Genomic DNA, 72,089 nt, shown 5'->3' with positions numbered 1-72,089 from the left:
TATATATATATATATGTATTGGGACAAATTATGTAGGAACAATGGACACATCCAATCAAAACATTACTGTAGACTCAGATTGCATGCCATTCACAATCATTAACTGAATATGGATCATAGAGCCAGATGGAAAATTATAAAACTCATAGAAGGTAATGAAATCTAGATGTGCTTAGGTATGGAAATGACTTTTCAGACCAAACAGCAAAGGCACAATTCATGAGAGGCATAATTGATGAGCTGAGCTTTATTAAAATTAAAAATATCTGCTCAGCAAAAGAAAATGTCAAGAAAATGAGCAGATAATCCAGGCCAAAGGAGAGCATATTTGCACAAGAAAAATAGGATAAAGATATGTGATTCATAATTCACAAAGAATGCTTAACATTCAACAATAAGAAAATTAACAACCTGATAGAAAACTTGGCAAAAGACTTGAACAGAAGTCTTACTCAGAAAGACACCGATGCTAAGTAAGCTTGTGCAACGGTGCTCTGCAATATATGTGATTAGAGATCTCCAGATCAAAACCAGGTAAGCGCTTCACATCTTTTACAATGGCCAAAACTCAAACATTAACAATATCAAATGCCAGCGAAACTTTGGAGATATAAGAACTCTCTTTCATTGTTGGTAGGAATGTAAAGTGATGCATCTGCTTTGGAAGGCAGTTTGGTAATTTTTTACAAAACTAACTCATCACACAATTGCACAATCATTCTGCTTGGTATGAAGGTACTTCAAATACACATTTCCAAAGCTTTGCACATGATTATGTACCCAAAAGTGTTAAAAAGCTATGTCCACACAAAAAGTTGCACATGAATGCTTATATAAATTTCCCAATTTTATTTTTAATGTATTTATTTGAGAGACAGCCAGACACATAGAGAAAGAAAGCTCCCATTCGGTAGTTAACTCTCAAAATACCCACCACAGTCATCCTAGGCTAAAGCCAAAGCCAAGAACTCAGAATTGGGTCCAGGTCTCCCATGTATGTGGCAGGACACTATTATTTGAAACATTACTGCTGTTGCCCAGGGGCTACAATATTAGGAAACTGTAGTCAGGGAGATAGAGAGTGGTATGCCATGATATGCTAGCATTTTAACCACTATCTCAACTGGTAGGCCAAATGCCTGCTTTGTATAACACTTTTATTCATAATTGCTAAAACATTGCACTAGGACTGTAAGAAAGAATTATGTCACCAGAGGATTTTGGAATAATTTAAGGAATTTAAACTTTAGTGTAAAAATATAACAAAGTATTAAAATACATTTAATAGCCATGTTACATGATCCAATTTTCATTACAGAAAAATCCATTATAATAGAATATGAAGGATAAATTAAAGGGATTGCTGAACAAATACTATCTGAGAAGCTGTAAGAATAAAAAAATAAGAACAGTGAAAACATAATTGGAATCAATGGAATATATTTAAGCCATATTAAGGATGTTAATTCCATAGAAGAGTGTAAATGAGTAGATAATAAGTAGTAGGTAAAGATATAAGTAAATAAATAGAAATCCAGGATGATTTTCATAATTCTAAATAGACAAGTGAGTGATAGTCAAACCATTTACAAAGCAAGAAGTTCATATGGATACCCAAATATAGGTGTACATGTATTAAATCTCAAGTGGCAATAGTCTTTGGAATATGGTGGTTGTTGGAATACAAGATGAGTTTTACCATAGATTTTATCAAGAGTAACACTTATAAAATATAGAGGGGGTATCAATATTCATTGACTGTAAAAAATAAAACAGAACCATAAACAATACTGAAATTAGCTGGCCCTCTACAAGTATTTCCAGAATACTTTAAGAGTTCATTGTCACTGAATTTGACAAGAGGTATAGTCAATGATATGAGATGCACAAGTTAGTAAGTCCATAAAACAGATGGTTAAGAATTCAATGTTGAAAGTATTAGTGAAATTAATGTGTGTGCTATTCCTATTATAAAGGGAAGAGCTCTAGACCAAATGTCAGAAACATAGGGAAATGGAACAATTGGTACAGAATATGGTCTCAAAAAGCAATGTGAATCACACATCCTAATTGTGAGAAAAAAGCTGATTCATCTCACTTATTTCAATGTGTGCATTTTTTACAAGAAACAACTAAACCAATGTACCTCGAAGGAACATGTAATAAACCAAACACAATTAGCAACTTCTGTTTCATCTATTTAGCATCATTGCCAGAGGTGTTATTCCAAAAACTATGCCAATAAAAAGACATTAATAGCATTTTTTAATGTAATTGGAAAAATCATTATTTATTGGATGACAAAATGCTGGAGTATCTGTACATTTTCACTACACAGCAGATTTTGGGTTAATTATTAAATAAATTGCTAGAAGCTGTGGAGGAGAATTATAGCTCAAACAAGAAATAGTACTAGTAAGTAATTAGGAGGAGGTAGAGTGCATATCAGCTTAGACTTTCCTGGAGAGAACATTTCTAAATTTTGAGTAATGTTCGGATCATTTAAAAAAAAATCTTTAAGTCTCATTGTTTTCTATTTCATATAAGGTAAATTTAGATGTAATGCTGATTTTATTTTAGTTGTCAATTACATAAATACTATATATTTTTTCTTCACATTTAAAATGTGTGTGTTGGGATAGGTAATTGGTCTAGTATTTGTGTTGCCCGGTTAAGATGCCTGCATCCTATATTAGAGTGTATGGATTCACATCCTGTCTCAGGATCCCAATTCAAACTTCCTGCCAGTAGAGACCCTGACAACCAGCAAATGATGGTCCAAATAATTTGTTCCTTTCCATTCATGTGAATGATCTGAATTGTGTTCCCAGCTCCTGCCCTGACCCAGCCCAGCCCCAGCCTTCACACACATTGGAGGAGTGAATCAGTGGATGAAAGTGCTCTGTGTGCGTGTGCTTTCTTCTTGTATAAAAAGCTATATTAAAAATATGCTATGTATAGAAATATACATATCTAACAGATCTAAAAACCATATCAAATTATCACTATTAGCTCAATGTGATAGATTAGAGTTCATACTATAATGTTGTATTATATCTCATACTATAATGTTGTATATATGATATTGACTGCATCAAAACTTTTTCTGAGTTTAGCATATTGTACCACCTTTGAATCCTATCTTAAAAGTCATCTGTTTCATTATTATACAATGTGCAGTTGTCCTCACATTTAAAAAAAAATTTTTTTTTACTTTATCTTAAAGGCAGAGAGAATGAGAGAACAAGAAATTAAAAAACGAAACAACAAAAAAACAGAGATCTTCTATCCTCTGGTTCACTTCCCAAATGTCCACAGTAGACTTGGCTAGTAGGAGTCTGGATCTCATTCTGAGTTCCCCATATGAGTGTGAGGAACTTATTTGGCCATCACCTGTTGCTTCCCAGTATACGTATTAGCTGGAAGATAGAACGTGTAGCAGAGTGGGGACTTGAGCCTAGGCACTGTGTTATGCAATGTGTGCATTCCAAGTTGCATCTTAATCACTGTACCAAACACCCACCCCTCTGCTTGTATATTTTGATGTACACTTATGGATTATATTCACCTCTATTCTTCCTCTATAATAGTATTTTACCATAAAACTAGTATTATTTAGTACTAAGAAGATTTTGAATATAAACGGAAATGAATACTGATATGGCATAGTAGTATTTAAAGTACTTACTCAAATACTCCAAAATATGTGTATATATATATATATATGTACACACACACACACATACATACATAACAAGCAAAGGTTTCACAGCATTTAAAATAAGGAATTTCTTATCTATTTCATAGAATCACAAGACGTGATATCTGAAGTTGAATGAATCTTCATATCCTAGATCTAGCACTCTCTATTGATATGCTATACACAAAGTTGCTAAACCTTTGTAAGAGATATTTTGCTCACATGCATAGTGAATAAAAACAATAATGCTACCAACCAAAGATCAAAATGCTCACCATACTCCCTTGTGTTTGCTAGGCTTGTAATAGTGTTAGCTAGTATATTGCTAGCTTTTCTGTATCCTCAACCTGAAAGCAGAATTGGACAGCAAGCCTAATAACAGTACAAAAGACATTTAAATGAGGGGCCTGTGTTGTTGCATAGCCAGTGATGCCACTATCTGCAATGCCAGCATCCCATGCGGGCCCCAGTTGGTTTCTGTCCTGACTGCTACATTTCTAACCCACTGTTAATGGACTGGAAATGCAGTAGAAGATAGTCCAAGTGTTTGGGCATCTCCTACCCATGTGGGATACCACTTGAAGCTCCTGGCTCCAGGCTTTGGCTTGTCTCAGCCCAGACAACTGGGTGAACCAGAGGATTGAAGATCTCTCTCTCTCTCTCTCTCTCTCTCTCTCTCTCTCTATATATATATATATATATATATATATATATATATATATATATATATATATATAAACTCTGACTGAAGGAAGGAAAGATAGAAGGAAGGAAGAAGGAAGAAAAATAAGAAAGAAAGAAAGAAAGACAGAAAGAAAGAAAGAAAGAGAAAGAAAGAAAGGAAGGAAGAAGGGAAGGAAGAGAGAAAGAAGAAAGGAAGGAAGGAAGAGAGAAAGAAAGGAAGAAAGAGAGAGAGAGGCAATGAAGTGAGATAGACTGAATTATAGACTTGATAAAGCAATGGGAGCTTAAGTTCTGTCACATTCTAAACTAACTGAATTAAAAGTTGTCAGTATAAGGTGTGGGGTTTAACATCTTACCAACCAACAGAGATTTCAGATATAATACTGCATAAGGCAGAGGATTTGATACTTCCAATACTTTTTATTTATATCTCCTATTTTTAGTTTTACTTATTATTATTTTACATCCCCAATATATTGATTCTTTAGTTCCAAAATAAAGCTTTATCTTATCTGAGCTACCAATTACCTTTCATTGATTTTACTAAATCATTAAGTAAAAATTAATCCAGCCTGCATTACTCTGAATGAGCTTTTATTTCCTAACTGAATAAATTGTATTAAGATGACTCATAATACATCATTAAGAGTCAAACCAGGATTAAGAGTTTATTTGGTTTTAGAGAGTTTTTAAATCCAGTAGGATCTCTGTTGGTGTAAAGTGCAAGGAATGTGTATGAACATGGACTTTTCTGGCTTTGATAACTCTTTGTTTTCTATTCCATCGTTACTTTTCAGGAGGTAAACATTTCATTCTATTTTTAAATGCTAAAATCATTCTCTTTCCAACTTTTAAATTATTTATTTTATTTATTTGAAAGACAGAGTTACAGAGGAAGGGAGAGTGAGACAGTGAGAGAGATCTTCCATCCACTGATTCACTCCCCAAATGGCCACAAGTGCTGGAGCTGGGTGCATCCTAAGCCAGGAGCCAGGTGCTTCTTCCAGACCTCCCACATGAGTATGGGGCCCCAAGCACTTGTTTCATCTTCTGCTGTTTTCCTAGGCTCAGTGTTAGAGAGCTGGATTTGTTAGTCAAGCTGCCCAAACTGGAACCATCACCCATATGGAATGGCAGCACTGCAGGCAGTGGCTTAACCGGCTATGCCAAAATTCTGGCCCCTCTTTCCTATTTCTTTAAAGAATAGGCAAAATAGAGCTGTCCACCAATGATACAGAGTCAGTACAGAATTTAAATCTAAAGACCAGGAATATAACTATTTTATTTCATTTTAATGGCCTTGCTTTAACATAACATATTATCTTGCACATAACAGGAAAACTACAATGAGATTTATATTAATTAATTGCATAATTCCATAATCACAACTATTTATTTTAGTTTCTAAGAAAGAATTTTACAGATGATGAACAGATCTCAGATGGAGTATTCTTGAGTATTTAATTGACTCCCCTAAGTGCAATGAGAATTAACGAGTTAATGTTTCAAAAGCAATTTGAAATATTTTGATGAGAAATGCCATTAAATTCTTTATAATCTCAACTTGCTAATTAATTTTACTGAAGAATATTATTTTATTATTGTCAAATTCAAGTAAATGGTGTCCATTTTTTCTGACCTACAGCATAGAATGATAGCATTTAATCCTGGACATTGCAGACAGTAAAAGAGTATTTTCTCAAGTAACTCTACACATATAGAGTTAAAATAAAAATAAAGATACTTCCATTTTCCTGGAAGAAAGAAAAACAGTCATTTTCATTCATTTGAAATATGGATTTTACCTAACATGAGGTTTTAAAAAATGAAAATAAATAGCTGCTTTTAATAAAATATTTGATAATTTACAAATAGTGGTAAAGTAATACTTTCTATATGAAAAAATGGTAGAAGTTATTAAAAACTTCTGTGCAAAGATTTTTGCATATTTAGAAATACATGAAGAACAGATTACTAGTTTCTTTGTGCTTTTGATCCAAGACAAATTTGTGTGAAATATCTAGTGATTATACTAATATGTGTGAGTGTATATGAGAGAGAAAGAGAGAGGGGGAGAGAGAGAGGGATAGAGAGATTGCACTTCCATCTGTTAGTTCACTCCTCAATGACTGTAACAACCCATGCTGGGCCAAGCCAAAACCAGGAGCCAGGAACTCTATGTGGGTCTCCTTCCTGGGTGGCATGCTGGTGCTTTCCCAGGCACATTACCAGGAAGCAAGGCAGACGTAGGGAAACCAGGTCTCACACCAGCACTACAACATGGGATGTCAGAATGAAGTGTCACAAACAGCCCAACCTGCTGTACAATAAGGTTAACCCCAAACCTTAAAAAAATCTTATCAAATATCACTGGAAATATTTAACTTAAAAAGATATTCAAATGCATCAATTTTTATACTACTTCGACAACCAACTGTTAAATATTTCTCCTACCTATAAGCATGTTTTTATTTTTTTCATGAGAAGCCCAAAAGGCCTAGAATTCCACTATTCCTGTCTCCAATAATAAGGCTCTGATGTTGTTCATTACTGTGTATATTTGTAGCAGAATCATTTTGCCACATTTTCTTAAGAAAGTATAAATGCAACTTTTTATCAAATTTTACCAACCAGGCAGATATTACCTGTATTTAAGTACTTAAATTCCTTATTTACTCTAAGAGGATTAGAAAACTTAGAATCAACCAATGTGCCAGCAGCAAAATAAATCAACAGTCATAAATATGCTTCCCAGCCTCAGAATTTTCTTCCTCATATGGCATGGTCAGAATTTCTTTCCTTTGTTGCTCAGAAAGTGTTGGGTTGTGACCTGAGCCTGGGGCAAAGGCATCAGAGAGAATTACTAAGGCAAACATTTTCTGGTAGGTCCTGGAAAAGTAAGCCTCAGGGTAAATTCAAATGACAAATATCCTTGTTATAGCAGATCATAGAACAGATATTTCTGTGCCTTGAAGGGAAATACTCCCAAAAGAGATGGCCCTTGAACTGCAATCCTTTCAGATGACTGGAAGAGGATAGGAAATGCTAACACATATTGGGAAACATTTTAGGATGTTATATGGAAGATAGTACATAAAAGATTATGAAATTGGTAAACAAAAAGCATGTGTGAGAAAAAATGATATGACTAGTGATAAGACTAGAGAAGGAATTTGATAGCCATAAACAAATACAGTCTTCTAAATTCATATCTCTAGGTTGGATTACATGAGAATAATGACATTATCCTGTATGTTTAAGAATATAAAACTTGTTATTAAGATTTATTTATTTATTTGAAAGGTAAAGCATCAGAGAGTAAGGGAGGCAGAGATGGTAGGGCAGAGAGAGAGGGAGAGAGAGAAAAAGAAAAGAGAAAGAAAGAGAAAGACTAAGATTGTCTATCTATTGGCTTACTTCCCAAGTGGCTGCAATATCCAAGGCTGTGCTAGGCTGAAGCCGGAAGCCAGGAACCCCATCTGGGTCTCCCACATTCATTGGAGAGGTCCAAGCTTTTGTAACAACTTCTGTTGCCTTCTTGAGCATATTAGCAGAGGGCTGCATGAGAAGTGGAGCAGCTGGGCCAAAACAGATACTCAAATACGGCATGCCAGCATTGCAATCAGGGTCGACCCCCTGGGCTAAAACATTGATCCCATGAGCACAAAAATTCCTTTTTTTCAACTTTTATTTAATAAATATAAATTTCCAAAGTACAACTTTTTAATTGAACTGGCTTTTACCCCTATAACCACCATCTCACCCTCAACCACCCCATCTCCTGTTCCCTCTCCCATCCCATTCACATCATGATTCATTTTCAATTATCTTTATATACAGAAGATCAACTTAGTATATACTAAGTAAAGATTTCAACAGACTGCACCCACACAGACACACAAGGTATAGAGTACTGTTTGAGTAGTAGTTTTACCATTAATTCTACATGGGGAGCAGGTGCACAGTGACTTCTGTTGTTGATTTAACAATTGGCCCTCTTATTTATGACATCAGTAATCACCCAAGGCTCTTGTTATGAGCTGCCAAGGCTATGGAAGCCTCTTGAGTTCACCAACTCTGATCTTATTTAGACAAGGCCATAGCAAAGTGCAGGCTCTTGCGTCCCTTCAGAGAAAGGTACCTCCTTCTTTGATGGCCCTTTTTTTCTGTTGGGATCTCACTCACAGAGATCTTTCATCTAGGTATTTTTTTTTTTTTGCCACAATGTCTTGGCTTTCCATGCCTGAAAACTAGCCAGATCCAAATGCCTTAAGGGCTGTTTGTGAGGCTAGAGTGCTGTTTAGGGCCTTTGTGATTCCACGAGTCTGCTGTGTATCCTGCTTCCCATGTAGGATCATTCTCTCCTTTTTAATTCTATCAATTATTATTTGCAGACACTGGTCTTTTTTATGTAATCCCTTTGACATTTAATCCTATCTTTTTGATCAATTATGAACTTAAAATGATCACTTTAACAAGTAAGATGGCATTGGTACATGCCACCTTGATGGGATTGAATTGGAATCTCCTGGCACGCTTCTACATCTACCATTAGGGGTAAGTCCGAGTGAGCATGTCCCAAATTGTACATCTCCTCCCTCTCTTATTCCCACTCTTTATATATAACTTTTCAGTTAATTTTAAATGCCTAAGAATAATTGTGTGATAATTAAAGAGTTCAACCAATGGTATTAAGTAGAACACAAAAATATTAAAAGAAATAAAATAGTAAGTTGTTCCTTGACAGTCAGGACAAGGGCTGATAAAGACACTTTCTCATAGTGTCCATTTCACTTCAATAGGTTTCCTTTTTTTTTTTTTTTTTTGATAGGCAGAGTGGACAGTGAGAGAGAGAGAGAGACAGAGAGAAAGGTCTTCCTTTTCCGTTGGTTCACCCCTGAATGGCCGCTGCGGCCAGTGCGCTGTGACCAACGCACTGTGTTGATCAGAAGCCAGGAGCCGGATGCTTCTCCTGGTCTCCCATGCGAGTGCAGGGCCCAAGCACTTGGGCCATCCTCCACTGCCTTCCTGGGCCACAGCAGAGAACTGGACTAGAAAAGGAGCAACCGGGACAGAATCCAATGCCCCAACTGGGACTAGAAGCTGGGGTGTCGGCACCGCAGGCAGATGATTAGCCTATTGAGCCACGGTGCTGGCCAATAGGTTTCCTTTATGTGCTCAGTTAGTTGTCACCGATCAGGGAGAACATGTGATATTTGTCCCTTTGGGACTGGCTTATTTCACTCAGCATGATGTTTTCCAGATTCCTCCACTTTGTGGCAAATGACCAGATTTCATTTTTTACTGCTGTATAGTATTCTATAGAGTACATATCCCATAATTTTTTTATCCAGTCTACTGTTGATGGGCATTTAGGTTGATTCCATGTCTTAGCTATTGTGAATTGAGCTGCAATAAACATTGAGGTATGGGCAGCTCTTTTATTTGCCAATAGAATTTCCTCTGGGTAAATTCCAAGGAGTGGTATGGCTGGGTTGTATGGTAGGGCTATATTCCGGTTTCTGAGGAATCTCCAAACTGAATTCCACAGTGGCTTAACCAGTTTGCATTCCCACCAACAGTGGATTAGTGTCCCTTTTTCTCCACATCCTCACCAGCATCTGTTGTTAATTGATTTCTGTATATAAGCCATTCTAACTGGGGTGACATGAAACCATACTGTGGTTTTGATTTGCATTTCCCTGATGGCTAGTGATCATCAACATTTTTTTCATGTGTCTGTTGGCCATTTGAATTTCCTCTTTTGAAAAATATCTGTTTAGATCCTTGGCCCATCACTTAAGTGGGTTGTTTGTTTCGTTGTTGTGGAGTTTCCTGATCTCTTTGTAGATTCTGGTTATTAATCCTTTATCGCTTGCCTAATTTGCAAATATATTTCCCATTCTGTTAGTTGCCTCTAAACTTTCCAGACTGTTTCTTTTGCAGTACAGAAACTTCTCAATTTGATGTAATCCCAAATGTTAATTTTGGCTTTGCCTGTGCCTCTGGGGTATTTTCCAAGAAGTCTTTGCCTGTGATAAAACACAACATCATTTCATGATGAAAAATCTAAGCAAATTGGGTATAGAAGGAACATCACTCAATACAATCAAAGAAATTTCTGAAAAACCCATGCTCAGCATCATATTGCATGGGAAAATGTTGGAAGCATTTCCACTGAGATCTGTTATCAGATAGGGATGCCCACTCTCACCGTTACTATTCAATATAGTACTGGAAGTTTTAGCCAGAGCCATTAGGCAAGAAAAAGAAATTAAAGGGATACGAATTGGGAAGGAAGAAGTCAAACTATCCCTCTCTTTGCAGATGATATGATTCTTTGTTTAGGGGATCCAAAGAACTCTACGAAGAGACTATTGGAACTCATAGAAGAGTTTGGCAAAGTAGCAGGATATAAAATCAATGTACAAAAATCAACAGCCTTTGTATACACAGGCATTGCCACGGCTGAGAAAGAACTTCTAAGATCAATCCCTTTCACAATAGCTACAAAAACAATCAAATACCTTGGAATAAACTTAACCTAGGACATCAAAGATGTCTATGATGAGAATTACAAAATCTTAAATAGGGAAATAGAAGAGGATATCAAAAAATGGAAAAATCTTCCATGCTTATGGACTGGGAGAATCAATATCTTCAAAATGTCCATTCTCCCAAAAGCAATTTATAGATTAAATGTGATACCAATCAAAATACAAAAGACATTCTTCTCAGATCTGGAAAAAATGTTGCTGAAATACATTCATATGGGCCGGCGCCACGGCTCACTAGGCTAATCCTCTGCCTTGCGGCGCCGGCACACCAGGTTCTAGTCCTGGTCAGGGCACCGATCCTGTCCCGGTTGCCCCTCTTCCAGGCCAGCTCTCTGCTGTGGCCAGGGAGTGCAGTGGAGGATGGCCCAAGTGCTTGGGCCCTGAACCCCATGGGAGACCAGGAGAAGCACCTGGCTCCTGCCATCGGATCAGCGTGGTGCGCTGGCCGCAGCGCGCCAGCCGTGGCGGCCATTGGAGGGTGAACCAATGGCAAAGGAAGACTTTTCTCTCTGTCTCTCACTGTCCATTCTGCCTGTCAAAAAAAAAAAAAAAGAAATACATTCATATGGAGGCACAGGAGATCTCGAATAGCTAAAGCAATCTTGTACAACAAAAACAAAGCGTGAGGCATCACAATACCAGATTTCAAGACATACTACAGGGCAGTTATAATCAAAACAGCATGGTACATGGTACTGGTACAGTACCATGGTACAGACCAATGCAACAGAATAGAAGCACCAGAAATCAATCCAAACATCTACAGCCAACTTATATTTGATCAAGGATCTAAAACCAATTCCTGTAGCAAGAACAGTCTTTTCAACAAATGGTGCTGGGAAAACTGGATTTCCACATGCAGAAGCATGAAGCAAGATCCCTACCTTATACCTTACACAAAAATCCACTCAACATGGATTAAAGATCTAAATCTTTTACTTGACACCATCAAATTAATGGAGAACATTGGAGAAACCCTGCAAGATATACTTTTTGGAAAAGACCCTGGAAGCACAGGCAGTCAAAACCAAAATTAACAATTGGGATTATATCAAATTGAGAAGTTTCTGTACCGCAAAAGAAACAGTCAGGAAAGTGAATAGGCAACCGACAGAATGGGAAAATATATTTGCAAACTAGACAACCTATAAAGGAATTATAATCAGAATCTGCAAAGAGATCAAAAAACTCCACAACAAAACAAACAACCCCCTTAAGAGATAGGCCAAGGACCTAAATAGACATTTTTACGTACCAGATTTTAAAGAACTAATTCCAATTCTTCTCATGCTATTCAGAACTATTGAAAGGAAGGTAATCCTCCCAAACTCCTTGTGAAAATCTTACCTACTCCATTCTGCCCTATGAAGTTTCTGCTGAGAATTCTCCAGTCATGTGAATTGGGACTCCTTTATGTGCCACTGGTTTCTTGATCTGTTACAACTTTGAGAATCCTCTCTTTTTCTTTAACCTTCAAGAGCTTGGTAATAATGCCTTTGCATATGTTCAGGTTGAATCTGATTGTTGACCCTTGCCCTTCCTGTACCTGAATAGTTGTATCTATCTCTAGGTTTGGTAAGTTTTCTGTCCGCATTAATTTGAATACTTTTCTATGCCCTGGCATTCCCAAGTCCTTCTTGAATCTCAAAAATCTGAATAATAATTATTTTCAGGTTGTCTCAAGTTTTCAGTAATCTTTCTTCTTTCCTCTCGATACTTTTCCTACTCCAACTATATTTTCAAAGAGCTGTCTTCACAGTCACGGATTGTTCTTTTTGAACTAGTCTGTTGCTGATTTTAACTTGCAATTTTCATTTCTCTTACTGTACTTTCCTATTGAAGAATGTCTAGTTGATTTTTTTTTTTTACTTCTTTGACTCTATCGAATCTCTGTTAGAATACTAACTTGAGGGGAGAGCATTTTTATGCAGTAGGTTCAGCTGCTGCTTGGGATGCTGGCTGCCCAGAGCAGAATGCTGAATCCAGACTAAGCTGCTCTGCTTCCAATCCAGCTCACAGGCGATGTGCTTAGAAAAGCAGCAGATGATGGCTCCAGTGTTCAAATTCCTGCCGCACATGCGGCAGACCTGGATGTAATTCCTGCCCTCCGGCTTCAGTCTGACCCAACTTTGGCTTTTGTAGCAATTTGGGGAGTAAACCATCAGATAGGATATCTATCTCCCTTTCTGTATCTCATTCTCCATTACTCTTTCAACCAAATAAATGAGTAAATCTGCAAAAAAAAAAAAAAAAAAAAAGATTCTCTTTCCATAGGTACTGTGATTATTTCAGAAATATAGAAAATCTTGATTATTTTTCATGTTGATTATATTAAAAACTTCTAATTTTGGTGGTTTGCTACCCATTCTCTTTTATTATTGTCATAGATATAATGTACAAGTAAGCTCATGATTTACCAGAAACACTGGATTCGGCAATCAATTCATTTCCTTCTGAAAGCTATTCTTCATGGATCCTTCTGTGTTTCTGATTTAATTTGAGGTAATTGCTTTGTGAGTCTGTTACACATATGTCACTACAGATTTGTTTATATATACACACTCTTCTGTACACAAACTTCTATGTGTACATATGTAACATGTATGCATATGTAAATATATATAGACATATACATATTTATATATGTATATCAGAACCATGTTTTTTTAAACATTTTCTGAAGACTCTTCTTTAGTGTTTTGCTATATCAAGTTGCTGGATTATTTTATTTAAAAAGTGTTTTAGATAATCCTCAGTATCTTTTTTTTCTGAAATCCTAGAGTATATTATTCAAAATATTTCCGAAAACATGTCAGACTTTTTGTGTCTAAAAGTGTAGTCTTGGGGCTGGCACTGTGGCGTAACAGGTAAAGCCACCACCTGCAGTGCCAGCATCCCATATGGGCACTGGTTTAGATACTGGGTGGTCCCCTTCCAATACAGCTCTCTGACATGGCATGGGAAAGTAGTAGAGGATGGCCTGGGTCCTTGAGCCCCTGCACCCATGTGGGAAGACCCGGAGGAAGCTCCTGGCTCCTGGCTTCAGATCAGCACAGCTCCAGCTGTTGAGTCCAATTGGGGAGTGAACCAGCAGATGGAAGCCTCTCTCTCTCTTTCTGCCTTTCTTTCTCTCTATGTGTAATTCTGACTTTCAAATAAGTAAATAAATATTTTTAAAAATGCAGTCATTTAATTTTCATGATATATAATTCTAGCTTAAAGAAAATACTTTTTCCTCAGGACTCTGAGCAGCATTTGTTCTTTTTATTACTATTGTTTTTGCACATAGTGTTACTAAGAAAGAAACCAGTGTTGTATCCTTTCCTCAGAAATATCTTAGACTCTGATCTTTATTTTGATTTTCTAAAATTTTACATAAACATGTGTAGATGTGATTCTTTTTGTGTTAACCCTGCTCCTTCAAAGTTGTCAGTAAAGGATTATGGCATGCATATAGAAAATTAGTGTACATTTTCTTTTTTAAGACACTTTCTTCTAAACTGACTCCAAACAAAAGGTTGATGCACCATCAGCAGGAAACAGAGTTTGTGGTCTTCATTTTGAAATGCATGGCTGGGCGAATAGGCTGGAGCGTAGAGTAGCTACTCCTTCAAATCATACTTAAGATGACTCCACAATATATATATAGTATTTTCTTTAGCTTCCTTATGAAAAAGACTGTAGCCTCCATTCCTCCCTAGCAGCTTCAAATATTGGTTTATTTATCAGTATGGTGATCTGAAATATCATCCATCTCCAGAAATCTTCTGGTTTTGTCTTCTTCCAATATCAGCTGTGTTGTGAAATTTTTTTCTTGTTGATTTTGTTGTTGTTGATACAACAAGTATGTACTCATATGATTATTGAGTTATTTTAATAGGATAAATGAAATATATTTACTTGTTATGGTTTATTAAAATTCTTTCAATTCTCTGAGCTGAACATTATATAAGGAAATAACATAATATTATGTAACAACAAATGTATCTAGGACATATAACTTGAAGCACGACAACCACTGGAACCTTTGCTCAAATTGTTAAATCACAATCAATTTTGATAATGTTAAAAGAAAAGACATATCTGATACAGTCATGTGAGCATTGAGGCACTAATTTTAATTATTTCTTTCCTCTTACTATTTTCAGGTTTGGTTTGTTGTTTTTCAAGTTCCTTGAGATGCACTAAAAGCTTATTTACTTCATGACTTCAATTTCTTGATATAGGCACTAATTTCTATAAACTTCCATATTAACACCTCTTTTGCTGTATACAATAAATTATGATATGTTGTTTTGTCATCTGCATTCATTTCTAGGATTTTTTAAATTTCTCTTTTGATTTTATTTCTTTTGTCAAAGTTCATTGCAGATACTTGAATTAATTTCTGGGCTTTCAATTCTGTTCCATTTGTCTACGTATCCATTTTTGTTCCAATACCAAGACTTCACTCTGCATTCATGGAGAGAATGTTAAATCTGAACAAATTTTCATAATATTATAACACAAATTATTATGAAAATAAATAATATGAAAATTTTATATGCCTATTACTTCACTCTAAACACGTGTCCACTTGAGAATATTTTTCCCTGACAGGATATCATTAGTGCCACTAGCATCCAAGTCTTGTAGTCTGCTGGGTTTCAGAATTTGCTTTGTGTCAGGAAGCTATTTGGAAAAACTGGCAAGGTCTTTCAAAAGCCACCCCTGAATTCACTCTCCACTAACTCCTATCCCATTTCTTACAATGTCTTCTAGCAATATCTGGCAAAATGATGTGTCTGCTTTTCAAATGAGCTTATATTTCAGATATAATTGATTGTTTTATTTCTACTTGATAACTGGCTCCATAACATGCTGGGGATACAAAGTGATAAAACTGAGAACCAAGTCATAACATGGTTCGAAACATATTAGGAAGACAAATAAGAAAAGAGAAATAATAAGACAATATATTATTTACAATTGTAAAATGCTAAAATATCCCTGATGTGATGAGATGTCTCAAGAGGTAATGATTTCTTACACTGTAGGATTTAAGACATAAGTAGCAATCATCTGGTCAAGAAAAATAGAATAGATTTAATCATATGTGTACATTTTCTAGAAATATGTAGATGGTTGTTTAACACTGAAGACTTTATAAAATCTATTCACAGGTTTGCTTAGGGCTTGTACCTAAATTGTGAAATATTTAATTTCTAAGACCTTGAGTTATTTTTAGGCATTACCAGATGAGGATTACAGCAGAGAAATAATCACTTTAGTATTTCCCTATCATTCTAAGAGTGTTTTATCCACCTAATTCAATTTTCTTTGTTTGATGGAAAAATGATTATCTGCTTTGTATTTTGACAGATCAAAGGAACATGGAAAAACAATAGTACTTGTAATTCAGATCTTCTACATATCATTTATACATATATAAACTATATTACAAAGTTGATCGTAACAATTACTATTTCATCTTTTCAATTCAATATTTGGTTCTTAGAAAATTGAAAAGAAACATCTTTTTTTTTTTTTTTTTTTGACAGGCAGAGTGGAGAGTGAGAGAGAGAGACAGAGAGAAAGGTCTTCCTTTGCCGTTGGTTCACCCTCCAATGGCCGCCACGGCTGGCGCGCTGTGGCCGGCGCACCACGCTGATCTGATGGCAGGAGCCAGGTGCTTCTCCTGGTCTCCCATGGGGTGCAGAGCCCAAGCACTTGGGCCATCCTCCATTGCACTCCCGGGCCACAGCAGAGAGCTGGCCTGAAAGAGGGGCAACCGGGACAGAATCCGGTGCCCCGACCGGGGCTAGAACCTGGTGTGCCGGCGCCGCAAGGCGGAGGATTAGCCTAGTGAGCCGTGGCACTGGCCAGAAACATCGTTTTTTAAAATTGCATATGCCTGGATTGATCTACCTAAGGTGAAGACATTTAGAGGGGGAAATTTTATTCTAGCGAATTACAAATACTTCTATGAGAACATGAATGAAGCAGTCTTGTCACATAAAAATTGGCATTTGTTCATACGTAGACTGGCTTGCTTATAGGTTATGAAGGCTCTGGGATTTACAGGAGTATTCCTAGTATTTGTATTTCAATCACATACAAAAATCTGTAAATTAATTCCCACTGAATCCTGCTATATGATTACTGAGGTAACATATCTATTTTGTTTCTTTCTATTTTCATTTTGTATTTGACCAGTGGGTTGTTCAGGAGTGTGTTGTTTAATTTCCACATTTCTAAAAATCTTTACAACTTTCCTTTCTTAATCACTAACTTCATTTCCATTAGGTTTGAAAAATATTTGATATGTTTCAATCTCTTTAAATTTATTTACAAGTATTTTGTGACAAAACAAGTTATCTATCTTGGAGAAGTTTCCATGTGCACTTAAAATATAAAGTGAATTCTGTAACTGTAGGATGGAATGTTCCTTAGTAGTCTATTAGGCGGGCCTGCACTGTGGCATAGTGGGTAAGGCCTCTGCCTGCAATGCTGGCATCCCATATGGCGCTGGTTTGAGACCCGGCTGCTCCACTTCCAATTCAGTTCTTTGCCAAGGCCTCGGAAAGCAGTAGAAGATAGCTCAAGCCCTTAGGCCTCTGTACACTGATGTTGGAGACCTGGAAGAAGCTCCTGGCTCCTGTCTTCAGATTGGGCCAGCTCTGCCCATTGCAAACATTTGGGGAGGGAACCAGCTGTTGGAAGGCCTCTCTCTCTCTGCTTCTGCCTCTACCTCCCTGTAACTCTGCAACTCTCTGCCTTTCAAATAAATAAATAAATATTTAAAAAATAGTTTATTAAGTTCATTTGATCTACAATATTATTCAAGTCCACTGTGTCCTAATTAACTTTTAATTTGTATAAACTAGCCATTGTTAAAAGTAAAGTATCAAAGTTACCTGTTGGTGTTATATTGTTGTCTATTTCTTTCTATGCTTCTGTCAACGTATACACTTAATATATTTATTATATAATATACATACTATAATAAGTCTAAATATATAATAATAATAAAATATAAATATATAAGTATAAATAAGTGCTCTGGGTTTGGTGCCTACATATTTGTAATTGTAATATTTTCTGGTTAATTGGACCTTTTGTTATTATACAACATCCTTTGTGCTTTGTGACAGTTTTTGACTGAAAGTCTATTTCATCTGCTGTAATTATAGCAAACCATGATCTCTTTTTGCTATCACTTGCATGAATATCTTTCCCCATTCTTTCACTTTCAGGTTTTGTGTGCACTTAAATCTGAAGTGAGTCCCTAGTAGGCATCATATAGGTTTTTTTGTTCAATTTTTAATAAAATTATTCCCTTAGCTACTCTATTTTGTATAACATAAAGAAAATAATTCCACCTGTTGTGCAAAAAAGCATTGCCCTCTTCACCAAAGGATAAAAATTCAGGCCCCTGTCATTTGTGGGACAATCTATTTGATTTAATTTTGTTTCAAAATTCCTCCTCGGGTGTATGCTGAAGTTAATCCACTGCTAGGGCAACATCCTTGCTTACAATTTTATGCCATCTTCCTTGCTTCATATACCCCTCTTCCTCTAACAGTAGGAATCAATCGATTCATTTCATGAGAACAGTCTCCAGCTTTAAGGAACTCAATCTAATGTAATAAAATACTTTTTAAAAACTATTTGTTTCAAAACTTTTTGATATTCAATGAAATTATGCCTAGTCAGCTCAGAGCAAATGCTGCTATGTGGATGATAATCTCAATTTAGAAATTTTTACTTAAAATATGCAAGTATCTGCATATTTTTTGTCAATAGCCAGTGCTTTTGTAGCAAATGTTTTTATGAAACAAGCCAAATAAAATAAGTTACTTATATACTTCTTTTGAATAGTTGTCAGAGTCTGCAAAATCAAGTGAATTCTTTTTATTGTAGAATAAATGTATGCATTTATCTAATTAGAAATAGGACCTTAGGATAGTACTTGGTACAGTGATTATGGTATTGCTTAGAATGTGGCATCTCCTATTGGAGTGCCTGAGTTTGAGTCCCAGCTCTGCTCTTGATTTCATTTTCCTGCTGATCTGTACTCTGGGACACAGCAGGTGATGGCTTAAGTAGTCTTGTCCTTGCACCCACAAGAGAGACCTGGCTTAAATTCCTTGCTTCCAAATATTTGGGGAGTGAACAAATATTTGAGATGTCCATTTGTGTCTCTCTTTTCTGAAATAAATGCACAATATTGAAAATTACATGAAATATAGACCCTTAAGAAAAAAAATTGAGATTTTTTTCAGTTTGCATTTACACACATATTTTATGTAACCCTATGAAACTGATAAATATGACTCTGTCAAATCCAGGTCAGGCAGACTGTAGGCCTCATGCTGTCCACTGTCCACTGTGGTGCAATTGCTTTTCCAGGTGGTAACTGATCTTCATCCACCAACAATAGAGAATGACTCCTTTGTACGTGCTCATGTTAGTCATATTTCGTTTTCTTTTTTTTTTCTTTTTTTTTAAAAAAAAAAAAAACAGATGTCTATTACACTGGCTTTCAGAAAGTAGGGGAAATAGAGATTGGATGTCATGTAAATGTGGCTTTCATGTATTCCTAGATAAGAACATGTCAGAAATGGAAGTACTAAGTAACAAATCTGTCCTAGAGTATTTCAAAATAACTATTAATGTTTTAGCAAAAATATAAATAACCTAGGCTACTTTGTAACTATATGGCACGTAATAACCTAACCATGTAAATATGATTTATTTAATAAAAAGTAACTTGTGGGCTGCACCTCATCTTGCTCCATTCCTATAAAACTTTCACACTGCTGTAAAAAGTATATTTATAAAATCCAAATGTGATCACAACACTTTCTATAAAAATAATCCTTCTGTGGTTCCATATGTATCAAAACGCAGAACAAAGCCTCCTGCTGTGCTCCCTCTCAAGTTCAACCTGGCTTCTGTACTTTTTCTTCCCCAAACATACTGGTTCCTTATGTTTGCATTTTACTGAATTGCATTTCATTTCTCTTCCTTACTCCTCTGCACATTTGATTTCCCTGTCTCCTGTTCCCCTTCAGGCTTATTATAAGTATTGTCTCTTTCATTTACCTCTTAATTCACACATAGATTTGGTGTCTTCCCTTTGCCCCATATACCACTGTGCATGCCTCCATCATGGTCATTAACAAAAAGGCATTAAGCATTACTTCCTTTCTCTAAGCAATCAAACCGCAATGTCCAGATGGAAAGACCCAACTCCTAGAGACTGAACTCCTTAAATATTCGACAAAAAGTTGAAAAACCAGCTTTCAAGTTTATAAAAATGGATATGATACTGTTTCTTGGATGTAAGGAGCTGGTCATCAAATATAATAATAGGTGATTTTCAACATATTAGCCTATGTGCAAAAATAAATATTTTAAAGAGCTTATTCCATGATATAATTGAATGCTTTTTATACATGAAGAGAAAAAAAGAATGTTTAAAGAGTTTGAGATCCTTATCATGGTGCTTCTTAGCTATTTTGGCTGAAGTTTGTATTTTGATGTGAGAAATGAGAATCAGGTAACACCCTCCTACCCTCCCTAGAATTCCATTCTGTTCTAAGCAGACAAAGCCTTCATAGCTATTGGTGTACTTTAAACACACACATAGGTGTTTATTCAAATGTCCTCATTTAACAGTTGGCTTTACATAAGAACAGATAGACAAGAAAGGGGTAATAGAAGTCAAATTTCAGTGGAGTACAATGAGAAACATGGAAGATCATTTACATATCTTGGAGAGAACTGCTTCATGTGTTTAAGAGGTCAGCAAGTGAAGAGCAGCCATACAGTTTGAGGTTGATCGTGAACCCTCCTCTCACTTCAGTACAAAGTTCTTTCCTCATGCTTCAACCACTGGCTATTATCAGTGACTAAGCCAAAGCAGCTTTATCAAAATCACAGTGGTGGAGAAGTAGGGTGGGTGATTATTTTGGCCTATACAGCCATTTCAACTAAAACCTATAATGCTTTAGAATTTGTTTTCTTTGTACCCAATTATCCTTCTATGCTCTGCCCCACATTACTTCCAGTTAGAATCATAAAATGATGATTCTGTGCTATAATAGGAATATGACACATTTTTTAGGTGAGAGTTGTAGAAAATATTGAGCTCCACTACCTTATGTGTCTTAAGAATGATAAGAGAGTATGATCATCAAATAAGGGGAAAAAAGGGATTGCTAATTTCTTAAGCTACTATTCACATTCAAAAATCAAATTTAGTGGATTAGACAAGGGCAAAATATTTTTGTTTGCTTGCTTTCTAAATTGTCCACAGCTGGAGCATGGGAGGGGGACAGCATGATTAAGTTACAGGGCTAAAATATCTTGAGAAGGCAAGCCTGACATCCTTAGTAGAAATTGTATGTGAAATTAATAAGGGATACCACACAGCTTGAGAAAGTTAATAGAACTGCTGGAGGCAAATGCAATTTCTTGCATACATTGTTCAACCTCATCCTCATTTCTAAAGATCCTCAATTCAAAGACAGAAAAGAACAAAGGTCTTTAAGTAGCTGGGAGATCTATTGGATTTAAGCAATGTTATTAAGGCACTTCATACAGGATTTACAAATTGATGAAATGTATAAGGAATTTTATACATGCCCAGATTAAATGTACAGTTTCATTTAGCATTTCTTAATCATCTAGTCTGTGCTTTGATTTTTATATGAAAATTATTATAAAAATATGTGAGTTTACTGAAGCTAGTTTTTTTTTTTATTTCTTGGGGTTAGAGGTGGTTATATTTGTAAACAATCTCTTCTATCAAAATGAAAAAATCTCATTTATTATAATTGTGTAATAAATTCCATGAGAATAACAGATCTATACACATAGAATAGGAAAGAATTTCCAAATGCTTGACATGATTTTGTCAGAAGTTATAAATACGTTATGTTACCTTTTTCCTTTAATTTTGGAAGATATAATCAGTTGGATAGTCAATTTTCATAAAATTAATTAGAATGGACAGAAAAGGTTTATCCAATGTGCACAGAAGTGCAAACTAGAGATATCAAACTTAATTAGATCACAGCTTACTTACCCATGTTTCTAACACATAAAAATAACACTTCTAGACATTTAGATAATGTGTCCCAAGTTAACTCTATTTAAAAAAAAAAAAACTAATGGAAGATGTTAGCCAACTAAAAGAAGCATGACTCTAATTTAAATTTGGATGGCTATTTATTAATCATAGCTCTCATTTTCATCGCTTTTATTGCTTGATTTTATAATTTTTCCTCATTATTACTTATGAAATTAATCTTTTTCTGATCATCTTTCTTATACTCAGCTTCTGTTGGAATAAAGGTGATGAACTAGTTAGCACACATTTGTTGTTGATTCTGAGTTTCAGACACTCTTAAACAGCCATTAAAGTCTCTCAGAATAAGTTCCTTCACCGGTATCCTCTTTCAACCTAGCAGTGTATGCTCTCAGCTCTTCAACTTACTCAACTCAAAGTTTATGTCTACAACTAGTTGTATGTCACTTTTGAATGTCAACCACAATAGAACATCATGCTTACCTTTCCTTTTGTTGTGGGATATTGAGGGAATCTCCGCACTTGTCTCACATGCAGAAAGGCAGGCTGAGCAAACTGGGGTTTATTGGAAGTGAGACACCTTCTGCCACAGCGATCAGGAGGAGGACTCCAAGGAAGAGTTGTCAGTTAAACCTGTGGGGCCTGCCATTTGCTTTCTTTTTTCTTTCTTTCTTTCTTTCTTTCTTTCTTTCTTTCTTTCTTTCTTTCTTTCTTTCTTTCTTTCTTTCTTTCTTTCTTTCTTTTTTTTTGACAGGCAGAGTGGACAGTGAGAGAGAGAGACAGAGAGAAAGGTTTTCCTTTTGCTGTTGGTTCACCCTCCAATGGCCGCCATGCCGATCTGAAGGCAGGAGCCAGGTGCTTCTCCTGGTCTCCCATGGGGTGCAGGGCCCAAGCACTTGGGCCATCCTCCACTGCCTTCCCGGGCCACAGCAGAGAGCTGGCCTGGAAGAGGGGCAACCAGGGCAGAATCCGGCGCCCTGACCAGGACTAAAACCCGGTGTGCCGGCGCCGCAGGTGGAGGATTAGTCTAGTGAGCTGTGGCGCCGGCCAGGACCTGCCTTTTTATACACAAACTGGATTTCTCTGGTCAGCCCTTTTCTGAGAACCAGACATAGATTTAATCAATTAGGGGAGGAGCAGAAAACAATCACTCAGAAGGCAGGAATTACTACCCCATTTAACTGCTCTCATGATAAAACTATGTACAATTAATTGACCTAACTCCCTATTAGCCCATCTAACTTCTCTCCTTCCAACTCACCTGTCTGTTCACCAGTTTAACTCTTAGAGAGAAAGGTCTTCCTTTTGCCATTGGTTCACCCTCCAATGGCCGGTTGACCGCGCTGATCCAATAGCAGGAGCCAGGTGCTTCTCCTGGTCTCCCATGGGGTGCAGGGGCCAAGGACTTGGGCCATCCTCTACTGCACTCCCGGGCCACAGCAGAGAGCTGGACTGGAAGAGGGGCAGCCGGGACAGAATCCGGCGCCCCGACCGGGGCTAGAACCCGGTGTGCCAGCGCAGCTAGGCAGAGGATTAGCCTGTTGAGCCACGGGTGCCGGCTTACCAGTTTAACTCTTTACATTACCCTCTCCATCCACCAGAAAGGACTCTAACTGCCACTAGGGGTACAGGGTGATGGCTATTCTGACTTCTTCATGCTGACAAGGGATGTAGAACTGGAATGACTGCAAAACAGTCCTCCAAGAGTCAGTCTAAGGGCCTGGTTGAATGCCAATGCGCTTGGGTGTTTCATCTGAGTATTGTCTGGAGTTCAAGGGCTTCTAGTTGTTTAATCCTAGTGGGCACAAAGCCTGGAGGTAGGGTCTTCTTAAACAACAGCTTGAATCCCTCAGGGGCTTCATATAAGTAGCTGTCTTATTTGCTTGTATGAGACGTGGGATTGTTTTCTAGGCTCTGGTCTGCTGGGGCTTCAGAGGTCCAGACTTTCAGTCTGAAATGATGGTTCCAGGTATTGTGGCCGGAGACCTTTCCTGCAGATGGAATGGACAGGATGACACTTCTCAGATTTCAGAAAGTAATGTAGAGCAACCGGGAAGAGCGTTTATTAGCACTGTCTCCAGGATTGAATTTAGGAATTCCCAAATCCTGAGGCGGTCTTTCAGATGATTGTTGAAGAGCTTGTTTGAATTTAGCAGTTTAACTACAGATTTAGTAAGTCTAACGTTTTCTGGGTATGTCACTAGATCAGTAGTACAGAAAGCTCTCCCATATAGCTTCTCAAAAGGATTCAGTCCTTAATCTAAAGGGATGTGTCCGATGTGCATTGGTGCTATTAGTAGAAGATTTACCAGGGAAGGCGAATTCCCTGGGACAAATTTCTTAAGTGTTGTTTAGGGATGTCATTAGTCTTTTCTACCTTTCCTGGCCATTGGATTGGAGTTTACACATAGAATGGAGAAAGTATCGAATGTCTAGAGCCTTGGCAACTCCTTGGGTGACCTGTGCTTTAAATAATGTATCATTGTTACTGTGAGGGCTTTTTGAGAGTCTGAATCTTGGGATAATATTTGTATGAAGATCTTTGGTTACTTCTGTATCCTTTTCAGTCCTGCAGGTAAATTCTTCTACCCAACAGGTAAAGGTATCTATATAGATGAGGAGGCACTGGGTATTTCTGGGTTAGACATATGAGTGAAATCCAACTTTCAATCTTCTCCTGAATAGCTTCCCACCCGTTGTATTCTGGGAAACAGTAGATATTGATTTCTGGGGTTGTTCATGGGGCATAATTCCCAAGCTCCTCCAACTTGTTTGGTTTTATTTATTTATTTATTTATTTATTTATTTATTTTTGAGACTTTTTCCAATAAATAGTTGCTGAGTCATTTCTTGCCCTAGGTAGAAAGTTTGGTGGAGAGTCTTAAGAACTTTTCATTGGCATGCAGCATGAAGTCTCTCTACATATTGGAGCCATCCATTGGACCAGTCAGTGTAGTCTCAGAGGTGGTTCCAAGAACTCAAGTAGAAAATTTTGCCTTGCTCCTTCTTGGGCAGCCAGATCTGCCAGTTAGCTTTCCTCTACTATTTCATTTGTGCCTTTCTGGTGTCCCTTGCTGTATATAACTGCCACCTCAGAGTAAAGGAATACTGAGGACAACCAATGATTTAGCTCATTATGATAATTAACAGGAGTCCCATTACAAGTGAGAAAATGTCTCTCCTTTCAAATAAAAATAACCGCATAGTTCAAGGGCTCTTGTTAAGGCTATCAGTTCAGCCAGCTGAACACTTAACACCAAGGGGCAGATAAAAGTTCTCAATAGTTCCTATCATAATAAGTATAGCATACTCAGTCTGGTTGGTTCCATGTTCCACAAAGGAACTTGCAACTATGAAAGAGACACAATTTTTATTTTCTAGGGAGAGGAAAGGTTTCTTTAAGACCTTCTTTGACTACATATATCTGCAAAACCATCTCTTCACCACCCTACTTGAGACCTTCCATTACCTCTAGAGGAAAGTGGCAGTATTAGGAAAGGAGCGTGTCTTGATCTGAACTTCACAGCCCTCTAGTAATAATGTCTGGTATTTCAAGTGATGGTTATCTGTTAATGAGAGGTTCCCTTATAAGACTAGTTGTCCAGTTATATTATTTGGGCATACGCACTATTAAATCCTACCCCCAAATAAATTTTGTAGCTTTGGGAATCAGAGGTAGGCTGGCCATCCCTTGGCCACTAAATCAGATTCCATGCTTAATACCTCACAGGTTGTTGAGGTGGTTCTCTCAGTTGAGTTAGTCCTAAAGCCATACTTTTTCTTTCAGTTACTTAGCAATTAAACATTTTAACTATAAGGATGCTTAGGGCAGGGTTCTAAACTAGGGCTTGTTTAAGCTGGATGAAGTCTCATTGAGTCTCTATGTTCAATACCAGAATTTTTTTATTCCGGCTGCTGTGTGTCTTTTATTAGTTTATAGGAGGGGTAAGCTATTTTTCCAAACCTGTGGATCCAGTGCCAACAAAATCCCAGTATGCCCTACCCTAGAATTCTCTAAATTTCTGAATAGTTTTAGGCAGTGGGAAATGGACTATAGTCTTAATCTTATTCTGTAACAACATACACTTTACTTCATATATAAAGTCAAGCCTAGATATTGTACAGATGGTAGGTAGAGTGGTGCCTTGAACTTTGAAACCATATACCCTCTTTTGGCTAAACATGTGAGGAGAGCTCTAGTGTCCTCTTGGAAATCCTTCTCAGTTTGAGCACATAGAAGGATATTGTCCTACATTTGTAGAACAGTTAGCTGGGGGATATGAAAACCTTAACAAGTCTGTAGACAAGATCTGACCAAATGTGTGGGTTGTTTCTAAATCTCTGAAGCATATGGTTCAAGTCAATTGTGAGGACTGAAGTGAGGGATTCTCAAAGACAAACAGAAATTGGGATCCAAGGCTCATAGGAAAGCAGAAACAGACCATCCTTTCTGGAATCTGCAGTAACAAGAAATAGAGGTTATATGTGGAACCACACAATCCCTTCTGCGATATTCAATAGCAAGGTATAGGGATTAGGAATCACAGGATGTATGGACACCATAGCCTTATTAATGAGTCAAAGAGCCTGTACTGCTCTCCATTATCCACTTGGCTTTTGAACCCCTAGAATCACAGTGTTGCAGAGATTATTGCATGGCTACAAAAGTCCCTAAACCTTGAGATTGTATACTATAGCTTTTAAACCCTTTTGAGCCTCAGATTTTAATGGAAATTGTCTCTGATGAGGAAAGGGGAATCACTTTTTAAGATGAACTTAGGCTGAGCACTTATAGCCAAATCAACTTTCCCCTGGGTGCTCCAATTTCAGAGATCATAGCTGTCTCTGTCAGAAAAAGGCATGCGATCTCCTCTGATTCTAGAACAGCAGTCTTTATGTGAGCCAGGAGGTTTCCACCTAGTAAAGGTGCTGGAATTTCTGTATGATCAAAAAGGAATGAATGAACACTAGATCATTCAGCAAACAGCTCAAAGATTGGGTGAAATATCCAGACTGGGTGCTTTCTGAGACCCCTTTTATTGTCATGGTATGTGAGAATGGTGCAAAGCTAGAGCAGAGATAGAGAAAGGTTGCTGCAGTGTCTAGAAGGAACATTTGGGGACAAATATCCAATAATCTCATCTGTAAATAGGATATTATTCTGGTAGTTTATTCTGACCATCTTTGATGGTATGTCTTCTGCCTACGCAGTGATAACAATGGACAAAGACAATGAGCAAAGTGAGATTTATTGAAAGCAGGAAACCTCCTGCCACAGCAGTCAGTCAGGAGTCAGGAGAATCCAAGAGAGAGTTGCCAATTAAGTCTGTGGGGTTTGTCCTTTTATACAAAAAATGATTTTCTCTGATAGGCTCCTTTCTGAAAACCAGACCAGATTTAACCAATTAGGGAAGGAGAAAAGACAGCCAATCAGAAAACAAGAGTTATTATCCTATGCCTATAATCCTATATGTCTAGACTTCTCTCATGGTAAAAATCTGACCTAAGTCCCTATTAGCCTAAATCCTCACATTTCAACTGACTTAACTGCCTATTAGCCTATCTAACTTTTTTTTTGAGTGATATTAAAGTATTTATTGGACTTACCAAATACATTAAATTCAGTGAGAAGGTCTAAATTGTTCATTTGTATATGCTTTTTTTTTTTACTTTTATTTAATGAGTATAAATTTCCAAAGTATAGCTTATGGATTACAATGGCTCCCCCCCCATAACGTCTCTCCCACCAGCAACCCTCCCATTTCCCGTTCCCTCTCCCCTTCAATTCACATCAAGATTCATTTTCAATTCTCTTTATATACAGAAGATCAGTTCAGTATATATTAAGCAAAGATTTTAACAGTTTTCCCCCACATAGCAACACAAAGTGAAAAAAACTGTTGGAGTACTAGTTATAGCATTAAATAACAGTGTACAGCGCATTAAAGACAGATCCTACATGATATTTTTTAAAAATTAATTAATTTTCTATGCCATTTCCAATTTAACACCAGGTTTTTTTTTTTTTTCATTTTCAAGCATCTTTATATACAGAAGATCAATTCTGTATATACTAAGTAAGGATTTCATTAGTTTGCACCCATACAGAAACACAAAGTGTAAAAATACTGTTTTAGTACTAGTTATAGCATCACTTCACATTGGACAACACATTAAGGACAGATCCCACATGAGACATAAGTACACAGTTACTCCTGCTGTTGATTTAACCGTTTGACACTCTTGTTTATGGTGTCAGTAATCTCCCTAGGCTCTAGTCATGAGTTGCCAAGGCTATGGAAGCCTTTAGAGTTCGCTGACTTTGATCTTATTCCGACAGGATCATAGTCAAAGTGGAAGTTCTCTCCTCCCTTCAGAGAAAGGTACCTCCTTCTTATATGGCCCCGTTCTTTCCACTGGGATCTCACTCGCAGAGACCTTTCATTTAGGATTTTTTTTTTCCCAGAGTGTCTTGGCTTTCCATTCCTAAAATGCTCTCATAGGCTCTTCAGCCATATCTAAATGCCTTAAGGGCTGATTCTGAAGCCAGAGTGCTATTAAGGACATCTGCCATTCTATGAGTCTGCTGTGTTTTTTCCATTTTTGATTCTATCAGTTAGTATTAGCAGACACTAGTCTTGTTTGTGTGATCCCTTTGACTCTTAGACTTATCAGAGTGATCAATTGTGAACTGAAATTGATCACTTGGACTAGTGAGATGGCATTGGTACATGCCACCTTGTTGGGATTGAATTGGAATCCCCTGGCACGTTTCTAACTCAATTTGGGGCAAGTCCAATTGAGCATGTCCCAAATTGTGCATCTCCTCCTTCTCTTTTTCCCACTCTCATATTTAACAGGGATCACTTTTCAGTTAAAATTTAAACACCTAAGAATAATTGTGTGTTAATTACAGAGTTCAACCACTAGTACTAGAACAACAATTGGATTTCCACGTGCAGAAGCTTGAAGCAAGAACCTTACCTTTCACCTTACACAAAAATTCACTCAACATGGATTAAAGACTTAAATCTACAACCCAAAACCATCAAATTATTAGAAAGCATTGGAGAAACCCTGCAAGATATAGGTACAGGCAAAGACTTCTTGGAAAATACCCCAGAAGCACAGGCAGTCAAAACCAAAATTAACATTTTGGATTGCATCAAATTGAGAAGTTTCTGTACAGCAAAAGAAACAGTCAGGAAAGTGAATAGGCAACCAACAGAATGGGAAAAAAAATTTGCAAACTATGCTACAGATAAAGGGTTGATAACCAGAATCTACAAAGAAATCAAGAAACTCCACAACAACAAAACAAACAACCCACTGAAGAGATGGGCCAAGGACCTCAATAGACATTTTTCAAAAGAGGAAATCCAAATGGCCAACAGACACATGAAAAAATGTTCAAGATCACTAGCAATCAGAGAAATGCAAATCAAAACCACAATGAGGTTTCACCTCACCCCGTGAGAATGGCTCACATTCAGAAATCTACCAACAATAGATACTGGAGAGGATGTGAGGAAAAAGAGACACTAACCCACTGTTGGTGGGAATGCAAACTGGTTAAGCCACTATGGAAGTCAGTCTGGAGATTCCTCAGAAACCTGAATATAACCCTACCATACAACCCAGCCATCCCACTCCTTGGAATTTACCCAAAGGAAATTAATTTGGCAAACAAAAAAGCCATCTGTACCTCAATGTTTATTGCAGCTCAATTCACAATAGTTAAGACTTGGAACCAACCCAAATGCCCATCAACAGTAGACTGGATAAAGAAATTATGGGACATGTACTCTATAGAATACTATATAGCAGTAAAAAACAATGAAACCTAGTCATTTGCAACAAGATGGAGGAATCTGGAAAACATCATGCTGAGTGAATTAAGCCAGTCACAAAGGGACAAATATCATATGTTTTCCCTGATTGGCGACAACTAACTGAGCTCCAAAGGGGAAACCTGTTGAAGTGAAAGGGACACTATGAAAAACAATGACCTGATCAGCTCTTGTCCTGCCTGTTGATGAACAATGTAATACTTTATCCTTTTTAGCCTATCTAACTTTCCACACATTGTTGTTGATGTTGTGTTTTAAAATATTTCCTAAGGCAAACTGATAAATTTCCTAGGCAGCTTTTTCACCTGAAGTTTTCATGTTATTTTAAAGTTAAAACATTATTAAGGCATTTACAAAACATGGCTTGAAATAGAGCATAAGATTTTATCATCATTCCAGTATAAAATGCATTATCTTTTAGACAAACTTTCATCATGTAGAAAATGTACATATACCATTTAAGTGAATTTGGTTTAATCAATTTCAAAATTTCTGTATCATAAATAAAATGTTGACCCATAAATATAATTTGTAATTATATTTGTAATCTAATTTATATACTATTGTTTCCTTTATCATCTTGTAAATTTCCCAAGTATATAAACATTTCTATCCATATTATTTGAATCTCTATTAATTTACTGAGAATTGAGAAATAGTTGCATTAAATTTTTTATATTATAAGTATCTTTTGCCATGACCAAGTAGTTTCTTTTTTAAAAAATTATTTATTTGTTTGAAAATCAGAGTTGCACAGAGATAGGAGAGGCAGAGAGAGAAAGAGAGAGAGAGTGAGAGAGTTCTTCCATCCATTGGTTCACTCCCCAATTGGCCGCCAACAGCTGGAGCTGTGTCGATCCGAAGCCAGGAGCCAGGAGCTTCCTCTGGGTCTCCCATGTGGGTGCAGGGGCCCAAGGACTTTGGCCATCTTCTACTGCTTTCCCAGGCCATAGCAGAGAGCTGGATTGGAAGTGGAGCAGCCTGGTCTTGAACCAGCACCCATATGGGTTGCTGGCGCTTCAGGCCAGTGCATTAAACCACTGTGCCATAGCGCTGGGCCCCCAAGTAGGTTCATAATATTATTATCTTTAATACCATGAATAGGCCGGCGCCGTGGCTCAACAGGCTAATCCTCTGCCTTGCGGCGCCGGCACACCGGGTTCTAGTCCCGGTCGGGGCACCGGTCCTGTCCCGGTTGCCCCTCTTCCAGGCCAGCTCTCTGCTGTGGCCAGGGAGTGCAGTGGAGGATGGCCAAAGTGTTTGGGCTCTGCACCCCATGGGAGACCAGGAGAAGCACCTGGCTCCTGCCATCGGAACAGCGCGGTGCGCCGGCCGCAGCGCGCTACCGCGGCGGCCATTAGAGGGTGAACCAACAGCAAAGGAAGACCTTTCTCTCTGTCTCTCTCTCTCTCACTGTCCACTCTGCCTGTCCAAAAAAAAAAAAAAATACCATGAATAGTCTTGAGTTGAAATAATTAACTGCAATGTGAGTATATAAGTATTTCAAGAAAAACTCCCTTTTTCTTAGCTCCAAGTCTGATTTTAAGAAAAGGAGACTTAAAAAAAAATGTATGCCCTGGAAGTCATGTCAAAGCAACTTCCATATTTTATTTTATTATGAAACTTTAAGAGCATTCATACTCATTACAATTATTTCAATTTTTAGAGGAAATAGCTGAATTTAAGAATACTAAATTTTTCAAGATAAAAGAACATTCTGGATTTTCACAGATATTTTCCAAAAAATTGGCAACAATAACATCTGCACTTCCACATATACTTTCACAGTTTGACCTTGCCATCATTACACCAAAAGACTTCCCTTGAATCTGGGTAGATTTGTGACACACTTATTATCTACAATATGTGAATGAATTGATGCTGTGTGACTTTGTTCAAAACAGGTAATACAGCTCATGCCTAATTTGCATACTTGGATGCAGACATATCAGTGAAAGTTCTAATAAGAGACAATATTTACATGCTTTGGTCAACAGTCTCAATTGAGCTTAAGGAGTATGGCTTGTTGACTGTGTGACTGAACTGTCTATAGTGCTCTAGTGATGAATAAAGCCAACAGCTCACATGTGGCTGCATACATAGATAGCTCATGTAAGAACTGCTCAGCTCAGGCCTTCTTGAATGCCTAACATAAAATCATAAAGACAGTTAGTGATTACTTTAAGAGGCTGTGAAGCTGTGTAATTTGTTCCATGAAAATTATTTCAGGGACTGATGTGGCAAGATGGATTAAGCTGCTGCCTGCAATGCCAGCATGCCAATGGGCACTTCTTTATTCCTGACTGATTTGTCTCTGATCCAGCTCCCTGCTAATGCTCCTTGGAAAGCAGCAGAAGATGGCCCGTGTCCTTGGGCTCCAGAAGCTATGTGAGAGACTCAGATGAAGCTCCTGGCTCCTGGCTTCAGCCTGGTTCAGATCCACTTTTCATCCATTTGAGGAGTGAATCAGCGGATGGGAGATTTCGCTCTCTCTCTCTCTTTCTCTCTCTCTCCCCCCTCCCTCCCCTCCCCCTCTCCCTCTTTCTGTAACTCTGACTTTCAAATAAATAAAATAAAGCTTTCAAAATAATATAAACTGTTTCAGCGTAAAAATTGGATACTATAGTAGAGTGTTGTCATTGAAAAAAAAAAAAAAAGTAGAACCGACCAAACAAAAACACTTGGTATTAGCTTTGGGAATGGTTAGAGGATGGAATGTGGGAGAATCTATCAGAGATAGTTACCAGAAATCTTACGGGGCCTCAAGGATGCTCTAGGGGGGCATAATGTGAAGTCCTCAAAATGCTGGAGGCTGGAAGAAGGGTAGCTTGTTTTCCCTACTGGTTATCATCATGAGTTATCATGATATCATTAATAGTCCTTTCTATTTTGGGAGGACGCTTAATCATACCAGTTTTGAGATAACTACTTTATAATTTATATTTGTATATATTATTTTAAACATACAAGGGAGCACATATTTATACTTCATAGGCACACTTTATACTTTAATACTAGATTAATTAGATACAAAGAACCTATGCACAGTGTATAGAAGCCTGCTTTTTATTTGCATCATTTTGTTTCTACTATGGGAATATTTGAATGTAAACTAAAGAACCACTCAAGTAAGACAGTTTTGTCATATAATGTGTACTTAATACATGTAAGTTTACAGTACTACTGGATCTGGACCATTTGGCTCAAGAAAGATGTGCCCACTAATGGCTACTCTCACACCAACTCTGCCGAAACCGTCAAAGGGATTCTGCCCAAGTGCTTGCCAGCTGTGAAGGACATGGAGTGCAACACAGTTCTCATCACTGGCCTGTGTGGTGCAACACCTGCGGCTTGAGACAGAGTGGCGCAATAACCATAATGGTAAAATATAGTAACATCAAAACGCCAACCAAAGGAAACCAAATGAAATGAAGCCAAACAACACATACACACCTATGTGCATACATATACACACACATATACACCAGTTACTGTCCACTTTGAGTCATCCTAAGTACTGTAAACTCTGAGCCATATTCAGTTATTAATCCTCCAAATATGCACATGAAGAAACAGATGCACAGATTTAAATACATCATCAAAAGCTATATATCTATTAAAAGAGAAGAAGTTCTAAATAAAAAAAAATCTCTCAGGCAGCCTGACTTCAAAATTCAAATTATATTCTCCTGTTGCCTTTAAAAAACAGCTTCTGGAATGTAAATGCGTTGCCTGTCAATTAATGGTTTTGTTATTGGTAAGAAATTACTTGACCCAAGAGGTTTATCAGTCCTAGTTTTAGTAAATATGAAATTTAATATGTATCCATATCACAGAATACATTGCATGCATTATAAAATGTAAAGATTAATACAAAAGTTTATGATTTTACTATCTTTATTGAGGTTGACACTACACGGATGTTTTAGAATAGGTATGCTGTTATTCCTTAGCTGTGGAATAATGTAATTTGACAAGAGAAAATGCCTCACTGCCTTCTCATTTGTTTTAGTCTGAATTCAGAAGGTAATATTTATTTATGTTTCACAATCATAGAATTCTGACAGAGGATCATTCTATAAAGGAGAAACTAGAGTCCATCAGTGTGTTTGAATGGTTTTTAAATTTAATTATATCTATTTTTAAGTGTATTTCTCTTGAGTAAAAAGGAACATACCAGGAGAGAAGCTTTATGAATTATTTCCTTTGTGGACTCATCATCAAAAAAAAATACAGAAATATATAGTCTTTTGTAGTTCTACTTGGCAGAGTAAACTAAGACCTCAGAACAAATAGAAGCCTTCTTAAGCCTTTTGTTTGTCTCCCGAGTTAAGATATAAGAAGTGAGCAAGCCCTATGTGCTAGAAAAGCATTATATAGTAGACAGTGCTTTATGTCATGTCTAATACATATGGATGTAACAGCTTTTTATGACAGGTGTAGCTCTGTCGTTGGTATAAGAGAGGGAATAAGTCATCTAATTCTAAGCTAAGGCCAGCAAGGTCAGTAAGACGAATGTACTTTATTTCATTTTGAGGACTAACTTGTATGGTAGCAACAGTGGCTAGAAGCTTAGGCTTCTATCCAAGCATGATAAGAACAATATAAAAAATAGAAGTGAGACAGCAAAAACAAGGGAAATCAATAGACTAAATGAGGTAGTGTTTGTTTTTTATTTTAGGTTTTTTTTTTTATAATAACAGAATTGATTTGTCATCCAAACTACAAAATCCATGAGCTCTAATTAAACACAAACCTTCTCATTACCTGAATTTTCTCTCAACAAGAATGGCATTAAAATGTCAGTAATAGTAACACTTCAGGAAATCAACAGCAATGGATTCAATAACCTACATGCAGAACACAGTGGAGTAGCTTAAATGTTCATAAATTCCAATATTATTGAAGGAAGTTATGTCATATATAATGCATTAATTGCAAAATAACTAAGTGGAAAACAGTTCTCAAATAGACTTCAAGATATTCATGATTTTCGCATAAACTTAGTTTATTATAAAGCAATATTAAAATAAAAATATTACTTCTTTGAGTATTGTTCTTCATGTCTTTTGTATGTGATATGCTGTATATACTCACCTGTAGCACACTCTTTGATAATAAATTTGATGCAGGCATTTCTAATTTTAATGGTAATTTATAAAAAGCTTGGGAATTTTTCACCTTTAAGATATAAAATCAATGTTTAATATTTGACATGTAATGAACTATATATTTTAATTATGTGATGTTTGATTTGACACACATTTATCATATATTTGTATTTATTTATCTGTTTTTAAAGATTTATTTATTTATTTGAAAGTTAAAGTTACACAGAGAGAGAACGAGAGAGAGAGAGAGAGAGAGAGAGAGAGAGAGAGAGAGAGAAAGAGATCTGCCTTCCGCTGGTTCACTCCCCAATTGGCTGCAATGGCCGGAATTGCAGTGAGCCAAAGCCAGGAGCCAGGAGCTTCTTCCGGGTCACCCACGTGGGTGCAGTGGCCCAAGGAGTTTAGACATCTTCTACTGCTTTCTCAGGCCATAGCAGAGAGCTGGATCAGAAGTAGAGCAGCCAGGACTGGAACCAGTGTCTACATGGGATGCTGGCATTGCAGGCGGTGGCTTTACCCACTATGCCACAGTGCTGACCCCTATATATTTTTAAGTTATGTGTCCTTTAACAATACGCGTGCTATTTTTAATATGTAATGTATAAGGTTTGCTCAAAGAATTGAACACCAACAGATTACACTGAATAATTGATAATTTTTGAAACTTTGTGCCCTCTTTAGCCTGGATACTAAAGATATTAAATATTGAAATTGAGAAAGATTAAGTCTTGGGAGTTGAATTGTATTTCAGAAGATTTTAGAGTTAAGAAAGAAAATAATATTGAGTGTAAAACTAGACTAAAATAGGAGTGATGCAATTGTTATGATAAAATAATTAGGCATCACCAAAAAAAGCAATGAGTTAAATAATGCTTCTTAGAAGAGGTGTTATTTAAGTGTTGAAGAAAAAATTGCTTGATCGAATCTATATTTAAGCAAGATAATTCTAACAACAATGTGAATAATTTATGAATACAGACAGCAGAGGTATGGAGAAATATTTTGTTTTCAATATTTTAAAATTGAAACATTAAAAAATACAGATAAGCTGCATGATGTACAAAAGGAACATTAGTAAGATTCAATTGTTTAACATCAATTGTTTAACAATTGTCACACTTGCTACATATATGAGACAATAATTCTGTATGCATCTACTAAATATAGATTTTTTAGATAAAAACAATATCTTTAAGTAGTTATAATTATTAAAAGTGAAAAAATATTTCACATTTCATCTGCAATCAAATTTTTGTTAGCTAAAAATCTGTTTAGTATCTTTATTTATTGTCAACACATTGTATCCTGGAAATCTCTTCAGCTTTCTTTAATTTAGAAACAGACCATCCTCACACATTTTCCTTATGACATTACTTTTTGAAAGTGCTGCAGCCTTGTACAGCGTAATGAAGTCTGGGTTTGTCTGATTGTGTCTTGCAGTGTTATTAAATGGATTTCTCCATCTCTTTTATTTCCAAGGAAATGTTGGTGAGTTTCAAAGAATTTATTAGATTCAGGTGAGACTTTTTAGCCTGGACTGCTCATGGTGACAAGCCATCGGAAACACACATGCTCAGGCAGACTGCCTATTCTCAATGCTACACAATGACTTGGATAAGATGGTGGCTAACATATTTGTCATAATTAATTAATTTTTAATAAATTAATTTATTTCCTTTGAAAGCAAGTCATATAGAAAGAGGGAGAACGAGAGAGAGAGACAGAGATCTTCCATCTGTTGGTTCATATCCTAATTTGATGCAATGGCCAGGAGAGGGCCAGGCAGAAGCCGGAAGCTTCATCCAGGTGTCCCATGTGGGTGCCAGGGTCTCAAGTGTGTGGGCCATTTTCCACTGCTTTTCCCAGGCCATCGGAGTAGCCAGGACATGACCAGTGCCCACATTTGATGCTGGTGTCATGGGTAAGCAACTATGTCAGCACCTTGTCTTTCACATTTTAAGTACATATTTCACTGTGAAGAGCAAAAAACTATGCTTTTTTTTTTTTTTTTTTTTTTTTTTTTTTTTTTTTTAGCATCGGGTGAATAGTTAATGGCTTCCAGCGAAAACCCCAAAGTGAATTCAAACCTGAATCAATCATTTTATTAGGACTGAAAATTTATCATTGAAAAAATTGTCACTCTTTCTTTATTAATCACCTAATATTTTTTCTTAAGAAAATCTGTCCTCATCAACTAGGAATTAGAATTGGAGCTTAATTTCTTTCTTTTAATTACCTATTTTCAGATTAAAGAGCTGGCATAATACTCAGAACAAATGATTTTTGAATAAAGTTTATCTTTTTCTTTGCATTTTAATATAAACTTAGAATTTTTAAATTTGTTTATCTATATCTGTTATTTAACTATGTATATTGCTATATGTCAAATTCCCAACAATCTGCATATATGAAACTCTTCAAATGGGATTATGTGTACTTTTATATCTCCTCACAACCTTTGTTTCCTTTCTCTCAAACAATAAGCATCCCTTGCTCATCTTGTAAGGTTATGTACCCAGATCAGACAGTCAGTTAGTCCGACAATGGACATTAGAGTCCAAAATCCAGGTACTAAGCCTTGGCTCATTGACATGTTATTATTCTGAGATGCTCCACAGATAAGTTTGTTTTTTGCAACCCTGATAACAGAAAGGAACCACAAGTGGGTCCAAATTGTATAATTGATATATTTTATGTACGGGTTTTTTGATTTATTGCAAAACATTTTTATGTTGCTGTTGAAATACACACCGCCATCATGATTTCCTTTTGATCTATTACTCAAATCACATAAAGGCTCTGGGTATCTCATTTTAGTATTTTTGAAAAATGTTTCTCTAATAGTGTAATATCTTATGTATCAGAATTGACTATTTTTAAAAATTCTATTGAAGCACAGTCTACACATCAAGAAATACACATAAGTGTACAGATAAATGAACTTGTGTTCTCTGATCACATTCATAACCAACACTCAAATTAAGAACAAAACATTACTAATATCTCAAGAAATATATTTTAGTCAATATCCTTTTTCTGTCATATATATATGCAAATTTCTATTTATTCTGCTTTCCCTAGAATAAAGTCATTATTTTAGTGATTACTTGATATTACCATTGTCCGATGGGACCGTTACAAATGTTCTTTTCTTTCATCACAAAACCTCAATCCAATCCATTTCCCAATCTGAGATAAGGGACTGTATTAATACCCTTGGGGTTCCATGTTTTCTTTTGTTAATTTCTTTTGACAGGCAGAGTGGACAGTGAGAGAGAGAGAGACAGAGAGGAAGATCTTCCTTTGCCGTTGGTTCACCCTCCAATGGCTGCTGCAGCCAGCGCACCGCGATGATCTGAAGCCAGAAGCCAGGTGCTTCTCCTGGTCTCCCATGCGGGTGCAGGGCCCAAGCACTTGGGCCATCCTCCACTACACTCCCGGGCCACAGCAGAGAGCTGGCCTGGAAGAGGGGCAACGGGGACAGAATCCAGAGTCCCAACTGGGACTAGAACCTGGTGTGCCGGCGCTGCTAGGCAGAGGATTAGCCTGTTGAGCCATGGCACCGGCCTCTTTTGTTAAATTTATTTCTAATAAACCTCTCCCCAGAGCTAAGGATAAAATTAAATTAGTCATTGCATTATTTTCTATCTATATTAGATTACCTATATTTGTACATATGTTTATGTATTAATCCAAAGAAATACTTACATTTTTTAGGTTTCAATTATTATTTTCAAGTATAATATTTAAAATTTATATTTTTATGTGCATGTTTGCCAAGATTCATTTTAAAAGTCCTGAAGTATACTTTTATGACAGCTTTTCTGTTAATAAAACAGTTACTATGAGAACTGAGAATATATATATATATATATATTCATAGTTATATATTTATTTAAAATATAAAACTAAAGAGTTGAATTATGTTACAAATTATTATCACATTTTCTCTTAAAAACAATGACACTGGCAGTTATTCTGTTTCAGCGGTGTAAGCCACCTCTTGGGATGACTGCATTCTATTTCAAAGTGCATTATTCAGTCCTGGATACTCTGCTTCCAAATTGACTTCTATCTAACGCTCCCTGGGAGGCAGCAGGAAATGGCTTAATGTTTTAGCCCTTGCCAACCACGTGGAATGAAAGGATTGTATTCTGTTGTACTGGCTTCAGTCTCAACCAGACCTGGATGTTGGAACCTTTTGGGGAGTGAACCAGCAGATAAAAGATATCTTTCCGGCCGGTCCTGTTGCTCACTTGGTTAATCCTACACCTGCGGCGCTGGCACCCCATATGGGCGCTGGGTTCTAGTCCCAGTTGCTCCTCTTCTAGTCCAGCTCTTTGCTGTGGCCAATGGGGGACAGTGGAGGATGGCCCAGGTGCTTGGGCCTCTGCACCCGCATGGGAGACCAGGAGGAAGCACCTGGTTCCTGGCTTCAGATGGGTGTAGCGCCGGCCGTAACGGCCATTTGGGGGGTGAACCAATGGAAGGAAGACCTTTCTCTCTGTCTCTCTCAGTCTATCTATAACTCTATCTGTCAAATAAATAAATAAATACTTTTTTTTAAAAAAGATGTCTTTCCCTTTCTGTTTCTCTGTCATTCAAATAAAAATAAATAAATTTTTAAAATAAAATCAGCTTTTGAATTTAAATTGACTAATAGATTAAATGCAAAAAGAAGGAAATGTTTTATTATGAAGAAGCTATATTATGACTAAACTGACAGAAGATCTGTAGTGGCTAAACATACTCCAAATAGTAAATTTCTAGAAGGAATCATAGTAGTGTTAAATAAAGTCATTTTATAATGGAAAAGGAGAAAGCACAGAAATAGCACATAACATCCTAACATTGACACAACTAATAGAAATATTGAAAGTACAAAGAACAAAAAATCTATAACTACATTCATATATTTCAATTTGCAATAATTGAGATAACAAGTGAACAGTAAATCTGTAAGGATATAGAGATGTGACTAGCACTGTCAATCAACTTTACTTAATTGATATTCATGGAACATTCTACTCTACAATAAAAAATACATATTATATTTTAAAGGCATACAAAATGTATTGTACCTCAGTAATTTTGTTATACTAGTAAAACAGGAAGCCACAGATTGCATGTTATCATTTACAAAGCATATTTCTCAGATATATTTGTATATCATATATATAATGTTTCTTTAATTTCACCATTAATGACAAACAATTAAACAAAGAACAGGTCAAAAATTTGAATATATTTTACAAAAGAGTGTAGAAGAATGACAAGTAAACCCAACAATAGTGATCAACACCATTAATCATCTAAAACATAGACATGAAACCACAGTGCAATTATCCCCATGCATCTAATAGAACAGCTAATCTAGTATTAGTAATGACGTGGAACAACTGAAGCTCTTATATAATGTTATTGGCAAGAAAAATTGTGCAATAATATTTAACAAAATGGTAGTTTCTTTTTTTAAAAAAATTACTTATTAATTTGAAAGGCAGTGTTACAAAGGGAAAAGGAGAGAGAGAGAGAGAGGTCTTCCATCCACTCATTCTTTCCCAAAATGGCCACAATGACTGGAACTTCTTCCGGGTCTCCCACTTTGGAGCAGAGGCCCAACCACTTAGGCCACCTTCCACTGCTATACCAGGCTCATCAGCAATGAGCTGGATAGGTAGTAGAGCACCTGGGATATGAACCAGTGCCCATGTGGAATATCAGCTTCACAGGCAGCAGCTTCACCTGCTATGTCACAGCATCAGGCATATTAACAGTTCTTTAAAAAATGGAATGTAATATATCAGCATTTTCTTCCTATTTTTTATTAGTGAGAGGAAATAATGACATTTAATTTACAACACAAAAACTGAAAACAAAACTGTATCACCAATGCTCAGAAGGTTCTAACACAAAGGATCTATCACAAAGGTCAGAATGATCTATAATGTAGGTGGGAGGGAGGCTAGGGTGGAAATTACCACTATATTCTTAAATCAGTATATATAAAATATATGAAATTTATATAACTTAAATAAAATTTTAAAAAGAAACAAACCATTAATATTTGCAATTATGTGGTTGAGTTCCAAATTATAGGAGGTAAAAGTAGCATAGCAAAGGAAAGTGAACATGATAAGACTGCTCATACAAAATTTTATTCATTTATTTTTAAAGATTTCTTTTATAATTTGAAAGTCAGGAATGTGTGTATTACACACATACATGCAGGTAGCGAGGGAGAGAGAGAAAGAGAGAGAGAATCTTCTATCCACTGGCTCTCTCCACATCCACTGGTTCTCTCAACAAATGTCTGCAATGGCTGAGGCTGAACCAGGCTAAAACTAGGAGCATGGAACTCCTTTGAGGTGTGCTGGGTAGATGGCAAGGGGATAAGTGTTTAGGCCATCTTCTGCTGCTTTCCCAGGTGCATAAGAAAGAGCTGGATTGGACATGGAACAGCCAGGAAAACTCAAATATGAAGTCATAACTGATGACAAAATTACAAACGTGTCTTAAAACATTGCTCCACAACACTGGCCCCTCACACAAAGCTTTAGAAAATAGAAAATGATTTACGGGGATAGAAATCAGATGAATTTTTGCTAGGGATAATAAAGGAGGAAGATTCAGGGGAAAAGGATTAATATGGAGCACAAGAAATCCTTGGGGATTGTGACTGTTGATTATTTTACATAAAAACTGCAAGGGTGTATACATTTAATTGTAAATATCTCATATTTATAGATACTATATGTAACTTATACCTCAGTAAAGCATAAAGTATCACATCATTACAAAATAAAAACTTTTAGTAATAAAATATTTTATGTAAAACTAATGTAGTTTCTTAGTTCCTGAAGGTATGGAAAGAGAGAACTGATCAGAAGGCCTATTCAGTGAAATAATAATAGAAAACTTCCTTAATTTGGAGACAGAAAGGGACATCCAAGTATAGGAAACACATAGAACTCCTAATAGACATGACTAGAAAACATAATCACCATGACACATTATTGTCAAATTTTCCACCATAAACCATTACGAAAAGATTATAAAATGTTCACAACAGACATGCCAGAGCTCTTTCAGAGGATCTCTGTTTAGATTGACACCTGGTTTCCCATCAGAAAATCCATAGGCAAGGAGAGAATAGAGATGGTCCAAATTGTAAAAGAAAAAAATCTGTCAATGCAGAATACTGTACCCTGCAAACCTCAGTTATGAATAAAGGTGAAATAAAGACTTTCCTTCCATAAAATTGAAAGAATTGGTAACCATTCATCAAAATTTACAAATGGTGCCTAAGAATGTGATACACAGGCTTAAAATGATGACCCCGCAGAACTGAACTGGAACCGAGGCAATCATCTTGAACAAGGCTCCTGCACTAAACCCAAACAGTCTAGATTAAGAATCTAACCATAGACACTCAGAATACAGTTCCAAACCAAAACTAAATTGCTATCTGACCTGAAATCAAGACAGGTAACAGCCGGGCTTCCCAAGCAGACCCATTCACTGAGCATGAAAAAGAAGTGCCCTCTGCTTTAGTCTTTACAAAAGTGACTTCATGTTAACCAATCAGTTATTGGTCTATTGTTGTGGTTCCTTGTCCATGCCTTGTTAGGAACTAACTTTGAAATGACCAATCTGATTTGGGTTTTGTTGTTGTTGCTGCTTCTGCTCTCTTCAGCCCTTTTATGTCTAGAAATCAACCTCTTCTGCTTAGCTCATTGGGACTTTTATTCTGTTTTATAGAATGAAGTGTTGCCTGATTCTAGAATTAAAAATAAAGTTAATTAAATTGTTGTAATTTAAAAAAAAAAAGAATGTGATACACAGGGTAACACAGAAAGTAATCATTATGAAATAATATGAAGATCAACACTCTAGTAAAAATACAAAGGAAATCAAACAACAGGAATATTTAAGGGAATATAGCAGTGCCAATTTATTACTTATCAATGGTAGCCTTGAAATTAAATGCTCTAAATTTGCCATTTAAAAGCTACAGACTGGCTGAATGGATTAAAAAGCAAGACCCATATATTTGCTGCTGACAAGAAACATGCCACATCAACAAAGACACAAGCATACTGAAAACAAAAGGATGGAAAATTATATTCCATGCTAACAGAGAGCAAAAATGAGCCATTGTAGCTATCCTAATACCAGATAAATAATAAAATCAGAGATAAAAAAGGAGATGTAACAACAGATACCACAGGATAAAATAGAATCAATTGGAATTATTACAGAGAGCTATATGCCAACAAATTGGAAAATCTAGAAAATGCATGGATTCCTGGCCACAAACAATCAACCAAAATTGAGCCAAGAATATGAGAAAACCTAAACAGACCAATAAACCAGATGGAGACTGAATCAGTAACAAAGACCCTAGCAACAAAGAAAAGTCCAGTACAATATGAGTTCACTACAAAATTCTATAAGACATAAAAGAAGAACTAATTTGAATTATTCTAAAACTATTTAAAGTAATCAAAAGGGAGGTAATCCTCCCAAACTGCTTCTATGAGGCCCGCATCACCTTAATTCTTGAACCAGAAAGATATACAACAAAGAAAACTGTAGAGCATAACCCTGATGAACATAAACTCAAAAATCCTCAACAACATTATAGCTAATTGAATCCAACAACACATCAGAAATATTATTCATCCAAAACAAGTGGAATTTAACCTTGGAGTGCAGGGATAGTACAACATAAGGGTCAATAAATGCAGTACATCACATCAACAACCTGAAGGAGAAAAACTGTATGATTATCTCAATAAAATGCGAAGAGAGTATTTTAGAAAACACAATATCCTTTCATGATGAAAATTTTAAACAAATTAAGTACAAACAGAACATTCTTTAACACAATTAAGGTAATTTATGACAAACCCACAATCCCACAGCAAGCAACTTATTAAATGGGAAAAAGTTGATTCCCACTAAAATCCAAAACCACACATGATTCCCCATATAGGGGAACTAAAAGATTCCACTGAGAGACTGTTGGAACTCATAAAAGTGTTTGGTAAATTATCAGGATATAAAATTAACACAAAAAACAATAGCCTTTACATCCAAAGAAAATGTCACGGCTGAGAACCCAAATCAGAATAGCTACAGAAAAAAATAAATACCTTGGAATAAATTTAACCAAGGAGATGGAAAACTCCTACTAAGAAAATACAAAATTATAAAACATTAAAGAAAGAAATAGAAAAGAATCAAAAACATGGAAAAGTGTTCCATGTTCATGGATTAGTAGAATTAACATCTACAAGGTATCCATACTACCAAAAGCAATAACAAAGTCAGTGTGATAATAATCAAAATACTAATGACATTTTTCTTATATCTAGAAAAAATGATGCTAAAATTCATATGGAACCACAATAGACCCTGAATAGCTAAAGCAATTTTATGCAACAAAAACAAATCCGAGGCATCACAATACCAGATTTCAAGAAAAACTATAGAGCAGTTATAATTAAAACAGCCTGGTACTCATTCAAAAGCAAATGGATCAACCAATGAAACAAAATAGAAACTTTAGAAATCTACTCATTCATTTACAATCAATAAGCGAGATAAAATCAATCCCTGGAGAAAAGACAATCTCTTCAACAACTAGAAAATTTGCATCTCTGTCTGCAGAAGTGTGGAAAAAGATTTCTATTTAACGCATTATGCAAAAATCAACTAAAATGGATCAAGGATCCAAATCCACCACCAGATACCATCAAGTAACTTGAGGAGAACATTGGGGAAATACTGCCAGACATTGGCATAGGCAAAAACTTCTTGGAAAAGACCTCAGAATCACAGGCAATCAAAGTCAAAATAGACAAATGGCATTACATCAAGCTGAAACATTTCTGAATTGCAAAGGAAACACTCAGCAAAGTGAAGAGGCAACTGACAGATTGGGAGAAAATATTTGCAAACTATGTAACTGATAAAGGATTGGTATCCAGAATCTATAATGAGCTCAAGAACTCAACAACAAAACAAACACTCTAGTTAAGAATGGGCAAAGGGCTTGAACAGTCATTTTTCAAAAAAGGAAATCCAAATGGCCAACAGACACTTGAAACAATGCTCAAGATCACTAGCCATCAGGGAAAGGCAAATTAAAACTACAATGAGGTTTCACCTCACCCCAATGAGAATGGCTCTCATACAGAAATCAATAAACAATAAATGCTGGTGAGTATTTGAGGAAAAAGGTAACCTAATACACTCTTGATGGCCATATAAACTAGTGCAGCCTTTGTTGTTAGAAGGCATGGAGATAACTCAGAAATATGAAATTAGGTGTACCGTATTACCCTGGCATCCTACTCCTGAATTTATCAAACAAAATAAAATCAGCATATGAAAGAGTGATTTATAGCCCATGTTTATTGTACCCTGATTCATGATAGCTAAGATATGGAATCAACTGATGAGTGGATAAAGAAATTGTAGTATGCATATAGAGAATGGAGTACTACTAAGCTATAAAATGGATGCAACTGGAAGCCATCATACTTAGTAAAATAAACCTGTTAAAAAGACAAATACAATGTTTTCCCTAATTAGTGTTAACTATTAAAGTAACAAAAGGCTATATATACATATATATACACATGTAAATATACATATACATATGTGTATATATATATATATATATATGTGAGAGAAATTGGCATTTTGAGATTTTATGTTTGTTAGAGCCCTTGTTTCTATTGCTGAGGTACAATTTTTTTTATCATTTGTTGAATTATTTACTTAGTGTAGGTTTAATCTTATGTTATAAAACAGACTGAGAGTAGATCATTGTACAAATTAAAGGGCTGAATGGAAACAGAAGGAGGAGGGAGAGTGGGAACATGGATTGGAGATCAGGTATATTACAGAATGATTATGTTCTTGTTGAATTTTTCATGGACAAGAAGATGCTCTGCCAAAACACTGACTTCTAAATTTGGTCTTTGGATTATTGTAATGGAACCATTTTTTAAATGAGAAGTTTCTGATGCCTACCTTGTTCCAATTAGCATCAGTTATGATATATATTGGAAGAAATTCTTTAAGCATATGAACTTCTAGGATTCATAAGCCAAAAAAATTACAAGTGGACTGTTGAAAGCCAGAAGTATTATCTCTAAAAGTTTTGTAAATATGCATGCTTACTATGGAGACTTCTTGTCACTTCAACGTCTGGCACCAGGAGGATAAGTAGGAGCCCATATAACTTGATTCCAAGTTATAATATTTAGAAGTCTGAGGACATGCATACCTTTGTTACTGAGGTGTCCTACAAAATGCAGATATCTCAAATTGAACCAAGTTAGGACTTCATGGACCTGGTTGTTATTGTGCTTCAGTGTTGGCCACTCAAGAACTTTGACGGCACATCTGAACAGACTTTTTAGCTGAAAGGCCATCTGGTCTAATAAATGAGCCTTCTCAGGAGGTTGTTCAGTCCCAGATCTAGTGAATTACAGTATTGTCAGTCTTGTCAAAGACCAGGTGATTCTGAAATTGGAATCTGCAGACTCAAAAGTTGTGATGTACTTATTTTCCTACATATCACTCTGTTCATGTGCTAGACTTATAAGAACCTGTTACTCAACAATTTTGTCTATCCATTCTTAGATGCTATGGCACTGCAGATGACACCTGGCTTCAGAAAAGAGGATATCTACAGCTGCTTCCATTTCCTACATGATGTTTCCCAGATGAGTTCATCTTCTTTCCAGGAATCACAGTAAAAGTCTTTGAAGAAAGTTTTTATTTGCTTTGTAAAAGTAAAGTCATACAAGTTGCTACACAGAGCAGTCTGGTTACAGAGAAAGAAAATTCTGTGTTAGAATTTTTAATAGGACTCTTCAGACCTTTTATAGAATGTTATCAGGGCCGGCGCCGCGGCTCACTAGGCTAATCCTCCGCCTTGCAGCGCCGGCACACCAGGTTCTAGTCCCGGTCGGGGCACTGATCCTGTCCTGGTTGCCCCTCTTCCAGGCCAGCTCTCTGCTGTGGCCAGGGAGTGCAGTGGAGGATGGCCCAAGTGCTTGGGCCCTGCACCCACATGGGAGACCAGGAGAAGCACCTGGCTCCTGCCATCGGATCAGCGCGGTGCGCTGGCCGCAGCGCCCATTGGAGGGTGAACCAACGGCAAAAGGAAGACCTTTCTCTCTTTCTCGCTCACTGTCCACTCTGCCTGTCAAAAAAATTAAAAAAAAAAAAGAATGTTATCAGATGAGATAATTTACATATACCTCTTCAAAGAAGAACACTTCTCTGAGAAATGGTACTTGCTTTCTGTTAGAAAATTCACAAGTCATCTTCTCAATCAAAGCATCTCTCAATGTTATGATGTATTCTGATACACAAAAAATGCTTCAGCAGCTTTTGTGAGGTTTAGTGTAATAGAGAAGAAGAAAGTAAATAACGATTATGTATTTAGTGTGAATGAACCTGGGACAACCAAATCAGACGAAATGCTTAGTTGTAAAATACCAATAGGAAAAGTAACCACTGCAAAACTTTAATAATAATCACCAATTATGGAAAATTTGGGCACATGATTACTGTCATCAAAGAACTGCTTTTACAATAGGGAAGTAAAAAAAGAGCTTTCCTCATGCCCTTCCTAAGACCTCAAGAACAGAGAATTCAGTAGAAAGGAAGAAAAGATCATTGTCAGCAAATCAGTGTAATCTTCCCCACCACAATGGTTAAAAGGCATTTGTATCCAAAAACTGTGTGTTTTTTTTGTTTGTTTGTTTTGTTTTTTGTTTTTTGTTTTGTTTTGTTTTGTTTTGTTTTTGACAGGCAGAGTGGATAGTGAGAGAGAGAGACAGAGAGAAAGGTCCTCCTTTTTGCCATTGCTTCACCCTCCAATGGCCGCTGCGGCCGGCGCATCATGCTGATCCGAATCCAGGAGCCAGGCGCCTCTCCTGGTCTCCCATGAGGGTGCAGGGCCCAAGGACTTGGGCCATCCTCCACTGCCTTCCCGGGCCACAGCAGAGAGCTGGCCTGGAAGACGGGCAACCGGGATAGAATCCGGCGCCCTGACCGGGACTAGAACCCGGTGTGCTGGCGCCGCAAGGCAGAGGATTAGCCTGTTAAGCCACGGCGCCGGCCCAAAAACTGTGTTTTAAAATAAAACAATCTTTTGAAAAATGATAAAGAACATAGTATTCATTTGAGAGAGTACTTGTAACACACAAGGAATGGTATATTGCTCATAGGATTGAAATAAAAAGTTGACTGAAGTTATAAAGCATAGAAAAGCAACAGTACAATTATTTAAGAATGTACTATTTTTTGATTCTCTTCACCACAAGAAATGGATTCCTCCTCACCTGTTTTAGTCTTTCAAATTGTGGCTTCAGATATAAAGCAGAGATAACTTTTGGAAGATGAACTCTGTAAGAATTCTTGCCCTACACAGTAAAGTGGCTGTTGTAATATGTTAATTTGTTTGGGATGTTAAGAAAACAAATAGTAACTGCTACACTTACTGTATTTGATTCCTTGTATTTCCCTTGCTTATGTGTAGTAACAAGAGCAAATATAACAAGCCTATATAATACAGTATGGGTGTGTGGCTCCTTTAATTTTAGTTTTTAGAGTTTCAGACTTAAATTCTCTGTTCTTAAATTGCTGCACTTATTCACCAGAGACATTTACATTTGTTCTAAATCATCTTGTCATTTTTTCTAAGCCTATTGTCTCAATTACATCTTCTTGTATTACGAAGTTTCATCTTTTTAGTTTCTAGTCTTATGAGATTCAAGAAAAAAGAACAAAAGATTCTTAACTGTCATAATAGTTAGTATCCCTCAACTTTTTGAAGTGTTTATCCATGTCTTATACATTCGTATTCATAGGAGACATTTTTGATGATTTGATTTTCTGTTTCATTTCTCTTTATGCAGGCATTCAGGGTTGACTCAAATGTATGGCATAGCTAAAGACAAATATCCTTGATAATGTAATTTCTCTTTGAGCAACAATTAGCCATGGGCTTCTTTCAAAATTCCTTTTTGTTCTGATATGTAAACTATAAACAATTATAAAATACAAATATTGAAATTAATAACATTTAAATATTAGCCAGGCTTCAGCTTATTCCTTTAGCTCATTCAGAACTAATACGGAACTAACACAGAACTAATACAGAAATGAATTTTTGTCAGATGTTCCCACTGGTATTTTTTTTCATTTAACTTATATAATAATATTTGTTGTAATGTGCTACTATCATCAAAGTTCAGAGGTGAACCTCCTGGATTACACAAAGATTAAATTATTTCTTATGATCATACAGCAAATATGACAAGCCTGAACTTGAAACTAAAATTGTTTGCTTCCGAAGATTTATATATAAAACATTTAGTTCAGTTCCTGGTATAGTATAAAGAATCAGGAAGTGTTAAAGATTATTTACAACATTATTATTCAAAAATATGGAGTCATGCATATTTACTGTTATTATTTCCAATTTTTCTAGAAGTCATACTTAAAGAAATATATCACTTAGTAAAATGTGTTTGTTCTGATAATTTGCATGTTTTCAGAAATTTGTCCTAATTTAGCTTCTCACCAGCTATATATAATTACTTTTAAAGCTACAGGTTTGGCTGCCGCCATGGCTTACTAGGCTAGTCCTCCGCCTGCAGCGCCGGCACCTGGGTTCTAGTCCCGGTTGGGGCGCTGGATTCTGTCCTGGTTGCTCCTCTTCCAATACAGCTCTCTGTTGTAGCCCGGAAAGGCAGTGGAGGATGGCCCAAGTGCTTGGGCCCTGCACCTGCATGGGAGACCAGGAGAAGCACCTAGTCCTGGCTTCGGACAGGCTCCTGCCTGTCAAAAAAAAAAAAAAAAAAAAAAAAAAAAAGCTACAGATTTCCCATATCTAAAATGAACAGCCCATGGAGACTAGCCCAAGATAGTTTGTTCTTCTGTCACAAAGCCAAAGTCACTCTCATAGCTCAAGCAACTGTGTCAGACAGAATCTGTGGGACTCACCTCCTTTACCCATCATTAGTGCAGCTCCAGCTCTGGATCTCAGCAGTGAATAGGAGTCTGTACAACCATCCAGCTCCTAAAACTGGCATTTATCTTAAAATTCCACTAGACAAGTTAGATGCTAGTTGCGAGTCCATGTACAAGGCACACCACAGCACCAACAAAGCCTGCACTCAACACCCTGAACTGCTTAATAAACCAGTCCCTGCCTTGGGAGTTGGCTTGATAACTGTGGAATAGGGATGTTAGTGACTAACCTGAGACACAAGAATAGCCCAGATCCCTATTCTGGCTACCATCAACTACAGTGAATAATGTCCTTGGAAGAATATACTACAAAATCAGACTGGAACTAAAGCTAAAGCAATCTACCAAACCAACACCAAGAAGCACGTAACAAGCATGTGGATTCAGTGAAGATTTAGATATAATCAAAAAGAATAAAACAGAAATATTAGAAACAAACAATATGTCAAATCAAGTATACAATGGAAAGCCTTAAAAATACATGATGTGGTCAAAAACAACATCTTCTCTGGAAGACAGATTTTTTGTTTTTGTTTTTGTTTTTTGTTTTTTGACAGGCAGAGTGGACAGTGAGAGAGAGAGACAGAGAGAAAGGTCTTCCCTTGCCGTTGGTTCACCCTCCAATGGCTGCCACGGCCGGCGCCCTGCAGCCAGCGCACCGCACTGATCCAATGGCAGGAGCCAGGTGCTTCTCCTGGTCTCCCATGGGGTGCAGGGCCCAAGAACCTGGGCCATCCTCCACTGCACTCCCGGGCCATAGCAGAGAGCTGGCCTGGAAGAGGGGCAACCAGCACAGAATCCAGCACCCTGACCGGGACTAGAACCCGGTGTGCTGGCGCCACTAGGCAGAGGATTAGCCTGTTGAGCTACGGCGCCGGCTGGAAGACAGGTTTTTAAATATATATTTCAGTGCATCCGGTGCTGTGGTACAGAGGATTAACGCCCTGGCCTGAAGTGCCAGTATCTCATTTGGGTGCTGGTTCTCGTCCCGGCTGCTCCACTTCTGATCCAGCTCTCTGCTATTGCCTGGAAAAGAAGTAGAGGATGGCCCAGGTCCTTGGGCCCCTGCACCCACATAGGAGATCCGGAAGAAGCTCCTGGCTCCTGGCTTCAGATAAGCATAGCTGCAGCTGCTGCAGCAATTTGGAAAGTGAACCAGCAGATGGAAGACCTTTCTCTCTGTCTCTACCTCTCTCTGTAACTCTGTCTTTCAAATAAATTATATATATATATATATATATATATATATATCAGTGAGATAAGAAAATAATGAAAAGGAGAAGAAGAAGAAGAAAAAAGAAATTATTTAAAAGAATAAAAATAGTGTTTAATGTCTCTGAGATATCATCAAATGATCCAATATACAATTCTTGGGAATTCCTAAAGGAATGAAAGAAAAGAATGATATTCAAAACTTATTTGATGAAATAATAGTGGAAAGCTATGAAAGATATGAACATCCAAATACAGAAAGCAAATAGAACTCCAAATAGACATAATGAGAAAATGTCCTCACCATAACACATTATAGTCATATTTTCAAAAGTAAAGCATTAATAAGGAACCTAAAATTTAAAGGAACTCCCATTAAATTGCAGGCTATTTCTCAGTAGAACCCCTAAAATCCAGGAAAGAATGGAGACTGATAGTCCAAGATCTGTTGCTGTGGATTCATTCTGAGAGGAGGAGCACAGTGGGGGCAAGAGACTTGGAGTCACCACACAGACCCTGGGAGTTGGGTGAAAGCAGGCCAGAGGCAAGCAGCCTGCCAACTCATTTATTTCAGTTGGTACAGCAGCTTATATAGCAGCCAATCCAGTCAAGGGGAAGTCTATGCCCTAACCAATCACAGCCTGTTGCCAGGCAGTTTCTGAAACATCCAATCACTGTCTGTTGCCAGGCAGGCTCCATTACCATGTAGTTTCTGAAGCCATCCAATCACAGTCTGTTGCCAGGCAGGCTCCTTTGCCAGCAGCCATCTTGGCATGCCCTTCTCATTCCACCACAAAGCATTAATAAGGAACCTAAAATTTATAAGTGTCAGGTCACTTTTAAAGGAACTGCCATTAAATTGAAGGCTATTTCTCAATAGAAACACTAAAACACAGGAGAGAATGGGGAGTGATAATCCAAGTTCTGAAAGAAAAAAAAACTTGACAACCCAGAATACTTTACCAAGTGAAGCTTTCATTCATAAATGAAGGTTAGATAAAGACCTTCTCAGGCATAAAAAAAAAATCAGAAAAGTCAACACTATCAGACCAGCATTACAAATATTTAAGGATGTACCACATACATAGACAGAGAAAGATAATCAGCACCATAAAACGATGAAGATAGAAAATCCAGTAAAATGACAAAAGATATTAAAAAGAAATAAAATAAATTTTTAAGAAAAAATCGTAAGATCAAGCCATTGTTATTCAGTAATAAATAACTTTGAATGTAAATGGATAAATTTCCAGATTAAAAGGTACAGTCTGGCTGAATGAATTAAAAAATAAGACCCAACTATATGCTGCTCACAAGAAACAAAGAGACACTGCAGACTGAAAGTGAAAAGATAGAAAAATATATCAACACAAATGGAATTCAAAAGTGAACAGGAGTAGCTGCACTTACATCAGATGAAATAGACTATAAGACAAAAAGTGCTGAAAGAGTCTGTCACTATGTCATGGAGTCAATTCAACAGGAAGATGTGACTACTGTAAATGATTATGGATATAAATACAGTAACTTATACATGTGATAAAATTTATACATGTGATAAAACTTATACATGTGATAAAGTTGGATCAGGTATATATTTTATTTAGTTTGCTACAATGTTTAACCAAACAGAGAGGGTAAGGAGTCAGCATTGGTGGAGCAGGCTGAGCTTCCATTTTTGATGTCCACATCCTATATCAGAGTACTTGTTCCAAGCTTGGTAGCTCTGCATCTGTTCCAGCTCTCCTCTAGTTCTATAAAGAGGTCGATGATGACCCAAGTGTCTGGGCCTTTGCCACCCATGTGAGAGACCTAGATGGATTTCTAGGCTCCTTTTTGGTCAGGGCTGGTTTGCGGCCAATTCAGGAAACAAAAGAACAGATAGAAAAATCTCTCTCTCTACATCTACACCTCCACTTGTTATGTGTCTATCAATACAGTTAATTTGACTTTCAAATAAACAGAAATATATCTTTCAAAAATAGCATACAAGTAGCGCTTAGTGGAACTGGAAGGATGGATGCATTGATAATGATGGGTAACACACAATTCTAGGAAATTCTAGGGGCTTAAGAAAGCTATGTAACATACACAACTGCATATTGCAGATCCTCTTAAATTACACAAGACATTCAGTAAAGGGAATCACATAGCCAGTGTTTGTCCATTTGCACATTTAAAGAAGATGACTGTAGAAGAAAATGAACCATTATGTTTCAACCAATTCCCTCAGACACTTGTGGAGAGCTTCTGGTTCTGCCGAAGGGCAAAGTTGGTTGTTACAGGCATTGGACAAGCACAAAGTAAACTACAACAAAATGAGAGGCAGAAGGACAAGAATATAACATTAAGGTGAGTTTTCCCAAAGCACATATGACCCAAGTATTGATTCTTTTATTCAGTGCTAGAAAATACTAATTTGCGAAAAGTATGAGAGTTAGAAGTAGCTTATATTTCTATATTATATTCAATCTCATAGCTTTTAAAACATTATCTTAAGCTATATTATATAATCTATTTAATGTTTCACCATTGAAGCTCTTTATTGCCTTAGGAATAGTTATGCCACAAAACTCTACATTATTTCTGTTATATTCTCTGAGTATGTATTTAGTGATTGCTTTCATGAAAGAATCCTCTACTGTATCTTTGTAAATTTATTTTTTGAAGACCGTTAAGATGTATTATTCAGTAATTATATATATATATATATATATATATATGCTGATATGCTTAGCTATATATTAAATTAAAAAAGAAAAGTATACATATACCAAAATTTCTAATCAAGATTTTCTAATACTAAATCAGAATATCACATGGGGATTTTTATGGCTTGAGGTTTCCTAAATATGACCATATGACTATAATGACTAGGGCTGGGCCAGACCGATGCCAAGAGCCAGGAAATTCTTCCAGGTTTCCCTTGTGGTGGTAGGATCTAAAACACTTGGGCCATCTTCTGCTGCTTTTCTCAAGCCATTGTATGGAGCTGAATAGGAAGTGGAGTAGCCAGGACTCAAACTAGCACTCATATCTGATGCTGGATTCACACGTTTTGACTTAACCTGCTACACAACAACCCTGGTCGCTGTTTCATATATCCTTAAGATATAAATACTTTCAGGGCCACCTCATGCCACTACCAGGGATGAATGAAATCATGGATTTGAGGAAGCATTATGAATCTTCAGGCTTTGAAAGGCAAATATGCCAGACACCATGGATAGATGTGCAGCATGAGTTGGCTTGAAGTGACTCCTCCCAAGAGCCTTTTTTAATAAGGTGTGGCAACCTGATTATAAAGAGGCTGTGTTGGAGGAATTTCCAGAGAGATGAAGAGTGCTAATAAGATAAAATGACTCCCATCTATTAACACAGTTTATTTAAAATAATGTTAACAAAATGCATGGTGACACTGAATGATTTGTTCTTATCCTTGTTCGTGCAGTGGCTGCTTTCCTACTTGCCATTAGGAACTCTTCTTGGTAGACAGGCCCTAGGAGTGGCCACTGTTATATGTATTTCCTGGTATTCATGCCTTTACATAATCCTATCCCCTTTCATGTGGACTGGATGCATTGATTTGCTTAGAATGAATAGTATATGGAAGAAATTACAGAATGCCACTTGAAATTTGGGTATAATGACTGTGATAATTAATTTTAATATGCTCTCTCTAGTGGATCTCTAGCCTTAAAAAAGTCACATGCCATAATTTGAGGAAGCCTTCGGAGACACATATTTAGATACTGAAGCTTATCAGCAACCATGTAAGTGATTCTGAAAGCAGGAATATTACTAGTGAGACTTTAGAAGAGATGATTGTGCCAGCAGAAGGAGGACTCAATTGCTGCACCAAATGCTTGACCATATTAATTATGTTTAAATAATTAGTTTTCAAAAGGTATTATTTTACAGACTTCCACCTTATTAATGAGGTTAATTAAGTGTCCTGGATAGATAGGAGAGGTGCCCAGGACCAAATTAATTTATTGTCAGTACTCCAAGTAAAGCAACAACAGATCTTCATATTGTTTTAGTGACATTTTTAAAACTCACGTTAAAAATAATGATGTTGCTGACTAGCATTAATTTAGAAGGAAGTAAGGTTGCATTACAATTTTGGAAGCTTTTACTTTCTAACATACTTTGATGGGCAAATTAATGAAGTATTTTACATTTTTCAGTATTAACCTTGAACATAAGCAGATTAAATTCCCAGTCAAAAAATATACGTTGGCTGAATGGATAAAACACAAGACTTCTTGTGCTGCCTACAAGAAACTGTCATAGGTAAAAATACACATAGACTAAAAGTGAAGAGCTGGAAGAAAACATACCAGGCAAATGGAAATCAAAAACAAGAGAGAGTAGCTATGTTCCTATCAGAAAAGATAAATTTTAAATAAAAAAGTAAAAAGAGTTAAGGAAGGGCATTATTCATTGTTAAAAGGATCAATTCAGCAAGATACAGCAATCATTAATAAAGATGTACCGAACACAAGACCACACAGATATATACAATGAATATGAGACATAAAGAGAATAAACTACAGTAACAGTGGGTGACTTTAACACCCCACTATCATCAATGGATAGAAAATCAACACATACACTGGAGTTGAACAATATTATTGAGCAAATGGACCAAATAGATATCGACAGAATACTTCATCCAGCAGTTACAGAATAAATATGATTCACATCAGCACATATAAATCTATAGACAGTATATATTAGGCCACAAATCAAGTCTAAATAAATGTAATAAAGATTAAAATCAACATCAGGTATCTTCTGAGACCATGAAAGCATAAATTAGAAATCAACAACAAGAAAAATAGAACATGTACTGAAACACGGCAATTAAATAACGTGCTATTGAATGACTAATGGATCACTGAATAAATTAAAGGAAAATAAAAATTTTTAAACAAAAGAAAATGAAAACACAACCATACTGTTTTCCACAATCCTGCACCAATTTACATTCCTACCAACAGTGGATTAGGATGTTTTTTGCCCACATCCTTACCAGTGTTTATTGTTTGTGGATTTCTGATGAGAGTCATTCTAACTGGGGTGAGCTGAAACCTCATCCTGAGCTCTTTGCCAAGAGGATGTCAGCCATTTGAATTTCTTCTTTTTTTAACTTTTATTTAATAAATATAAATTTCCAAAGTACAGTTTATGGATTACAATGGCATATCTGGTCATAGATTTAAATCCTTTACCCTTTCTGAGTGGATTTTTGGATAAGGTGTAAAGCAGGTATCTTGTTTCATACTTTTGCATGCAGAGAGACAATTTGCCCAGCATCATTTATTAAAGAGACTGTCCTTGCTGAAGGGATTGAATTTAGTTCCTTTATAAAAGTTAAGTTGGTTGTAAATGTGTGGATTGGTTTCTGGAGTTACTATTCTTTTTCATTGGTCTACATATAGATTTATTTTTGCCAGTACCAGACTGTTTTGATTATACCTGTCCTGTAGTATGTTTTTGAAATCTGATATTGTGATGACCCTGGCTATGATTTTGTTGTATTAGATTGATTTAGCTATTCGGGGTCTCTTGTGTTTCCATTGAATTTTAGCATCATTTTTTTTACTTCATTCCATTGTGGTCAGAAAAGATACTTGGTATAATTTTGATTTTTTTGAATTTGCTAAGATTTGCTTTATCACCTAGCATATGCTTTATCCTAGAGAAAATTGCATTCACTGATGAAAAGAATGTGTATTCTGCAACTGTGGGATGAAAAGTTCTGTAGATATCAAATAAGTCCATTTGGTCCATAGTGTAGATCAGATCTGCTGTTTCTTTTTTGATTTTTGGACTTGTTATTCTCTCCATTGATGAAAGAGGTGTGATGAAATCCCCCATTACTATTGTATTGCAGTCTATGTCTCCCTTTAGATGCATTAACATTTATTTTATATAGCCAGATGCCCTGAGATTTGGTGCATATACCTTAATTATAGTCACATCTTTTTGTTGAATTGATCCCCTAAACATTACATAGCGTCCTTCTTTGTCCTTTGTCCTCTTAACAGTTTTTTGGTGTTAATTCCTATTTTGTGTGATATTAGCATGGCTACAGCTGCTCATTTCTGCTTTTCTTTGGCATGGAATATCTTTTTACTTTTTACTTTTTAGCCTGTGTGTATCTTTGTTGGTAATGTGTATGTCTTGTAGGCAGCAAGTAGATGGTTCTTGATTTTTAATCCATTCAGCCAGCCTGTATCTTATATTCGAGAGTTTAGGCCATTTACACTCTTGTGCAGTCTCAGAGTTTCCACAGTATCAGCACACAATGCTACCACGGTCATGGGGTACACAGGGTCTGCTCTGCCCTGCAAGATGTTCCCAGAGACAGATATCTGTTTTATGTAGAGAGGCTGGGGGCACCTCATATCAGTCTACGTGGGTGCTCAGTCTATGTGGGTAGCCAGATTTGTCCTCTGGTAGAATTCCTGGATCACCACTATGAACATCTGTGTACCACAGAGCTGCTGGCCAAAGTGTCTACTCTTTTGATAATGTTACCTTTTCCCCACTGGTTGCCATGGGGGTGCACCCAAGCTTCTGCCCCTTCTACTGCTGAGAAGATGGAGTCTGCCAGCCATGTGCTATGTGTCCACACAAGAGCTGCAACAGCTGCTAACTACTTATGTCCCAAATGGTATCTACCCTCTCTCAGCTGGTGTGAGGAGCTGTTACTGGGGGTGGGGGGGATAGGGAGAGAAAAAAAATGCCTTTTTTTCTGCTGGGTTAGTGGGTACCATATCCCCCTTAGGGCACCGGGCTAGACATACATCAAACTCTCACTCTAGCTATATCACCAGTGGCTTGGACTGCTGCAGCCTGATCTCACCTCACCTATCAAAGCTGTCACTTTCTTTGATTCTCGGCTACTGTGTTTGCTTGTTGTACCTGTGCTTGTGCTGTGGGTCTACCTCTTCTACAATGATCCATGGCATTCCTCTTCCTTTTGTAGCATTTACGCTTCAATTTTCAAACTCTCCCCTGAGAATGTAATTCCTTCTCCTCTCCTCTCCTCTCCTCTCCTCTCCTCTCCTCTCCTCTCCTCTCCTCTCTCTTTTTTCTTTTTCTTTTTCTTCTTCTTTTTCCATCTACCCCTAGCTATCCAGTTCCCTCTTCCAACATCTTGGAATCTCTTGCCTAATCTGTCATTCGTATCTATGGAAGTTAATAAGGATTTAAATTGGTTTGCATAAAATTAACCTAGCTAATAATTCTAGTTAAGAAGCAGACAGGCTTTGACTACAACTTCAAGAATTTTGTGCTTTTCCTAAAGATCACTATGTATCTGTGTCTTCTGTTAACATTTCTCTAGATTACTAATATAAAACAAGTAATCATTTCAATAAAAAAGGGGACAAGAGTTAGTTCACAGTTCAACAAAGCATTAGATAAAATAATATGTTTGGAGGATCATGGTAGAATATAGTATTTAGGCAATTTCAGTTGCATAGAAATGATCATGTCACTCACCAGAAATATTCTTAAAAGTAAAAATCATTTGGAAGTAAATGTTTTAGACTTTTAGGAGACTTGTAAAATAATTGATATTTCATGTTGAACTTTTTAAACAATATTTTATTTATTATTTCTGATAACATGTTTTTAACATATTATAGTCAAAGGCTTAAGACAATACTAAATAAAATGATTAATAAGCACACTGTAGAAAGATCATAGTTCAATAGGAAATAGGCAAGGTATATATATATATATTATATATTATATTAATGTATGTATGTACATTAATAAAATGAAAAGCTGTTCAAATTCACTCATATAAAGTTAATTATAAAATAGTTTCAAAATCATTAAAACTATGGTGGTATATAACTGTCATTTATTTTTTTGATAATAGTTTAAAATAAAGTTTGATAAAACACATTGTATTTGTAGTAAAATTGACACACACAGTCATTTCTTTTGTTTGTTTCGTTTTGTTTTGTATTTTAAAATTAACTCACAGATTTAAGGGAGAAAATGGAGTATTTGTTTTTCTGTGTCTGGCTTATTTCACTCAAAATGACATCCTCAAATTCCAAACATTTTGCTGCCAATGATAGAATTTCATTCTTTTTTAAAAGGCAATACTGTTCCATTGTTTGTGTATTTGTAGTATCTATCTATCTATCTATCTATGATATCGATGACATTTTCTTTATCCATTCATCTGATGAACATAGATACAGAATTTTTCAACAGAATGCCAGCAAACCTAATCCAACACTACATCAAAAAAAGAATACATCATGAACAAGTAGGATTAGTACCAGTGATGCAGGGATGGTTCAAACTTTTCAAATCAGTTAAACATCATAAATAGCTTAAAGAGAATGAAGAACAAAAGCCATATGATCATCGTAATAGATGCAGAGAAAGCATTTTAGAAGATCCAATACTCATTCATAATAAAATCCCTCCACAAATTAAGTATGGAAGGAAAATATCTTCAAGGGCTATATATGACAAACTAGCAGCCAATATCACACTGAATGGGAAAATGAGAAAGCATTTCCCCACAGATATAGAACAACACAAGGATATCCACTTTTACCACTCTTATTAAATATAATATTGGAAGAATCAGCAAGAGTATTTAGGAGGAGAAAGAAATAAAGGGTATCAAAATTGGAAAGCAGGAATTCAAAATACCATGTTTGAAGATGACATGATTTTGTACATGGAAAAATATAAACACTCCATTAAAAATGTGTTGCAACTCATAAGCCAATTGAGTGAAGTTGCAGTTTATAAAATAAACACAAAAACAGTAGATTATTTTAAACATTTATTTTATTTATTTGAAAGTCAGAGTTATGGAAAGTGAACAAGAGCTAGAGAGAGAGAGATCTTCCATGTGCTGGTTCATTTTCCAAATGGCCTCAACAGCCAGACCTGGGCCAATGCTAAGCTAGGAGTTTCTTCCAGGTCTCCCATGTGGATGGCAAGGGCCCAAACACTTTGCCCATGTTCCATTGTTTTCCCTAGCACATTAGCAGAGAGCTAGATAGGAAGTACAACAGCTGGGACTCAAATTGGCACCCATATGAAGATGCCGATGTCCCAAGCTGCAGCTTTACCCACTATGCCACAATGCCAGCCCATCAGTAGCCACTATGCCACAATGCCAGCCCATCAGTAGCTTTTTTATATATCAATAATGAACTAACAAAAAAAGAAAATAAGATAAAAAATCCCATTTATAATAGACAAACAAATTAACTAAAGAAGTGAAAGATTTCTACAATGAAAATTGAAAGAAATCATCAAGAACACACAAAAACAAGGAAAGATATTGCTTACTACTGGATTCTAAGAATTAATATTATTAAAATGCCTGTGTCACCTAAAGCACATCAGAGACAGAATGCAATCCTTATAAAAATGTCAATGACATTCTTTTAAAACCAAGGTTTTTTTTTTTCATTTTCAATTATCTTTATATACAGAAGATCGATTCAGTATATACTAAGTAAAGATTTCATCAGTTTGCACCCACACAGAAACACAAAGTGTAAAAATACTGTTTCAGTACTAATTATAGCATTACTTCACATTGGACAACACATTAAAGACAGAGATCCTACATGAGGAGTAAGTACACAGTGACTCCTGCTGTTGACTTAACAATTTGACACTCTTGTTTATGGTGTCAGTAATCTCCCTAGGCTCTTGTCATGAATTGCCAAGGCTATGGAAGCCTTTTGAGTTTGCCGACTTTGATCTTATTTAGCAAGGTCATAGTCAAAGTGGAAGTTCTCTCCTCCCTTCAGAGAAAGGTACCTCCATCTTTGATGGCCCGTTGTTTCTACTGGGATCTCACTCGCTGAGATCTTTCAGTTAGGTGTTTTTTGTTTGTTTGTTTGTTTTTGTTTTTTTTTTTTCCCCAGAGTGTCTTGGCTTTCCATGCCTAAAATACTCTCATGGGCTCTTCAGCCAGATCTGAATGCCTTAAGGGCTGATTCTGAGGCCAGAGTGCTATTTAGGACATCTGTCATTCTATGAGTCTGCTGCGTATCCACTTCCCATGTTGGATCTTCTTCAAACAATTACAAAAATAATCCTGGGGGCCGGCGTTGTGGCGCAGTGTGTTAACTTCCTGGCCTGAAGTGCCAGCATCCCATATGGGCACTGGTTCTAGTCCCGGCTGCTCCTCTTCCAATCCATCTCTCTGCTAGGGCCTGGGAAAGCAGTAGAAGATGACCCAAAACATTGGGCCCCTGCACCTGCATGGAAGACACGGAAGATGCTCCTGCCTTCGGATCAGCATAGCTCCGGCCGTTGCAGCCATCTGGGGAGTGAACAATCAGACAGAAGACCTCTTGCTTTCCTCTCTGTCTCTCCTCTCTCTGTGTAACTCTGACTTTCAAATAAATAAATAAATCTTGAAAAAGAAAAATAATCCTAAAATTAACATAAAAGCATACTAAATTTGGAAAATCACAAAGAAACTAAAATTTAGTCAAGAGTTATGTCTATGATTAGCATTTAGAGGTACACATAAAAATTGTGTAAGGCATGCAAAGGTCAAACCTAAAAATGCATTTTCCCATTATATATTTGAATTTAGTCATAATTTAAAATAATAATTTTTGAATTTTTAATACTGTGAAGCAACACAAGTGGAGGCATAAGATATCATATTTAAAATATTGTATTGACATGTTTTTAATCACTGTACTTCATGTAATTCTATGGTTCAAAGTGGTGTCGATGAGTGAGTGGCTGCTAACTTCAAGTAGAGCAATGTAATATAAGCTAATCTAAGTTAATCTACTTGCTTAAAAAAGTAAAGCACATGGAAGATACTTCAAAAAGTCCATAAAAATTGAATAAAAAGCTAAGTTTATTGTGATAGAAATTCTTTTCATGAAACACATACATAGTTACTTCATAATACATATTTTTGATGACCTTTAGAAGGCCTCATGTATATGTGTATATTATTTTTGCATTAGAACAAATATCTTTTGATTTCATTTTTTTCAAAAACCTTGAAGGACCTTTTAAATTTGATCAGTCTCTTTTTTCATTTTTATTTTATTTTTTGGCAGTCAGAGTTAGACAGTGAGAGAGAGAGAGAGAGAGAGAGAGAGAGAGAGAGAAAGGTCTTCCTTCCGTTGGCTAACCCCAAAATGGCTGCTACAGCCATCACGCTGTGCAAACCTGAAGCCAGGAGCCAGGTGCTTCCTCCTGGTCTCCTATGTGGGTGCAGGGCCCAAGCACTTGGGCCATCCTCCACTGCACTCCTGGGCCACAGAAGAGAGCTGGACTGGAAGAGGAGCAACCAGGCTATAACCCGGTGCCCCAACCGGAACTAGAACCCGGGGTGCTCACGCCACAGGCAGAGGATATGCCAAGTGAGCCATAGCGCTGGCCAAGCACATTATTTAATCGAGTTCAATTGATCCCAAGTCATATCATCATTTTATTTTTAACATTGACCTCAAAATATACCTTTGAATTAATGATGCTGAATATTGTATGTCAATCTGTATGCTTGTATATTCATTTCCAAAACCAAAAAAACTCTGAAAATGTTGTTGTTTCACTGGAGAAATATGATGTGTTGTCCGTAGAGTGCTGATATGGACTGTGGCTATTAAGGGAGGCTGGGATTTTATATATTTTATATATTTATATATTTAATTATATTATGAACTGTTATGAATAATTATTGCTAAATAAATAATTCACAATAATTTATAATATGTAATATTCAAGCATAATGTTTTATAAATATTATGTTTTATGCTATAAATAGTAATTTATAATAGATTATAATAAATTAAATAAATAATATAAAATAAACAACAATAAATGAAATAAAATTATGTAAATATTCATTTATATTGTGTGTAAAATTATAATTATATGGTGCCATTACATAGCTTAAGGATACTTCAAAAATGTTACTGGAAATCTGTATTATGAAAAGATTTTGCATGCTTTTTTAAAAAATTTTACTCAAGAATTTAATTCCATTTCCAATTAAATACCTTTATATATAAAAAGCAATTTATATAAATGTGTGTATGTGAAAATATGTTTCAGAAATATATGCTTCAATAATATACATGTAGAACATACATATATAGATCATATATATTTATAAGTAGTAGATTGGCAGATAGATAAATAGATAGATAGATTCTGTAGTACATGCTTTACTGAGCATGTAGGATAAGGATATTGACATTTTCTTCAGGTCCATGAATATTAGCACAGAATATAAACTTGAAAAGATAAATTCACACATAAAGTTAAGGAGTAACAGAACTGTATTACAGGTGCAGGACTAGAGGGCCTTCAGGAAATTTTATCACCCGTATCAGGGAAGACATGGCTTACTGATCTCATTTGTGTGAATGGATGGAAGTATAGAGAGCAGGCATCTGTAGAATGAACCATCAGGTGGGCATCTGTAACACAGAGGTCACCCAACAATGAACTGAACAGTACAAGTCCCCTAAAACTGTTTATTTTTCAATCAGATAAAGAGGGTGGGGAATAAACCAGAGTACCAACACCAGCCAAAATCAGACTGGTAAAACCATACTTAGAGATGAGGGCTTGGCTGACAAGTGCAGGATGTGAGAAAGTGTTGGGGGAAAATTTTTTACTCAGATGGAAGTTTCTGTTTTTTAATTGAATGGATTCAGAGTTGTAGTACTCAAAGATGTGGCTTCTTTTAACTTTTTACTTATTTATTTGAAAGGCAGAGAAACAGAGATACACAGAGAGATCTGTCTTCACTGGCTGACATCCCCAACATCTGCAAAATCTAGGGCTACACCAGGATGAAGAAAGGAACCCGGAACTTATCCCGCATGGATGTGAGGGACTGGAAAGCTTGAGCTATCAACTGCTGCCTACCAGGGTACACAATAGTAGTTATCTGAACTGAGAGTGGATCTTATGAGTCCAGACATCTCAGTATAGGATGTGATCATCCCACATAGCTCCCTAACCACTATTCAAAATGCCCATGCCAAGGATGAGATTTTTAAGGTGAAAATGATCAACTGATCAGAAATCTGTGGATCCTTCCAAGTATGTCATCAATGAGTAAGGAGAGACCGACTAAAAAGTGTTTGAAGGCAGAGAAGATGATTACTACAGAAGAAAATAATAGCTATTATCTCTTGAGACATTATCAAATGTAGACTAGTCAAAAATCATCTACCTAGTTTTAAGTAAAGTGTGTGTGTGTGCACGCGCGTGTGTGTGTTGTGTTCTCCAATAATAAGACATTAAAAATGAAATATTTCGTGTATTTTGGTATTTGTGTATGTTTGGGTATGTGTATGTTCTCCAATAATGAAATTTTGAAGATGAAATATTTGGTATATTTTGCCCCAATCAATCCATAATCATTGGTGTAAATTCTTTGTCTCTCTTTTGTAAGATTCATTTATTTTATTTAAAAGGCTTTGTTAAGAGGCCTAGGGGCTGGCACTATGGCGTAGCAGGTAAAGCCACCCCCTATAGTGCTGGCATCCCATTTGCTTGCCAGTTCCAGTCCTGCTGCTCCACTTCTGATTCAGCTCTCTGCTATGGCCTGGGAAAGATGGCCCAAATGCTTAGGCTGCTGTGTGGGAACTAGAAGAAGCTCCTGGCTCCTGGCTTCAGATTGGTGCAGCTCCAGCCATCAAAGACATCTGGGGAGTGAACCAATGAATGGAACACACTTCCTATCTCTCTGCCTCTCTGTATCTCTGCTTTTCAAATAAATATTTTTTAAAAAAGAATTTTCTGAGAAGGTTGAAGAAAGAGCTTTTGGCTTTCTTTGATAAAAAGATAATTCAAGGACATACGCTTTTCTGTCAATCAATTTTCAGATTTTATTTTTGTGGTAACTATAGTAATGGAGGAAATAAGTCAAAACATTTTAATATGTAATTATTTATTTTTATCAAGAGATTTAATTTTTAATTGCTTAATATTAAATAAGAACATGTAACTTTATGTGTATATGAGGGACCTGAATTTAAAAGGGTTTTATTTCATTTTGCTTTTTAAAATTGGGTATGCAGGATAAAAATCATAAATTTAATGGATATTATCCTTGACATATAATTATTCTCAACTTTCTACTGAGTAGTGTAATCACATATACTTTAGAAACCTTTCTCAAAAAGTTAATATTATATGAAGCTCATTGGGGTCAATTCTGCTGTACAACTTTATGAAACAGAATAATAATTATAATAACAGCAAATATACAATAAACAATATTATTCATTTGTGATGTTGCATTTCAAATCTAGTCACAATGCAGTATATAGGAATTATCTTCCTCTTCATTTCCTCTTCCTTCCTTCCTTCCTCCCTCCCTCCCTCCCTCCCTCCCTCCCTCCCTTCCTTCCTTCCTTCCTTCCTCCCTTCCTTCCTTCCTTCCTTCTTTCCTTCCTTCCTCCCTTCCTTGCTTCCTTTCTCATACCTTTATTTATCTATTTATTTATTTATTTATGCTAAAGTTCTCCCCCTCTTCCTTCCTCACACATATTTTCTTTCTTGCTAACTACTTTTTGACTTGTAACCTTTCTTTGCTTTTTGTCACAGGAAACTGCATTGCCCCCTTCCTCTATTTTCCTTTGAGTTTCCTCATATATGAAATATTTTTAAAGTGTCATTAATGGATAAATAATAAAAATGTTAAATGGATGTTTAAACTTCACAAACAGAAGCCAAGATAATATTATTTTACATGTGTGTCTTATTTTCCTGCCAAAAATAGGCTTGTTAGCTTGGTTAATTTTTTTATTCAGTTGCACACACTCTATAATAGGAGCATAGATTGCCTTATTTATTGCCCTTATTATGAATATTAGTTTCTCTGCAGCATAAGTGCACATCTAGTAGCTGTCTCTAGTAATTCAGAAGACAAGTAGGCTATAAGCACTGAACAACTGTTTCATTCCCAAAGCACCTGTTAGAGCAAAATAATCATTAAATATTGCTTGTGAATAAAAGACTTTTCATTTTCCTAGTAATTTTCATCTCTGAAACTATTCAATAATTAAAATGGTGAAATGTAATAACATGAGAAAAACAGTCATTTTAGTTTCAAGATTAAAGACTATAAAAGTAAGCATTGCATAACAGCATTTTATAACTTGATGTTTCAGTTTTCCAGTAATTTCTACAATATTAAAAAGTTAAGTGGTGTCATCATAAGGAAAAACATTATCAAAGGTTAATTTTGAAAACCTGTCATAATTGCTAAACTATTTGCATTTCTCCTGGAATGCAATAATGTGACAATAACTATAATAAGGATTCTAATAAAAATTGCATTAGTCAACATATCTTGAGTGTACACAATGTGCAAAGGAACACAAGTCCTCAAGTAGCCTTCTTTATGAAAAAACAAATAAAGAAGGCAAAGAAAAATTCTGACAAGTAAATATTAGCCCAAATTGTGGCAATTATTAGTAATGTTCAAAGGCAACTGGCTAAACATTTTATATGATAAAAAAAGAAAAAAGAACACAAACAGGGAATTCTTGAGCATGTAGAGATGAATTCGCATAATGGAAGAGCTTTAGGGAGCACATGGTTTAGAGACTAAACAATAAAAGGAATGCCAGCAGAGAAAGTGGAGAGTTAAGAAGAAACAAGACAAAGAGCTGTACATAATAAGCACTTTATAAAGAATAGAAATTATGTTTTTATTTTTTTTTAATTTTAAAGAATCTTTGGGGTCTGGAGCCGCGGTTAATCCTCCACCTGAGGTGCCAGCATCCTATATGGGCACCGGGTTCTAGTGCCGGCTGCTCCTCTTCCAGTCCAGCTCTCTGCTGTGTCCCGTGAGGGCAGTGGAAGATGGCCCAAGTGTTTGGGCGCCTGCACCCGCATGGGAGACCAGGAGGAAACACCTGGCTCCTGGCTTCAGATCGGCGCAGCACCAGCCACAGCAGCCATTTGGAGGGTGAACCAACAGAAGGAAGACCTTTCTCTCTGTCTCTCTCTCTCACTGTCTAACTCCATCTGCCAAATGAAAAAAAAAAAAATCTTTGGCAAAGAGAGAGTCTTAGAGGAGAAGAAAGATAAAGAGTACAAGAGAGAGTACTCACATCTGCAGATGGATTCCCTAAATGCCCCTAATGGCTGGAATTGGAGCCAGAACACACACACACACACACAATCAGGTCTCCCAAGTGAATGAGAGGAATACACTTACTTGAGCCAGCAACACTGCCTGCACTTCAGTGTGGGACATGAACATATTAAACTCTATGTTAAATGTCTGCTCTGATAATTCTTAAAATTCTACTCACTCTCTTTGTCTCTGTGTGTAATTGCTTTTCAAATAAAAAAAATAAAAATAATTTAAAAAAAGTAGCAGGTGCAATTTGTACATACTTATAGGCTACCATGCAATGTTCAATTCATGCACATGTTGTGTAATATTCAATCAGGGATAAATATATCTGCATCCTTAAACATCCAATATTTGTTTATGGTTAAAACACCCAAAATCCTTTCTTCTACATTTTATTAATAATGAAACATTAATTACAAGAACATTTTGTACAGTCACCATACAGTGTAATAAAACCCTATAATTTCTAACTCTTGTAGAACTCAGTGCTCCTTTATCAACATTTCTGCATCCTCCTCTCTGTTTTTCCATCTCAAACCTATGATACTAACATTAGACTCCAATAGTGATATCATGAGATACGCGTTTTTCTGTCCTTTGCTATTTCAAATAACACAAGGACCTCAAGTTCCATCCATGTTGTGAATAACAAATTTTCTTCTTTTTTGTGCCTAAGTAGTATTCCATCCTGTATACATAACATGTTTTCTTATTTATTCATAATTCTATGGACATTAAGGTTGTTCCATGTCTTGGTTATTGTGAATAGTACACAATACTACTACAATAAACATGAGAATGCAGATTTCTCTTCAACATTAATTCAATTTTCTTGGATATATACCTGGTAATTATATGACTATATTGCATGGTAGTTTCATTTTCAGTTCTTTGAAAATCTTTCATACAACTTTCCACAATGGAAGTACAACTTTACATCCCAACTAACAGTAGCTAAGTGTTTCCTTTTCTCCACCTCCTTGCCAGCACATGTCTTTTTGGTCATTTTTACGATAGCCAACCTATTTAGATTGAGGTGATATCTCACTGTGATGATGACTTACATTTCCCTGATGATTAGTGATGTTGAACATCTTTTCATGAAATTGCTGGCCATCTGTTTGTCTACCTCTGAGAAATGCCTGTTTAGACTATTGCACATTTTTAAATTGGGTTTAACAACTCAAACAACTCAACTGTTGAGTTGTTTGAGTTCTTTATATATTCTGGTTATCAACACTTTTCAGGTCTTACTTGCAAATATTTTCCTCCAGTAGCTATGTTGATTCCTTTATTGTGAAGAAGTTGCTTAGCTTGATGAAATCCAATTTGTCTATTTTTTGTCGGTTTCCTATGCTTTGGGAGATTAACTGAAAAAAAAAAATCCTCACTGTTACAATGTCCTGAAGCATTTCCACCAAAAATGGTTTCTTCCAGCAGTTGGTTTTGGTGCATAATGAAATATAGACATTTAGTTTTATTCTTCTGCATGTTGATATGCAGTTTCACCAGAATTATTTACTGAAATGACTTTCCCTTTTCTGATGTAGGTTTTTAGCACCTTTATCAAAGTTGAATTGGCTGTATATGCATGGGCTTGCTCTATTCTGTTATATTGGTCTGTGTATCTGTGTTTTGGCCAATATGATGCTCTTAATAACACTGTGCTATGCTATTTTAATATATTTTAAAGTCAGGTGGTATAGCATCAGGCTTTCTCCTTTTGACTCTAATTGTTTTGAGTGGTCGTGTTCTTTTCTGCATCCATATAACTTTAGTACTATTTTGTCTAACTCTGTCAAAAACATTATTGGTATTTTCTTAACCATAGCGCCAAAGGCCCGCACCTTAAATTCTCTATACATAAGACCGAGTCATGTGCAGTGATGATTTGGTGCTCCCCTGCCTAATTTGAACATCCTTTATCTATTTCTTTTGCTTAATTGCTCTGGCCAGGACTTTCAGCATTACATGGTCTGAGAAAATACATGGTATGGTTTCAATCTTTTAAAATTTGCTGAGACTTGACTAGTGGACTAATATGTGATATATCCTCAAAAATGTTATATATGCTAATGAGAAGAATGTGTACTGTGGTTACTGGATAAAATATACTGTAAATGTCTGTTAGGTCCTTTAGCCCCAAACCTCCCGGAGTTGCAGGATTCAGTAATCTGTGTTTTGCCCCACAAGTTGCCCTGATTCTATGATCCTGATTTGGGAAAAACAGAGGCTTTCTGTATGAATTTTTGCTACCATCTGGCACTGCAGGGCTGGGGAAGGGGAGGGTAGCAATGTGGTTTCCCTGCACCGAGCCCTGCAGTTACTCAGACTTCAGTCAGCTCCCAAGACTGGAATAAAACTCCGGGTGAATGTGGAATTCTCCCGCAGCTAAAATCGTGAAGGGTAGAGCATGTGGCCACTGCTTCCTATCTGCACTGTTTGGGCAGCTACAGCCCTGTCTCTGTTCTCTTCTTGTCCCTTGGAATCCTCAGTTCAACCACTGGAAATGTGATTCTTCCTTTGTTTTTGTTTATTTCTTTGTGTCTTTTTGGTATCCTAGAGCAGCTGAAATCAGCGTGGCTACACCATATTAAAGCATCTTAGATCTTGACGTCAATTTTGTTCAACTTTTTAAAGAAATAGCTTTTTTTACATTTTATTGATTTTTTTTTAACTTTTATTTAATGAATATAAATTTCCAGTGTACAGCTTATGGATTACAATGGCTTTCCCTCCCATAACTTCCCTCCCACCCACAACCCTCCCCTCTCCCACTCCCTCTCCCCTTCCATTCACATCAAGATTCATTTTCAATTCTCTTTATATACAGAAGATCAATTTAGTATAAAGATTGAAACAGTTTGCACCCACATAGAAACACAAAGTGAAACATACTGTTTGAGTACTAGTTATAGCATTAAATCAAAATGTACAGTACATTAAGGACAGAGATCCCACATGAGGAGCAAGTGCACAGTGGCTCCTGTTGTTGACCCAACAAATTGACATTCTAGTTTATGGCGCCAGTAACCACCCTAGGCTGTCGTCATGAGTTGCCAAGGCTATGGAAGCCTTCCAAGTTTGCCGACTCTGCTCATATTTAGACAAGGTCATAAAAGACAGAGTGAGGATAGTAACCAATGATCCTAAGAGTGGCATTTACCAGGTTTGAACAATTATACAGCATTAAGTGGGGAAGAGGACCATCAGTACACACAGGTTGGGAGTAGAGCCATTGGTGGTAGAGTAGAGGTTATGATTACAAAGGAATGAGGCCCAAGTGACAGGGTCTAGAACAAAGGACAGAGTCATTATTAGATGTGCTAAGAAAGGTGCTGTCTAAGCTACAATTAAGTTTTCTGATTGAGAGGCAAATAGAACCTGATAGAAGGGGCTTGATAATAATAATCTGGTGGGCTTTAGGCCTTGTAAATTCAGAGGCCCAGACCTATCTATCTCTTCACATGGGGTATATCCTAAGGGAGGTGTGAACCTCCTAGGGGAAGGCACTCTGGTGACTTTCATTACTTGGCTGGCCTGGGAGGAGAGCTGGCCAGGTAAAGGCAGGTGGCATCTCTAACAAGAAATTTACAGTTCTGCCTGCAATGTTGCTGACCCTACTTGGCCATCCCCTCAGCTGCAGTGGTCACTTTGGAAGCTGGGCTGAGTGAAGGGCTTTTCAGCTTAGAGCCAATAAGATCTGTGGCTCTGACCTGGGCATCCTTCGACTCCAGGGCAGGTCCATTTCCAGTGATCCAACTCTTGGCAGAGCTGCCAGGGCTCTTCACAAGCTGACTTCTGCTGAAGCCCAGGCTTACCACATTGAAAGCCACTGCAGTAGACTGGCCTGTTGGGTCTCCTTGAGGGCAGATCACTGTACAGATCAGCCATTAATAGGCCTGCCACCCATTGCTTCTGATGCCTAGCTTTCTTTTCCTCCTGGTTTGTGTTAAAGCAGACCAGAGGATGCAAGTCAAGGGAGTGCCCGTTTCCCATCTCTAATCTTCAGTGGCCTGAACTACAAGTCTATAGTCACAGGCATGTTCTGTAGTAGTTTTTCTAAGGTAGACAATGCCCATGAGGAAAATTATATTCTTACTTTAAAACTTTCTTTCCCTTTGGTCTGAAAGGGAGGTTTTTTCTACTTACTGTATACTTCGCTGATGGCGAAGTGAATCTAGCTATGAGATTATTATTTAAGTTCTTATTTTGGCTATGCTATTACAGAAAAATGTTAGCCATCTCTTTTATAAGGTCTAAAGATTAAATTGTGCATCCTACAGATTCCTTCATAATAGAATTAGTTTCCTGCCTTGAGGAGAATAGAGAAATGAAAGAACAAGTTGGGCTTAGAATAGAGAAATGAGGGAGCAAGTCCTAGATTGCTTGCTGACAATAGCAATATCACATGAATATTTAGCAAACCGTTTCAACCATTAGATAACAACTTAAGAAAACATTTACCAGAAGGTCCAATGCCTTCTATAAATTTTAAGAATCATGTATTTGAAAACACCTCTTAAATATCTAACATGGTGTAGTTTGTTTAACCAGTAAACTTAAGCACAACGATATAAAATGTTTTTAGTTTCTTTCTACCAACAAGTTTAAAACATATGATACACAGATTCAGGTCACACAAATTAAAATGTATCTTTGATTGATTTTAGCAGCTT

The 72,089-nt window shown here is 36.6% G+C and overlaps 1 pseudogene; it reads left to right on the top strand.

The window, feature by feature from the left end:
- The first annotated feature begins 45,871 nt into the window (after positions 1-45,871).
- LOC133756615 (dihydroxyacetone phosphate acyltransferase-like) lies at positions 45,872-47,536 on the top strand (annotated as a pseudogene).
- Positions 47,537-72,089: the final 24,553 nt, after the last annotated feature.

Source organism: Lepus europaeus, chromosome 3, assembly GCF_033115175.1.
Source record: "Lepus europaeus isolate LE1 chromosome 3, mLepTim1.pri, whole genome shotgun sequence".
NCBI lineage: Eukaryota > Metazoa > Chordata > Mammalia > Lagomorpha > Leporidae > Lepus > Lepus europaeus.
Note: the sequence above shows the minus strand (reverse complement) of the source record. Positions and strands in the feature narration are given on the sequence as shown.